Consider the following 72,089-nt stretch of genomic DNA (forward strand, 5'->3'; position numbering starts at 1 on the left):
GCTGGTGCTGTCTCACCTTTAGAACTACGATGCTGTCTCACATGCATGCGGACAATCCTGATTCAAGCAGGTGATTCACAATTTTCCTACACTTCAATTTTGTTATGAGTCCAATGCAAGTCAATTGGGAATTTAGGGCCATATGTGCGAACACATTTTCCCATTGACACAGAATGGATAAAACCCTTTGATACCTCTGGCCCTTAATTCTCCACATTTTGGGAGAAATCTCTCACTTACATATTCACAGATGTGTACAGCTGAACATGGGTGTTTTTCCACAGTTTTGCAGACATGTGAGCCAGAGATTGAGCTGGTGGTACTAGGGCTTTTTCAGGGTGTGAGGTTCTAACACATATTTATGAAACTCAAGTTGTGTTAACCACTGTAATGCAGCCTGGTGAGGCTTTAAATGGAAATACAGAAGTCGAGGTACTCACTCTTTAGAGTACCTCTTTGTTCCTTAGAAGTGCTGGTACTCTCCCATTACACGTACTGCAGCAGAGCTGAAAAGTGCAGGTACTCTCCCTTTAACATTGAAGCAGTGCCAGTCCTGGGGAGAACCTGTACCATTTAAAGCAGTGTTTGGTGGTGAGAAAGTCCTAAATGGACAGTCTCTTGTATTATGTGAACTTTATAAAGCTGTAACGCTTATAACCCTTACTCACCTTCAAATAAATGCTGACTTCATGTCCCAAGTCCTGAAAAGAAGGGTGCAGCTTTCTAAAACGCAGACAACGGGGTAAGTGAGTGCGTGAAAGAACAGGGCCGAATAATTTCACAATGTAAGATTGAGTATGGGTGTCTGAATTTGAGAGAACACATGCTTTGCGAGGCGAAAAAAATGAAGGCACGCTCACCCCCGCGCTACCTCGATATAACACGATATTGTGAAGAGCGCGCCCTGTTCCGAGGGCAGAGGCCGCGCTTTTACCTGAAGACAGAGCCCTTCCCGTCTGCACTCCCTTCCAACGGTCGCGGTAGGCTGGCCCTTCCCTAGCCATTTCCGGCGACTTTGATTTCTGATTGGACGGTTCCGCGTCTTTGGCACGCGCTCTATTTTCCGATTGGTCGCTTTTCCCACCTCCTCGCACCCGCTGGCTGCTGTTCAGCTCGTGCTCCGCTTACCTCAAATGTCTGACTTTCCCGCGCTTTTGAGCCTCTCCGCCATCTTGACGCCGCTCCGGCTTTCACGTGACCAGGGACCTGGCCACATGGGGTTGTGACGTCAAGCGGTTGCCCTGGTGATTTCCTGGCGTCCAGCGTCGCCTGGTAACGGGGCAGGAAGTGGGGACTCTGCGGTCAGCGGCGGCGGAGGGACGAAGGGACCGGGCGGAGGGCAGGTAAGGCAGAGACCCAGGAATGTGGGTGTGGAGGGAGGTACCTGGTGTGTTTACCCGTGAGGCGCGGGCCCTGTCATGTGAGCAGGACATGTGGAGGGCGGGAAGGGCAGGCTGGACCAGGGAGAGGACAGGGCAAGGGATGGAGAGAGAGAGGGCGCAGAAATGATGCGGAGGGCAGGAGGTACCTGCCGTGTTTACATGTGGGAGGGGAGTCCTGTCCAGACACACTGGAGGGGAGTGGAAGGGGTGGGGGGAGATGAAGGCAGGGAGAGGCGAGCAGGCCAAGGGGGGCGGGGGGGGGGTGCAGAATTGAGAGAAGAGGGGGCATGCAAGGGATGGGAGGGCGGTGAAGAGGAAGAAGCACTAGGCAGGAGAGGTGAGGAGGACAAGGAGGGGAGAGAAGGAGGTAGAAATGAGGGGAGAGGCCAGCAGGACGAAGGAGGGTTGGAGGTATACATGATGCAAAAAGAGGTGAGCGCGGGAAGGAAGGAGTTACAGGGAAGGGAGGTGAGGGGGGCTGGGTAGGAAGGGAGAGGGAAGGCTAAACATGAGGGAGAGGTAAGCAGAAGGCCAGCACCAGTGTCTAAGGGTCGGGGCCGAGGCTTGAAAGTTGGGTGGTGAGGTAGAAACTAGTGGGCACCCTTTCAGCTGTGGCGCACAAGCGCACAGAAGCAAAGACTTTCTGACCATGAGAAATGTTGTGCAGGAGGCCTGACCCTTGGCACATGGACATGACACTACTGAGTCAGAGTCTTAGGGCACCTTAAAGGCATAGAGGTACACTGGATTAGGAAGATACCTTCCTCCATACCATCACAAACACTATTCTTAGTCCTGGACCACACTCCTGCAAATCATTGCATGATATGTGTCAGTCTAATTATTTTGATGGAAGAACACTAGACGTTTAGTACCTGGGATGCATTAGGTTGTTGCATGAAAGCCAAGGCCTGGTAACACAGGAATCCACAGCGACTTGAAATGGCATCACCACCCCACACTGAAAATCTCTGGGGAACATCCCCAGGAGCATGGGTCCTTCTCCAGTACAGTGGGCAGACTTCTCATCCTCTCCTAGCCCTTCCTGTGCTGGAGGCAAACAGAATTCAGTGCTTAAGATAGGGCGGAAGACTTGGCTTCATTGACATGTTGAAAGCCATGGGTATGATGCCAATCAGGTCATCCGAAAGAATTGTAATCCATATGTTCCACAGGTAGGGCATTATTATAGGTCTTATGAACGGACCTAGGACCCACACCCACAGACCATGGAAGAAATCTATGGATCATCCTAGACGACGAGCTCAACATGACGACTCAAGGCAACACAGAATGCACCTCCTGCATCCACAGCATGCTGCAAAAGATTTTCAAATGTTTGCATCACAACACCAGATGGACTGTCAAGCAAGCACTCATCACCTGCAGGCTGGAGTACAGCAACGCCGTCTATGCCAGAATCCCTAAACAACTCCTACACAGACTCCAGACCCTCTAGAGCACTGCTGCATGACTCAGACTCGACCTCCCTCGTCAAACCCACATCACACCGCACCTCAAGAAGCTTCACTGGCTCCTCATTCACAAGCGCATCCAATTCAAAGTTCCCATACACACATACAGAGTTCTTCACTACAAAGTACCAGAATACCTGAACATCCACATACACTTTCACCAACCCACCAGACACTTATGCTCACCTCATTCTCACACACATACATTCCCCGTACCCGCAAAAGCAAAACTGGTGGTCGATCATTCTCCAACATCACATCCAAAACTTGAAACAACAGTCCTCTACCCATCACAGCCTTTTCCTTGCTTGTGTTCCGCAGGTAGCTTAAGACCTGGCTCCTCATATCAGCACCTAGGAGACCACACACCTGCCCAAGTGCCTTGATACCCTATGGGGCAATTAGCACACAATACAAATCAATCTAACACAACATAACATTGTATAGGGCCACCAATACCAATGCATCGAAAAAGGGCAAGGAAGAAATAAGAAGGGGTTGAGGTGAACATTGCATAAAAGGGAAGGAGAAGCCAAAGAGGCAAGAGGCAGTAAGAACAAATTGAAGAGGACAAAGATGTAAAGTTGGTAATTAGCAGAGAAGGGCGTGTGAGCCAAAGAAAGTGAAGGACGCGTCCTAGGAGTAACAAATTACTATATTTGTATTTGTGTATTTATAGAGCCCAGGATAGCAGCTCAATAAGACACACCTTGGACCTGAGAATTACAGTACAAAGACTGATTGTAGAGGAAAAAGGGAAAACCTGGTTTAAATGTTTAGGCACCTTCTGCAAAGGTGTATTATGCCAGCTCTTCCACTAGCAATTGGACCTTTTTAGCAAATCTAGAGGCACAGTGCGGTACCACTGGCTGGTGGCTCTGTAGAAGACTGGTCATTATCACCATGCTGTCACACCAACTGTGTCAGTGGAACTGGGCACTGATTTCAGGTATAGATGTCTGAGATCTCCTCATCTGATCCAGTCCAGAGCAAGTAGCCCACAGTGTTCATGCATGAATAGATGCAATTTGCAACTATGGAACAATTGATCCTGAGTATTGTTGGACAATGTAAAAGTGGGACATTTCAACAATTTCAATTTAGAACACCATGCATCCCTTATAAACTTTTAGCCAATTCATTTGGACAATTGTGCAGTGAAATGAATGGTTTGACCCCATTCAAAAAGCACGTTGTTTGCAGACCATGGCAGCCTCATGGAGGCAGATGAGCTAGCTCAGCCGAATATTGGGCTGATTTTAATACATTTTATGGGGCACGTTTTTTACCTCAACATGGCCCTGTAGACAATGAAGGGGAACAGATCATCGAGGCAGATTGAAAAGAGAAGTCAGAACTGCAAAAGGAGAGGCAAGAGGGATTTGGGTATTGAAGAGGTGTTTTGTGGGATTGAACGCAGGAAGGAAAGAGTATTTAAAGGAGGAATTAGAGTCAGAGAAGAGAGTAAAGGAAAATATTGATTTGGAATTTAAACATGGAAAGAAAGAGTGGGAGGAAAATAGGACGAGGGGAGGATGAGAAAAGGAGGGTGAAAAGGGGAGAGGGGGATAGAGTTTGAAGAATGGAACCTGTCAAGCGTGAAAAGGATTAAGGATGGGGAGAAGAGCAAAGAAAGACTCGGGATCGAAAGAGAGAAGAGCAGAAAGTAAAAACTGAAAGGAATGAAAAGGACGGCAATGGGGTTAATGTAAGGAATGTAAAGGAATGCTTGATCGTTGGTCAGGGCACAGATGTGAGGGGAGTTGGGGGAAAGGAAGGATAGTTTGGTGGGCCTTTCAGTCCTGTTGTATGACCAGTGGTGGCTCACCCTTATGGCTGTCGGGGCTCCACCCTTCTTGTTTCATGACCCTATTTTCAGTATATGGTAGTGAATAACAGCCTTTTATCCACTTTGTATTAAAGTAAATGACATACATGTGAATGCTGGTGCAGACACTTGAATGTGCCCCCATCAGTCATCAGACAGATTATCGAAGGCCCTGGTAGCCCCAGGTGTTTTATGCTTTCAGCCCTGTAGTGCTGCAGCTATCTATCAATTGTCCTGTCTGCTCACCCTGTCACATCTCGTCACAAGTTAGGTTCAGGAGCCTCACTGAGCCCAGCCAGCCTTTGGCGAGATGGGAGAGGGCGAAGTGGATAAGCCAAAAGTATCATGGTGCATGCGCAGACTTTCAGTACCCTGCTTCAGTGCCTGAGGCCGGAGGGAGCTATGCCTGCCCTAAGGGCCAATCCAGTGTTTCTAGCGCTGGATGCCCCCTGAGGAGCTGGAATGGTCTTTCACAGGCAGTGGAAGATAAGTGGGAAAAACTAACAACTGTGTGCATGCTTGCGAGTGACCGAATGTGTCACGGTGGATGTGCGTATGCATGTGTATGAGTTAAAGTAAGTGAGCAAGAGTGAGTGTAACTGAGTGAGAGTGAGTCTGAGTGAGCATGTGAGAGACAGAGAGTATGAGTGAGTGCACATGAGTATGAATGAGAAAGTCAGTGAGAATGAGTGAGTTAGAATGAGAGAGGGAGTGTGGGCAAGAATGAGTGCAAGTGAGTGAATGTAAGTGAGCATGAGAGAGAGTGAGTGTGTTACTCTTGCCAGCCTGCCGCTTGCTCTTACATACTGAAGGTAGTTCTTGGCACATGGAGTACCCACGGCAAAACCTGGAACAAGCATATTGGAGGTAATCTGTTTCTTGGCAAGCACCTCTAGCAAAATGGTGATCATGTCATACGAACAGTATTTCTTGGCGTATGAAGCTCTCTTGTCAAAATGTTAGCGCCAGCATATAGGATAGTTTTTGGCATCAGGAGAACCCAGGGCAAAATGTTGACCGTGGCATATTGGAGGTAGGTCTTGGCATATTTCACATATGTGGCAAAATGCTTGTGCTGGCATACTGCCCACCATTCTTAGCATAGTGGTCACCTTTTGCAAAATGCTTGTGCTGACGTTTGGGAGATAATTCTTGGCATATGCTGTACCCACTGTAACATCTTGTCGCTGGCACACTAAGGTAATTCTTGACTGTAGGAAGCTGGCTCTGTATATGCTATCACAAAGTGAGAGATAGTGTGCACAGACTCCAGGGGTTCCCCAAGAGGCTTGACAGAGGCAATAATAGATAGTACTAATGCTCTATTTGTGGTAGTGTGGTCGAGCAGTTAGGCTTATCAGAGGGTAGTGTTAAGCATTTGTTGTACACACAGAGGCAATAAATGAGAACACACACTCAATGACTTAACTCCAGGCCAATAGGTTTTTATATAGAAAAATATTATTTTCTTAATTTATTTTAGCACCACAAGATTCAGAATTCATTTAAGTACATAAACTGTAAGGTACTTGGCATAGGTAAATTTAGAACTTTGAAGTAAAACAGTAATGTACACAGTTTAGCATAAAATGGCAATAAGTTATTTTAAAAGCGGACACTGCAAAATTCAACAGTTCCTGGGGAAGATAACTAAAGGTTAGTTTGTCAGGTAAGTAAAGCACTTACAAGTTCAGTCTCTGGGGCATAGGCAGCTCACCGTTGGGGGTTCAAGCCAACCCCAAACACCTAGCACCAGCAACACAGGGTCGGTCAGGTGCAGAGGTCAAAGAGGGGCCCAAATAACATAGGAATCTATGGAGACTAGGGGTGCTCCGGTTCCAGTCTGCTAGCAGGTAAGTCCCTGCCCCTCGGGGGGGCAGACCAGGGGGGTTTTGAAGAGCACTGGTGGGGTCCCAAACAGGCACACAAAATACACTTTCAGCGGCACAGGGGCAACCGGGTGCAGTGTGTAAACAAGGCATCGGGCTTTGTATTGAAATCAATGGAGGGACCCGGGGGTCACTCTGACGATGCAGGCAGGGCACAAAGGGGGGCTTCTCAGGCCAGCCACCGACTGGGCAAGGCTGAGGGCCGCCTGCTGGTCACTGCTGCACCAGTGGTTGGTTCTTCACCGGCCTGGGGGCTGCAGGTGCAGTGCTTCTTCCAGGCGTCGGGTTCTTTGTTACCAGGCAGTCGCGGTCAGGGGGGTCCCCTGGATTCCCTCTGCAGGTGTCGTCGTGGGGGTGCAGGGAGGTCGGCTCAGGGTGGACACGACATTGGAGTTGCCTGGGGGTCCTCTCTGCGGTGTTGGTTTCTCTGGACACGGGCCGGGGGCGTCGGGTGCAGAGTGGTGGGGACTCACGCTTCTGGAGTGAGGTGAGAGTCCCTTTCGAGATGGTTTCTTCTTGTTGCTTTGGACAGAGCCATTGTCCACGGAGGTTTCGTCATCCTTTGGAGTTACAGGGCAGTCCTCTGAGTCTGCAGAGGTCGCTGGGCCCGCAGGATGCGTCGCTGTTGCAGGTTCTTTGAATCAGGAGACAGGCTGGTAGGGCTGGGGCCAAACCAGTTGTCGTCTTCCTTCTTCTCTGTGGGGTTTTCAGGTCAGCAGTCCTTCTTCTTTGTAGGTCATTAGGAATCTAAAATCCTGGGTTCAGGGTTGCCCCTAAATACTGAATTTAGGGGTGTGTTAGGGTTAGAGGCAAGAGCCAATGGCTACTGTCCCTGAGGGTGGCTACACCCTCCTTGTGCTCCCTCCCTTTGGGGAGAGGAGCACATCCCTATCCCTATTGGGCTAAATCCTCCAAAACAAGATGGAGGATTTTCCAAGGAGGGGGTCACTTCAGCTCTGGTCACCTTAGGTGTGGACCTGGCTAAGGGGTGACTCCTCCTTGTTTTTCTCATTATCTGCCCGGACTTGCTGCCAAAAGTGGGGGCTGTGACTGGGGGCAGGCATCTCCACTAGCTGGAGTGCCCTTGGGCATTGTAACACAAAGCCTGAGCCTTTGAGGCTCACTGCTAGGTGTTACAGTTCCTGCAGGGAGGAGGTGTGAAAGCAACTATGACAAAATGCTCAACATAACATTCTAGAGAACCTTTTTTCTATTTGGGTCATGGAACAAGAGGGCACCCATGACAAAATGCTGGCCTTGGTACAATGGAGGTAATTATTCATATACACGGACCTTTACTGCACATTTTGAAAAAATTGAGGTAATTCCTAGAGAGCATCAGATGTCAGTGTCTTGGCACACCAATAGTAAAAATTGTGGAATACAATTTGCTAGTGGATCCCATTTTTAAAACATTTTTTTGAAGGGAAGAACCCACCATAGAAGAAATCAGACTCACCCGCTGGAGTTCTAGGCAAGCATTACATTCCACCATTTTCAATGATTACAAGCTGCCACTGTGTATAACCATGTTCTTTCATTCCCTGACAGGTAGATATTTCGGGAAGAACTGTGGTGATCTCCGCCTGAGTGCTTGTGTGACACAGAGCTGAGTGTGTTGTGAAAGAACTGCACCCAACTTGTCAGCTGAATTGAAACTGTGAACTCTGATGCCCACCAACCTGCACTGTTGGTGTTTGCCCAGCGTACTCCATCTGTTGTGGATTCCCCATGGCCTCTGCCCATGTTTCCATCCCTCACGAAAGCAGGCTGGACTTTCTTTCTCAACCAAAAGTAGATTTCCTGAAGTTCAAACCAAGGTGAGTGTTCATATAGTCATTTATTTTGTTAGCTGGAGGTAGACAACCAAGCAATGTCTTTGGAAATGATGTGTTTAATGTAAACCAATAGGCTATGAAATGGACTTACTGCAGACCTGGTTGTTGTACTTTCATTTGTTTATTGTAGGTACATGAAATTACAAAAACTTATAAGAGTTGAGGCATGCTTCATAGAGAACTGTTTTTTGTTTTGTTTTTGCAAAAACATCTAAACAACTAGATTATGTTCACAAATAGTGCTGTGTTTTCAGTGTTGGCATCAATAAGCTCACAGAAACAAGGTGTGATAGTTATGGGGGAGTGAAAATGGAGGGTGGGACAGCACAAGAAAGCACTCTAGACAATGCATTATACCCATTTGCAGTTTGAGGCACAGGGATCAGGCATTTTGTTTGGTCAGCTACCTAAGTCAGGATTGTAACTCAGATCTTCGTGTTTCAGAGCCAGCAACTAAACCACAAGACCACATCTACTTCTCATAGCACTAGTCTTTGTTATAACACAAGTATACATGGGTTCTCATGTTATGAGTCTCTGGAATGCACAGGTCCCACACTAGGTAGGTCTCCATATGCAGTGTGTAAGTAAAACCTGTGCGTTCCACAAATACAGACTATGTAGGCCACCCTCCTGACCGTGCCCAGCCTGCCTGCTGTTTACATGGGGTTCCCTTTTTACAACGCTGGGCCTGAGGATCATACCATAACCCCCCATTCTTGGGTTGCTCATTCTTAGGACATTTCTGAGTAAGTTATGTTAATAGGATTGTCTAAAATGCACATCTGCCATTGATGTGGCCCTGTATTCTTGTAGTCATAGATAAGGCTTTGTACGGTGCTGTGAATACTTGTTGAAGGGAGTCCAGCTCTGTGTTCGACCCTGCTTAGGCTCGGAGGGCATTGGAGATGTTGCTGCTATAAAGGTGCAAGTTTAGGCAAAAATAAGTGTTGTTTGGTGTGAGCAGGTATCCTTCTCCTAATACTCCTAACTCTCTGTCCCTTTATATGTATCACCTTCTCATAGATTTTGTATGCCATTGTCTCCTTCTCCTCGTGGATACATGTATTTCTCTCTGTCACTGTGCCACTTTCAGCCTCTCTGGCCCAGTGTCGCTGCCATTGTGGCTCGCTTTCTCCCAGTAGTTGTCACACCCTGACCCTCTGCACAGGCATTTCTCTTCTCTTGACAACCCTGTCTCCCTGTTCCAGCATCAAACAGCTCCTCTTCCCAAGCCTTCCATTCTGTGCCCATGCACTCTTGCCTCGCAGTGTCCTCCCCCACTGGCAGTATACCTTCATGTTCTACCACACGTCTCCTTGTTTTGCTTTCCATGGGTCACTGGTGATAGGTTGAGTGCCTCGTTGTTCCATTCCCAGTGTATACATTGTCTCTTGAAATGTAATTGTCTTTCTACCTATTTCCTACAGACAGTGAGAAGGATAAAGCTAAGCTTGCAGCTCAGACAGATGATGTAGCTGACAATAATAGAATGCCCTGCACCGCCTCTAGGTAGACAAGGTCTTCCATGAGTTTATGGGTCGAGAAGAAGAGGAGTGTATATATTCTTGCTGCTGAGGAAAGCAAAAGATAGGCTCGAAAAATAGTGCAAAAAAGAAAGAAAACCCCATTCTCCTACACCCCTAAAATAGTAATCTATAATATGACCCCTTCAAAAACTTAAAAAAATTAAGGCCCTACCCCGTTATTTAGGGTCATTCTACCTAGGGTGTATCTAATGTAAATCATGTGTGGTGTCAAAGAGTGCAAAACATTGTGTAAAAAATAGGAAGTGCCTCACAGGAGCAACTACCAGAAGTTTGATGGCTTGTGCTACCAACTGGCTTAACTTACAATCATCAATTTCCAATGCAGCCCCCCATCCAAATCCAAGCTCTACTGTGGTAAGGCAGGGGAATGCAGCCTGATGAACTGTATTTAGAATGACTGCTACATAACTCCCTGCTGCTACATGTGAGAAACTGGCACCTTGTTGCAGTACCCCCAACGTTTTGCCTGGTTTTTGAATGCAACTTGAACTGGAGTGCACTGGGATCCTGCTAACCAGGTTCCCAGTGTCAGTGTTCTTTCCCTAAAACATTGTAAAAGTAATTAGATACACCTTTAGCTACCACTGTAAGTCCCCAGTAAAAGGTACTTAGGTACCTAGGACATGGGGTACTATGGGTAAGCCCCTGAGGGCAGCAGCACTGATTGTGCCACCCTCTAGGGCCAAGCACCCAGATGCACCCTGCACTGCCATAGCAGGCTGAGTGTTCTGGTGCAAACCTAACACACAAACTCGACTTGGCACACTGCCTGTGTGCCCTTTAGCCCATACACTGCACTTACTATGGGTAGGACACCCCTCTAGCAGGCCGTACGGTTCTAAGGCAGGGTGCTCCATGTTAAATGTGAGGGCATAGCTGCATGAGCAGTATGCCCCCACTGTGTACCTGCCAAACCTGGAACATAGTGGGAACAGAGCAGCCATTTTAATGTATGTGCTGGACACTGGTCAACACAAGTTTCCCAGCTACATAATGGCTACTCTGAACCCTGGGTTGTTTGGTATCAAACAAGTCACAATGATAAACATAAACTGGTACTGGATTTATTACAATATGTACCCAGGGGTAACCTTAAAGGTGCCCCCTGCAAAAGCTAACTATCCTGGCATGGTTGCTGACTGGTTCCAGCCAGCCTGCCACATCCAGACAGCAAATACACAAACCTTGGGGGAGAGCCCTGTCTCTCTGGTTTGTAAAACAATGCCCTTCCTGGGTGGAGGAGCTAACATCCCCTCCCTCAGGAATGTGCACTGCCCTGGCAGTGAGCTTCAAAGGGCTACCACCCTTGAAACTCGACCCCCAGGCCTGCTGCTAGCAGCAGATGGCTTCCCTCTTTGTCAACCCCCACTTTTGCCGGGGGCAAAGGCAGTAAACCACGCAAAGGGTAGGAGGAGGTCTCTCGCTGGGCATGCACCACTCGTAGGGGATTGCAGGCGAAGTGGACCCTCCATTTAATTTTCCTCCATGTTGGATGGCAGGAAAATAGCCAATGAGGTTTAGGGTAGTGACCCTTCCCACAGGAAGTGGTCACTGTAGTGGGTGTAGCCACCCAAAGGTAAGTGTCCCACTAAAATGCCCACTAAATTCAGTATTAAGTTGGCTCCCTAGACCAAGAAATCAGATTTCAAAGGACAAAGAAGACCAGCACCAAAGAAGATCCAAATTAAGAGAACTGTGGACCTGCTGGTCAAGAAAAGGGGCCAAATCCTGCCTGCTGCACCCAGGACCCATAAATCACCACTGCTGGACACCGGACTGACCCCAAGAAACCCAGGGGACCTCCAGGCTTCACAAACCGCCCCAGATCTCCCTTCTGAGTGAAGGCACCACTTGACAACCAAGCAAGAACAACCAAGCCAATGAGGGTCACTTCACTGACCGGCTGATATCTCTCTGCAACCAGAAGTCGCAGCCGGACCTGACGACAACATCTATGACAGCCCAGACGAGGCCTACAAGTGTGCCAAGCTTGGAGGCACTGCGCCCTCCAGTGGCCGAGTTACGCCAATACTCTTGGTACTGGTCAGGTGACGTCAGACAACCAGAAAACCAGCTCACTCAGAGCTGAAAAAGGATCAAGAGGAAGCCCCAGTCCAGGGACTTCAGAAACACCCAGACCTCCTGCCAGAGTGCCCCTGTTGTCCTGTAAGCAGCCCTCAAAGAGACTTACTTCCAGCTCCAAAGGACTCAGTTGCACACAGCTCCTGGATCACCAACTCACCCTGCACCGGCCATCCTGAAATGAGGAACCAGCTGTGCTCCACAGGTCCCCAACCCCTTGTGACCTCGACAGCCCCAGGGGACCCCAAGGCACCACCTTTAAGTTTGCAAACCATCTCCTTTTCCAGGTGGCCCCTCCAAGTGGCCCTTTGCCAAAAGACTTTCCAGCTCTGCTCCTGCCAGATCCGGGAGCCGCCTGAGACTCTCAAGCCAGCACAAGGTGCCCACCGACTGCATCAACTATCCTGCAAATAAAGAGACTGGTAACTCAACTATATGATTTTTAATGCATTTTTAAAAGTGACTGCCTATTGATTCCTATGGTGCATAATTACGCACAGAAGACTAACTTTATTAAAACTTTGAAAAATCATAACTCAAAAAGTACTTAACATATCTTAACCATTTTGGTCTTAAAGATTATATAAAACTCTGAATTCTGGTCTCGAGTTATTCATTGAGTGTGTGTGGTGCATGATTGGATTTGTGAGTACAACAAATGCTTAGCACATCTCCTGGATTAGCCAACTGCTTGACCAGCTACCTTACAAATTGGAGCATTAGGTGGTCTAATTTTTTACCTCTGGAAACCAACGGGTGGTTGGCTGGACCCTCTGCACAGTGTGCCTAGTTTTGCACACTACATAGAGGGCCAGCCTCCTACACTGCAGGTGTAAGGTCCCCAGGATAGAGTGTTCTCATCTCACTCTCTAAGAACAGCTAACAATGTATTTGAAGGACTGCCAATAATGTTTAACACATAGACCCTCGTGCATGGTTAAAAAGGTTAAATGCTCAGAGCACAGAGTAACAAATTGCCAACATGTTTCATTGCCAAGACAATATTTTGGCAAATTCATCAGGGCTAGAGGACCATACTGTCCAAAATAGCACACCGCTCCTGAACAAAGAAAGGGGGAGACAAACAAATTGGGTGGTCAAACATTGAACGCAACATTGTAAAAATCAATCTGTGAGAGAATAAACCAAGTGTACTCATATGTACCGCATCGCCACCAGTTGAAAGCCTACCAGTGGTCAATGGTTTTAATAGCTGGACCTGCAAAACATAGGTGGACCACCTAAAAAGTAAGGTGAACAATGAGAATTAATAGAAGACCCACATGTTTGCGAATTTGCTGTCCTTAAAAGAAGGAAATATATAGCAGAATCAATGAGCTTGGAGAAGAAAATCATTCACCCTTACCACTGTTGATGGAAAATAATGAGTAAAGTAGTAGTGAGCCCAAACGGCGGGACGCAAATGGTACCTACAAGCTTAACCCCAAATGCTATATGGAGCGGGAAAATAAACCCACTCTTCTGTACAAGATCGCTCAACACCTACTGAAGATGATGCCAACTACCACCATCCACGTAAAACATGCGATGCTGGAGGTACCAAATCTTCTTCCGGACGCACACCCAGAGTCCCGGCAACCACAAGGGAGATAAACTATCCTCCTAACTCACTCGTGTGACATCACAAGGTGACCTCTAGAACGTCACCTTAGGAAGAACCACCTTGGGAGTATGCTGGACACAATACGGCTGCCAGGTGTTCTAATACACACCTAATACATACTGAATGTTTTGTTTTTAACCTACTTCCAAGATGGCACCTCTTAATGTAACACTCTTGTGCTCAACTTGTGATGCTTACACAAATCTTTTTACCAGTTTTAGGGATCTTAGTGTAACAGGCTTCTCACACCACCCTGCGTTTTTATGATTTTGTGTCTCCCTGAACTTACTCATATTAGCAGTCTTATCTATTTAAAAACTAGAGCAACCTAAAAAAATGACAAAGGAGTTATATTCCACCGGAGTAGTCGTAACGCTTAGTGGTCTCATGGAAGCCATACATTCCACTCCTGAGGTAATCTGCATGGTGAGACTGTGTACGCCAATCCTCTTACCTGCAGGATGGTCAGAGTTACTGGAAATCTGTGGTCTCAGAACAGAAGCAGAAGCATGTATGTGAGTTTTTATAGAACCAATATACCGCACTCCAGAATAGTGCATTTATGGAAGCTATTCATGGGACTCCATAGTCAAAATGCATGCATATTAAGTGTGTGGTGGCATGTAGCCTCACTTTAGAAGAAGAGCATGCAAGCTATGAACTACGTCCAAGTCCAAATTTAGGGGGTTATTACAACTTTGGAGGAGGTGTTAATCCGTCCCAAAAGTGACGGTAAAGTGACGGATATACCACCAGCCGTATTATGAGTCCATTATATCCTATGGAACTCGTAATACGGCTGGTGGTAAATCCGTCACATTTGGGACGGATTAACACCTCCTCCAAAGTTGTAATAACCCCCTTAGTCTCTATGTCTATAAACTTATTTGCTATTCTTGTTGAGGGTAAGGTTATTAGACCGCCTGATGGACGTCCTAACCGTTGCTGTGTTGCTCACCTGAAGAGTCTCATGAAACCATTGACTGGATCGGGTTCGTCGCACAGCCAAGTTTCCTGGAAACACACTGGGGGTTATTACAACTTTGGAGGAGGTGTTAATCCGTCCCAAAAGTGACGGTAAAGTGACGGTAAAGTGACGGATATACCACCAGCCGTATTACGAGTCCATTATATCCTATGGAACTCGTAATACAGCTGGTGGTATATCCGTCACTTTACCATCACTTTTGGGACGGATTAACACCTCCTCCAAAGTTGTAATAACCCCCTTAATGTCCAGTGTGGGTATGGATGCGAAACATAACATCCCATAAGGGCCTGAAAGTATGGTGTCTTTCTGGCTCCACTCCAAAACAGAAGATGACAAGTGTCTCTTCAAGAGCATCTCAGTTAGTAGTCATATAGGTCTTGATTGAAGATGAAGATTGATAAAAAAGTTAATAAAAAGGCACCAGACTCCTGCTGACAACAGGGAAGAGGACAGAGCCAAGCACCAATATCCTGAAGTGGACTCGGTAGAAGTTCCAGCTGCCAGAAGCAAAAATCAGGGGGAAACAGCAGCAAGGGGACAAAGATAGTGACAAAAAATAAGGAAACAAATCCTTTGCGACTTATCTATCTCTCATGAATGCCTTCTTATATATAATTCAAACAGGAGCTAGCATCATCATAGGAAAAGGCAGTACTATATGTTGGACTAGGAACGTCTGATAATATTCTCTGGTCATAACTCTATCTTGATCACCATCTTTGCATGGACAGTGTTTAAAGCTTGTCCATGTCCTTTCCCAGAAACTCGTGGTTTCCATTTGCCACATAAAGAAGGCCAAGTTTAACATCCTTTGGCCAGAGCTGAACACTTGAGTCCTGCCACCTTTCTTACCAAATGCTACTCACAGCTTGCAGAACATCCCTGAAGGAGTTAGCAAGCATAGAAATGGCAGTACAGTCTAGGCAGGGTGAATGCTTAAACAAGTGCTGAGCATGGTGTTCACAGCCTTGGTATCACAACAGAAAAGGGCCCCTGTACTTATGCGGAGAGCAGTCTCCAGGGGATAATAGACAACTATTACAGAACATCACTGCATCTGCTACTCATTATAATCCTTGGATATACCTCATATACAATACGATGTTCCAGTTTTACCTAGGAAGTTGTGCCAAAAAATAAACTGAAAAGAAATATATATCAAAATACACCTTTATTACATACTATATATTTTTTTATATATACATCTCAAAAAGATACATAAACACATAGTATACAAATCATCAAACACAGTATGGTACGCTGAAATAGAACACACTTATTAGACCAATGCTCATCCACCCCGGGAGCCTCACACAGCCTCAGCCATCCACATTCATACAATCATATACAACCAAGCACATGAAACCCAAATAAAACATACATTTTGTGATCTACTTAACAGAGGTCTGTCTATACAGTTATATAGTTATACAGTTACTCAATCCATTAGCCAATTTTACATTACAGTGACCTTAGTGTAAATTAAGGGTCTCATTCTGTAAACAACACATTGAACAACTAGTGCTTGATAGTTAGTTAGACGTAAGACACCATCCAGTACGCTAATGTATTTGTATAAATTTGAGGTTGGCAACTTCAATAACTACTATGAATATATTAGTCGATGTTCCTATATGTAGCTTGAGGTCCAATGTTGAGTGCCTATGTGCATTTCGGTGGAAAGCCGCACTCCACGGGAACCACCTCCCTCAGGGCATAACCATTAAAAGAATAGATGTAAAACTCCAGGGCTGTCTCCAAATAATGCAAAAAATGATAATCAAACCGGCTCCAAATCCTAGACACGCATTGTCAAAGCAAATACATATATAGAAAACCACAGATAACCATTGACGGGGTAAGGTCAACTAGGGGAAAAGAAAGATTGGAATGCCAATACCAAATACATACCTGGATTTGAAGCCTGTTTGATTATCAGTTTTTGAATTATTTAGAGACAGCCCTTGGGTCTTGCATCTATTCTTTTAATGCTTACGCCTTGAGGAAGGTGGTTCCCGCAGAGTGCGGCATTCCACCCAAATGCACGTTGGTGCTCAACAACGGTCTGCAAGCTATCTATATGAACATCTACTAATATATTCATAGTAGATATTGAAGTTGCCAAGCTCAAATTTATACAAATAAATTTGCATTTTGGATGGTGTCTTACATCTAAGCAATTATCAATCACTAGTTGTTTGAGGTATTGTTTACAGAATGGGACCCTCAAGTTATACTAAGGTCATTGTAATGTAAAATTGGCTATAGGATTGAGTTACTGCATAACTGTATAGACAGTCCTTTGTTAAGTATATTACAAAATGTATGTTTTATTTGGGTTGACTGTGTTTGATTGTGTATGACTGTATGAATGTGGATGGTTGAGGCTGTGTGAGGCTCCTGGGGTGGATGAGCATTGGTCTAATAGTTGTGTTCTATTTCAGCGTACCATACTGCATTTGATGATTTGAATACCATGTGTTTATGTATGTTCTTGAGATGTATATATGAAAAAGTATATTATTGATGTAATAAAAATTTATTTTTATACATATTTTCAGTTTATTTTTGGCTCCACTTCCTAGGTAAAACTGGACAATCATATCATATATGAGGTACATCCAAGTATTATAATGAGTAGAAGATGCAGTGAGGTTCCGTAGTAGTTGTCCACAACCATGGTGCCTGACTGCGGGAGGACTGCACCATTTTTTAAACAGTTGCAAATATCTAGTAAGTGATCAGCACAGATGTAACTGTAGTGCAGCTTATCGAGTCCTGCTTCTACGCTCTTGGTACACACAGTGCCCAGCTCTCACTGAAAATCATGACCAAGGCAAGACTGGTCAGCCACCTAGAGACCATTCCATTCATAGTATGTGCCCTACAAATTTCTAAAAATAAACTATATAAAATAGCTCGGATGTAGTAATAGCTAATGAGGGTCCTGACCGTTTTTCAGCTATTGAGGAAACTTTTCCTCATTTTTTAATTATGACATAAACTTCATTAAGAGAAGGGCACCCACTGTAGATAGTTCATGGCACTTCTTTCTTTACTTTCATACGTAATCTTCTCCAAGAGCAGAACTCTTTAAAGAGGTTTGCAAGCACTGTGGTGGCCTCTTTTGTGGCTCGATTAGACAGAAACTCGTTGCTAATACAGAACATCACTCCAGGATCAGGCCCCCGCAGCCCTGGTGTGCGTTCTTTTAAGTGTGGTTAATCTTTGTGGCAGTGCAGAAGTTCACTGCAGGATTAGATTGTCTCTCCATCTCAGACATAGGATGTAAGGCATAAAACATTAGACATAAAGATGTAAGTAGCAAGGGATGAAGCAATTGAAGAAAGAGGAGAAAACCATCAGTTTGGGAAGTTTCTAAATCCTCGATTACCATGTTTGCTATTAATGCGAAGCAACCAACCATGATTTAAATGTAACAGTGATATGCTGTGGGGGCAGTGCTAATAAAATGAGAGCCAAGGCAGTGCAATCAGGGACCTTGATCTTGGGTTAAGTTTGATTTATAATCTGCATTTGTCTGGGATGTGCTTTCTAGAATGAAGTGCTTTGATAGCACGCCTGTAGAGGTCTCTGTCCATTGGGACTCCTGGTTATCAGATACTTCCTTCTGTGAAAGGATATATAGAGGCATTCCGTTGGTGAGGTCATGTCTTGATGGGATCTCACATCCATGTAAGGAGATTCTCCTTTTGATGGGCTCTCACTGGCATTCAAGGGGTTCTACTTTGGTGTGGTCCAGATAGCACATGAGCAAGGCATCTTTTTGGTGGGTGTCCCAATAATACACAAGGAAGGCCTTTTTTTTTTTTTATAAGGAAGGGTCCTCATCTCAAATGAGGAAGGTGTCCATTTCCTTTTCTGGGGGTCTTGCATAGCAACCTGGGAAGATCTCACTTTGCTGAAGATGGTGTCCCATTTGCAAATATGGATGGTCTGCTTTACGAGGTCCTCAAATCACCTGGATAGAATCTTGTCATGAGGTTGTTGGACACCCAATCGCACGTGGGTATGGTCTCCCTTTACTGTGTTACAATAGAACACATGGAGTGCTCCATTTGCAGAGGGATCAATAGCACACGAGCAGGTTCTTCAGCTGCTAGAGATGAAGTCCCTATGACTTATAAAGAGGGTGTTCCATTATCAGGGGTGTCTCATGGGGCACAAGAACATTCTTCATTTGATGGGAATTTGAGTGACAGTAGCACAACAGGATGGTCTTCCTTTAGTGGACTCCTTAGGACTCACAAGAGCAGGCGTGCTTAACCAGTATAAAAGAATAGGTGCAGGGGACATATGTTTTTCTTAGGAGCTTTCTGTGGTGCTGTCAAATGTTGGGATTACTGAATATTAAGGATGCAGAGTCTTGATTCCCCTGCATGCCGTTTTCTTCTGCTACCCTATACTTCCTGTCTCTTCTTTCACTCTTACAGTTTCAATTCTCATCCTAGCATTCTCACTGCATATCTTGTTCTACCTCCTTTCTGGCTGTTCTACTTTTCTCTCTTTCTTTCTCTGGTGCAAAGTTGATCATTAAAAATAAGTCCTGGGCCTAAAGTAAGAGTGCTGGTGCCACCACCTGCAACCATTGGCACAAAGTTAGCACTGAATACAGCCTATCTTTGGTGAGATCCCAATGGCACACAACAATGTTTTACCTTTAGTGGGATCAGAGCACCAGCCAGCCAGAGTCTCCCTTTGGTTGGGTGTTAGGAAGAAGAGGATGGGTCTCCTTTCAATGGGGTGTTTTGTTTGCCATAAGAAGACTATGGGGACGATCGCCTTTTGCGACCAATCTCTTTAGATTGTGACACTGCTCTTCCTTTTGATGAGCCCTCTTGTTGACATTCATGAGAGGCTACAAGAGAGATCATCTTTTGGTGGGATCTGTTTAGCACAGAGGTGAGCTTCCTTTGATGGGTCTGGTTAGCATGTGAACGATCTTTGGTAAAGTCTTGCCCTTCCTTTAGTAGGACTTGTTAGCACTTGAACGATCTTCCTTTGGTGAGACTCGTTAGCACATGAACGATTTTCCTTTGGTGGTACACGTTAGCAAATTAACAATTTTCTTTTGGTGGGTGTCTGGTTTTCACACAAGGGATCTTCTTTCAGTGGGTCTAATTAACCAAGAGGGATCTTCCTTCATGGAAAGTCTGTTCATTGCAGTCAGGATCTTCCTTTGGTAGGAGTCATATAAGCACATGAGAGATCTTCCCTCGGTGGAGCCTGGTTAGCACATGATTGATCTTCCTTTGGTGGATGTATAATTATCAGACAAGGGATCTTCCTTTGCAAGTTAGCACATGAGGTGTTACTACTATGGAATGTCTTTTGTTTCTCCCATGAGAAATGTAATGGAGAGGAATCTTCTCGGTGAGATATCTGGTTACCCCACAAGAGGTTCAGCAGAATCTGTTGAGGAGCCCGGGAATTTCCTGTATCTTACAGATATTTATTTGCCTTGGGCATAATAGAGCTCCTGAAGGGTGGGAGGCCTTGTGCCTTAGGGGCTTCAGGGGGCACATTGCGCCCCAGAAGAGGTTAGGTGAGGATGAAGAGAGAAAAATAATCACAGAAACACAAGATGAGAAAGGGGCTCTCGCGCATCATCATCATCATCTTCTTCTGTGTCTTATATGCATTCTGTTCTCAGAGAGTCTCAACACATGTTGGAGGCTAGGAGAGAGGCCTTTCTTCAATGGACTCTTCACAGGACACTATACAAAGTGTCTTTCTTCTATGGAATGTTTTATTAAATGACACAGAAAGCTGCAGGTGTTCCCTTGTGCAGCGTCTTTTGACATATAATCTGCGTATACTAACTGCAAACTAATTGTTTGAATAATGTATCCAGGAGTAACTGTTGGATGTATCGAAGAACGCCAGGTTGAAATTGTGTCCTTCTGGCTAATGAGTTACTGTGAGCTTCAAATGTACTGCATTTGTCCATGGTGAAGCCCAGAGATTTAACACAATTCTAATAGTAGGACCGCTGTTCAGTACTGTCTCCTGAACTGAAATACATCAATGTGGGTGACTGATGAGGTAAAAGGAACTCTTGATTCTGCTAGGTGCCAACCACACGTCTTAGTAGCACTTCTCAGGGTGTATTGTACTGTAATTGCACTTATATAGCGCTTACTACCCCAGACAAAGCATGGCAGCATGTTACCCACTCTATAGTGCTTCAACTGCTTGTCAGGGGTAGTACTATAGAACCCAAGGTTAGTGATAAATTCAGTGGTTATTGTTAGTTGTTTTTGGTTATTGTTCCTGTGCGCTCAAAGAACAATTTGACGCCTTTACTCTAGTTTCTATGTTATAGATTAAATTCAGAGGAACTATGAGGGTCATTCTGACCCTGGCGGCCGGTGGCCGCCAGGGCCACCGACCACGGGAGCACCGACGACAGGCTGGCGGTGCTCCAATGAGCATTCTGACCGCGGCGGTTCAGCCGCGGTCAGAAGCGGAAAGTCAGCGGTCTCCCGCTGACTTTCCGCTGCTCATTGGAATCCTCCATGGCTGCGGAGCGCGCTCCGCAGCCATGAGGATTCTGACCCCCCCTACCGCCATCCAGTTCATGGCGGGAAAGCCGCCATGAACAGGATGGCGGTAGGGGGGGTCGCGGGGCCCCTGGGGGCCCCTGCCGTGCCCATGCCAATGGCATGGGCACGGCAGGGGCCCCCGTAAGAGGGCCCCAAAATGTATTTCACTGTCTGCCTTGCAGACAGTGAAATACGCGACGGGTGCAGTAGCACCTGTCGCACCTTCCCACTCCGCCGGCTCGATTACGAGCCGGCATCCTCGTGGGAAGGTCGTTTTCCCCTGGGCTGGCGGGCGGTTTAACTGGAACCGCCCGCCAGCCCAGGGGAAAACTCGTAATACCCGCCGCGGTCTTTTGACCGCGGCGCGGTAATTTGGAGGGCGGGATCCTGGCGGGCGGCCTCCGCCGCCCGCCAGGGTCATAATGAGGCCCTATGTGTGGAGGATGTGAGTTCACGTTATTGGTTGATGGGGTGAATAGACAGGCTAGAGGAGATTTGTTGTGGTTAGGTTTCATGGTTATAGTTTCAACAGAGAACTTGTGATCTACTGAAAGAGGTGTGGGCAGTTTGCAGTAATACAGTACTAGAAAGCAAGGCAGACAGATGTGACTTTGAGTAAGCTATATTCCAAAAGAGTACAGCATGCAGTGGATGGAGGGTAAGGAAAGACATGCGATAGAAGGAAGGATAGAGAAACTCACTAGTTTGAAAGTCTAGGTCAATTATTCATGTACAGATTTAGGAACACAGTGGGAAGGCACTTTTTGAGACAGGTTGTGGTCTGAGAATGTAAAACTAAAGGTTGACTGATAATGTAATTTGGTTATCATTTCAGAAAATCTGTATATTGGCTGGATAAGCTGCCTCCGAAAACTCAACAAATAACAGTTCCAGGTAGGACGAATGGCTAGATTGCTCCTCATGAAGTTCTGGTAACATGACCAAGGGGAAAGCACCTGAGTTGTTGTAAATCAGATTCAACACCTGGTTCACAGACTTGTGATGAGCATCATGAATGAAGCCTGAGAAAATGAGTATCAAAAGCAGATCGCTGAAGCAGAAAGATTTACTTCCACCATAGCCTTTATTTATTAGTTCTGGTAAAGCACCTGCACTTGGAAATACACTTTATGCATGTACTGAAAGCTCATACTGTGTATTTGTGTGTGACACCTCAACATTCATGGGGTCTTTCTAGGGTCTCCGCAAAGAGGCAAATACAGAGTGCACATGCACACATAAAATTAGTGTGGTCTCTCCTGTGCTTACAGTGTGTGCAACTGTGGTCTCGCCTACACTTAAGAGATTGCGCGAATGAACATCTGCTTCTCTTTGGAGGAAGGCTAGACCACCCACCCTTATAGGAGGGCAATTCCAACCATGCCTCTGCTGTAACGTTCCCTTACATACTTTGTGGGCCCACTGATTCTTCCTGTAAGGACCTTGGTGGGTAATTCTAAGTATAGTCTACTTCTCTGCGGACCTTCCTGTGCATGTGCTTCTTTAATGAGAATAGTGCATGAGCAGCTTGGGTTCTGTCACGCCCCCATGCAAACAACAGAGTGTGCACATTTGAATACTTTCCTGCTGCAAGAGTGGGCATAAAACATAAGCTGGCTGTAGTACTCCTGCAAGAGACGCATACGCCAGGCACAGAGTGCTGATCCCTAGACAAGCCCCTGGTGATTGCAGGATTTACAGTGGGATCAAGGGGAGTGGTGCTGTTGTTGGTGAGAAACGTTCTTCTCTTCACAATCATGAAAACATTGAGACACAAATGACTGTTACTGGGGTTACAGGCACATGTGTTAAACAGGCATACATATTCATCCTTGTTCACGCCCCACTCCCTGGCATTCCCAGACAGAGTTTTGGTAGAAGTGGACCAAATGCTCCTTGACAAGCCCAGACATGGTGCCCATTGTAGGGGCAACCTTAAGGACACGATGGATGTCACATCAAGTAGGTGTCAAAACAAGGAGGAAAACTAGGCAAGATTGGCCAAATTTGTGAGTGATTACAGACAGATAGATGCAAGGGGATAGCTGCATCTAGAAGTACCCAGCACTCCCATTACATTGACGCCCACCACTCACCCCCTGCTGAGTTATTTATTCATACCAGGACTGGAATTCTCCAGAATCACTAGGAGCATTTTAAGTCAAGGTGGCTATCTGAAAGCTTAGCACTGGCATGTACAAGACAAAGAGGGGAAGAACTGGCTGGAGGTTAAATAGCTGGATAGGATAGGTGACAGAAGCAGTGAGGGACACCACAACTAGGTACCTTTAGTGCAATGAAGGATTGCTGTAAAGGTCAGAGGTCCTTTAGGAATGGTTCAAGGCTGTGATCAGGTGACAGGTGGGTAAAAGTAAATGATCTACAGGAAAAACTGTTGAGAAGACAATGGGACATAGGACTCCAGATCAATCCAGTGGCTCAGAGGCAACTATACTGTATACTGGGAGAATATAGGGCTGTGGTGCAAAGTGATGCAAGGACCCAGTACCTAGCTACACAGAAAAGGCTATGTTAAATAGATGGTAAGGCCCATAACTTGCAAGTGTGGCTGAGTAAGTGGAAAGAGGGGTTCCAACTCTAGTCAAAATTAACTTAGGGAGCCACAGTGGAAGTGATATGAATGAGACCAAACAGAAGAGAAATACAAATACCTAAAATGGTTGGAATACATAGGAGCCGTAATAGAAAAAACAATCACAAACTTGTGTGTCTTTCAGCCAGCGGATAACACATTATTAGTCAAACTAAGATCTGATGAGCTTGAAAGCAGTGCTCATTGAATAGAACATCTCAAAGTCATACAAATGTATCTGTGTGTATAAATATTACTAAAAGTGCAGGTGGGGGTTTTACCCCTCCCCGGCCCATAAAATGACAAAGGCTAGTGTGTAGTTGTGGTTAGGCCAGTGTGTCTATTGAAAATGTGTTTTTTTTTTTGTATTCTTAATATCTTTGTCACCATTTTATGAGTCTGCACTGAACTTTCAAATAAAAATATCATCTAATTTTGGTTCTGTATTGCAAGTTTTATGCAGATACTTTGGGGGAGGCGCATCAAACAATGACTTCCCAATTTAACTCCCATAGGATTCATTGGTTTCCAAAAAAGAAAAATACCTGAACAGAATTATACCAAGCTTTAGTGTTGCAAAAGTATGTCACAGGGGCGTGAAAGGATTAAAAAGTAAGATATCTAAACCAATAGTCTGTTGATCATCCACAGACTGTCTGCAGACACAAATATATATATTTTTTTTAATCTGATTCGACGCAGAAGCTTTTTTCCCATCATCTATTTGGGTCTATGCACCACATTGGCTAGCCATAACAGAAAAAATATTATTTTGGGCACCATTTCAGAATGTGAGGCTCTTTCCACATGTCCTGAAAAAGAAATTGAGGAAGCTATAAGGGGATGAGGGCGGCTTGACTTTACTCCCTGGCACAGGTAAGGGTAACCAAAAGGATCCCCTCTTCTAGAAGTAAAAAATGAACAAAACAATAGACTTTTGCCAAGTGGTGCGCGGATCCTACAGCAGCGTTCGTAAACCCGCAGTGATACCCCCGATTTTCACGTACCGTGTCTCAGGATCCACACTCCTGCCAGGTTCGCAGACCCCTTACAAGTTTTAATGAAGCCTGCATAAGGTTTGAAAGTGCACATTGGGATTCATAAACCCCTAAAAAATAAAATAGTAATTTCTAAAAAAAAAAAAGGTCCAGCGCCTAGTTGGCTATCAAAGGCTTCTTGCAACAAGTGTTAGATGCAGGGCAGGCACTGCAGCCAACCCTCGCTTCACTCGCCCGCAGACTGTGCACAGCAGCTAACTGAATACATTCATTGAAGTTGGATGTGGTATAGCATAAAAAAAGGAATTCACTGAATGAGCTACAGTTAAAGCAAAGTTATGGTTAGGATTTGTTCTAGCACCTTAAATTATGTTTAAAAAAGCCTCTGAAGTTCTCTTAAAAACCTGCAGCTAATCAAAGTGAAGCTATGGTTACAAAACACCATCTAAAACAATAAAATTCAAAAGGTATTGTAATCTCCATAATCTATAAATTGTTCAGCAGCCATGACCTTGTCCCTAATCAGCAGCAGGTAGCCAACACAAATAGTGAACTGCCTTTGTCCAAGTGATGTGAGGATTTGCCAGAGGGCTTGGCCTGCAGCCATCCCATTCTGCGCATGCCAATCCGATGCCCAAGTACTGGGTATCTTTTTTTTATTTTTTTTAAACCTCAGATTGAATATGTGAACTTGCAGACACTCGTGGGCCTTTCCTGGACCAACTGCTGGGTCTCCAGAACCAGTAATGTGTCTGCAAACCAGGTGGGCATTCCAACAAGGACCTAGATGTCTCTGTTGGTTTGCGTGCCTGAGCCATGCCTTCGAGTCTAAGACCTTTGTTGGGTCATGGAGTTGTGGCCCTGGTATTGTGTTTTTTTGAGCTAATAGTTAAGTTTTGCTCTTGTTTGTGGGCCTTGTGTTCAGATCCTAGTTTTGGGGTCATTGCAACTCTGTATTTGTGGACATAGGATTGGACTTTTGGGTCTCAGTTTGAGGATTAACCTCTGGATTGGAGCCCAGTTCCCAGAACTTTACTTTGCTACAGACATGAGATACTTGATACTGTGAGTGCTGCGATGTATATAATGGATCTGTGCAGAGGAGTGGAATGATATTTGGATCTTTACAGTGGGTTAATATTTGAAGTATTGTCTGAAGTAAAATATCTAGTTCACCAATTTAGTTTTACTTTGCAGCTGTCACTGCGAGGCAAGAAGAGCTCGCACGGCCTAAAAAGATAAACAAGACAGACAGGTGAGACAAAGTTGTTGAAAAGAATGAACTCAACCAGTAGTCGTTGTGACTGGTGCTAAAGGAGTGTTCAGAGCTTCTGCTTACTTTAATTTCCCCACCTGTAATATCCTGCTTCCTAAAATCTGTGCTTCCGCGCTAAACTGTAAAGTATGATAACGTACCTGCAATCAACACCTCTTTCCCATTTTTCTCTGCAATGCTCTGATGTCCCTGAAGTCATCGTTTGTGCATCACACCAACCAGTGAAATCAGCACTTTACCTGTTTTGCCATTCAGACCCTACTGCTGAAGTCCCTTCAGGTTCTAGATTTACTGCAACCATTTACTGCTCACCCCATAGAACCCATGTCCTTTTATCTTGAGTGCCTCACAGTTCGGGCCAGTTGGTCGATTCTTCCCCTCTAGGTAAATTGATTAACTCTTGCAGAAAACTCTTCTGATTTTCTTTTCTCTTTCCTCACATTTATATTAAATGACCTATTATTACATTTATTTTTTAGCAGATTATCACCCACATGGCCTGTGAGCCAGTCAGCTATGATTGCGGTTCCATCACCTCGGCTGCAGCATTTAGCACAACCAAAAACACCCAGCAAGGAATGGAAACTGGATCGTCCCGTGCAGAGCACTGTATGTTCTCCAAACACTTTTAGCATTGGTTTTATCCCTTACTTTGACTACTCAACTTGTTCGCCCTTGATCTCAATAACAAGTTTAAAACCTGACATAATCTTCTTTATGTCTAATGGATAGTTGTTGCTGATTTCTCGTTAAGTATCTTCAGCTGTTGGGCAGTGCCAAAAAGTCTTCAAATAGTCACACATTATGGGGGTCATTCTGACCCCTGCGGGCGGCAGGCGCCGCCCGCCGGGCGGAGACCACCAAAAGACCGTACTGCGGTCAAATGACCGCAGCGGTCATTTTGACTTTCCCGCTGGGCAGGCGGGCGACCGCCCGCCCAGCGGGAAAGCCCCAGCAACGATGAAGCCGGCTCCGGATGGAGCCGGCGGAGTTGCTGGTGTGCAGACACTGAAAATCCTAATGGGGCCCTGTTAGGGGGCCCCTGCAGTGCCCATGCCAGTGGCATGGGCACTGCAGGGGCCCCCAGGGGCCCCACGACACCCGTTCCCGCCAGCCTCTTCACCGCCAGGAACAGGCTGGCGGGAAGGGGGTCGGAATCCCCATGGCGGCGCTGCTTGCAGCGCCGCCGTGGAGGATTCCCTGGGGCAGGGGAAAACCGGCGGGAAATCGCCGGTTTCCCTTTTCTGACCGCGGCTTTACCGCCGCAGTCAGAATTGCCCCTGAAGCACCGCCAGCCTGTTGGCGGTGCTTCCTCCGTCCCCGGCCCTGGCGGTCCATGACCGCCAGGGTCGGAATGAGGCCCTATGTTCTTAGAAGTACAGTGGCAGCAATGGTTGGCATAAAGGCATTTCACTGGTCTGCTGTTACATACTCACACTCGCTCCTGCCAGGAAATATGCATATATGATACAGTGGGAAAGGGAATTAGGAACTGAAATTTCTGAGGACACATGGGGAACAATTTGACAGAAGGCACCTGGCTCGTTGGTTTGGCTCCGTCATAAAGAAAACACCTACAAACTCGTCACCCGATGGTATCTGCCTTCCGTACAGCTACACAGAATGTTTAGGAGCTCTGACTCCTGTTGGAAGGGATGCGGAGAACGGGGCACATTTCTACACACCTGGTGGTCTTGCCCATCAATACAATCTTTCTGGAACGAAATCCTCCATAACATGCCCAACATCACTAACATCACACTGCCCAGTGATCCCTTGCTGGTTCTTTAAGGTGATACTGGCGTAGAGAGGGCTCTCCCCACTAGGACCTCCTGGGGTCGGTTCCTGTCACATCTCTTACTTGCAGCACGCCTATGCATAGCACACATGTGGAAGCAGTCCCATGCTTCTACTGTTAATTTATGGTGGAGCAAATTATGGAACCTGTATGCTACGGAAAAGCTCACCACAATTCTTAGGTATCGGCAGGTTAACTTCAAGGCTGCATGATGCCCCATTATCACATACATTCGCTGCCAGAGCAGGGTAGGGAGCGTACATCTTACTATGTCCAAGACACCTCTGGAATTGACAGAGGACTCTCCATTATCTGATTATGCTTAGGCTACCCTAGGCACATGCTATTATATTTTTGGACAGGCTAAGCCAGTGGTTCCCAACCTTTTGACTTCTGTGGACCCCCATTTTATTAATACTAGAGCCCGGGGACCCCCACTGACTCATTATTGGAAACCGGGGACCCCCACTGATTCATTACTGATAGTTGGAACCTAATATTATTACATTTTCTAAGCAGTCACGGACCCCTGAGGAGGCTTCGCTGACCCCCAGGGGTCCCCGGCCCACAGGTTGGGAACCACTGGGCTAAGCCATTCATAATGGAACTGACGTTGTCACTTTGGGGATCTATTCCTCTGTTTCTATTTACAGTGAGGTAGGGAGAGTTGAAAGGTAGATGGGAGGCTTTGTGGTCTTCCACCTACGGCCTGGCACTACTGCAATCAGCCTCTAGAGGAAAACCATAGCAATGTTTTTCCCTTTCCTTTATTTGATTAATCTATCCTATTATTATGATATATGATGGATGCCATCGCTGGATGTGTCTTGTTTTCTAATAAAATGCTAAATAAAGTTGTTAAAAAAAGAAGTACCATTGCAGCATCAGGGACCCATCTTCACCCCCCTGTGTCACTGCTGTAAGTGAGGATGCGTCTCTATAGGAAAGTACCCTCTTTTTGGCATGGTTACCCCCACTGTTTGCCTGCTGTCAGTGTGTTTTGTTCACTGGGATCCTGCTAACCAGGACCCCAGTGCCTGTGCTGTCTCCCTCTAAATTTGGTTGCTTAGGACTTAGCACACCCCGCAATTGGCATACTGGTGCCCCCATGTAAGTCCCTAGGATAGGGCATGGGGCACCGGGGTTCCCCATGGGCTGCAGCATGTATTGTGCCACCCATAGGAAAAATTTGTCTGCAGGCCTGCCATTGCAGCCTGCGTGAAAAGGTGCATGGACCCCTTCACTACAGGTCACTACACCAGGTCACTGTAAGTCACTCCTATAGCAGGCTCTCCTAGCACACCCCACAATTGGCATACTGGTGCCCCCATGTAAGTCCTTAGTATATGGTACTTAGGTACCCAGGGCATTGGGGCCCCAGGGGCTGCAGGATGTATTGTGCCACCCATGGGAGCCCATGCAGAACATGTTTGCAGGCATCCCATTGCAGACTGCGTGAAAAGGTGCATGAACCTTTTAACTACAGGTCACTGCACCAGGTCACTGTAAACCACCCCTAAGGCAAGTCCTCCTAGGCCAGAGGGCAGGGTGCAAGTACCTGTGTGTGAGGGCACCCCTACATGAGCAGAGGTGACCCTACGAACTACAGCTCCATTTTACTGGACTTCGTAAGTGCCGGGAAGCCGATTTACCTATGTACTGGACACAGGTCACTACCTATGCCCAGCTACATAATGGTAACTCCGAACCTGGGCATGTTTGGTATCAAACATCGGAATAATACCCCAATACTGTTGCCAATAGTGTTGTATGATTCCATGCATTCTGGGGGCTCCTTAGAGGACCCCTAGCATTGCTCCTACCAGTTTCTGGGGTTTTAAGGGCAGCCTGCGCTGTTGCCACCCCACAGACTGGTTTCTGCCCTCCTGCTGCTTGACCAGCTCATGCTGAGGAAGGCAGAACAAAGGATTTCCTTTGGGAGAGGGAGGCAACACCCTCTCCCTTTGGAAACATGTGTTAAGTGGCTTGGGAGAGGTAGCCCCCCAAAGCCATCGGTATGCCTTGAAGGGCACATTTGGTGCCCTCCTTGCATAAACCGGTTTGCACCAGTCCATGGACCCCCGGTCCCTGCTCTGGTGCGAAACTGGAAAATGGAAAGGGGAGTGACCATTTCCCTGTCCAATACCACCCCAGGGGTGGTGCCCAGAGCTCCTCCAGGTGGTCACTTGATTCTGCCATCTTGAATACAAGGTGTGCAGAGGCCCCTGGGAGCATCTGAGTGGCCAGGTCAGGCAGGTGACGTCGCACCCCCCTCTTAATAGATGGTCTCCCTGCTAGGTGACCAATCCCCCTTCCTGGGCTACTTAGGGTCTCCCTCCAGGGTGGGTCTTCAAATTCAACGTGCAAGATTCCAGAAGGACTCCTCTACATCATTTACTTCATCTTCTGGCCAGTAGGACTGCAACTGGACCCTCCAGGAACCAACAATCTGCATCTCCAGCGACGACTCCGCTTTGCAACATTTTTTCTCCAGCTCCATCCAGCAACTGCAACATTTCCCTGGCTGTGCATCTTCTGAGGCCGGCGAGACTTCAGCCTGCACAAGAAGTAATCTCCCTTGGAGTGAAGGAGTCATTCCCCTGCGTCTGCAGGCACTAACTGCAACGATGTCCGGCTGCGTGGATCTTCTCTCCTGCAAAACTGCATGGTTCCTGCAACACAGGTGGTAGTCTGGAGTGGTCCCCTCGGTCCTCTCTACAATCTGTCCAACTTGGGAGAGGGTGAACCCTTGCAGGACAGTACCCCTGTGCACTGCGACTCCTGCAGCTACCAAGGCTTGTTGGCTCTTCTTCCAAGGGATCTTCAGGCTTCGTGTAGCCCTGGCCCCCCACACTCTTCCTGCAAAGCACAGTCTCCTGCCTGCTGCTCCAGCGATGTAGGACTCCTCTCCAGGTGTGCTGAGTGGGGCTCACTGTGATTCCTGTGCCTGCTGCCTGTGAGTTGCCTGTGCGGGCTGAATCCTCATCTTCTGACTCTCCTCACTGCTGAGGGTGACCTAGGACTCCCTTCCTTGGGTTGAGTCCCCCTGGAACTTGCTATTACCAGGCAGCTCTGCAACTTTTGCCTTTGCCAAGGCTTGTTGGTGGTTTTCCAACACCACTAACTGACTGCAACTCTTCCATCGTAGGACATCGCCTGCATCACTTCTGGAACACTTTTCCTGTTCCATTTCTGCACAGCGGGCTCTTGTCTCCATCGTCGACCAGGTCATGCATCTCCAGAAGGGTGGGTAGTGGCTCCTGCCCCAACCGGACACTCCAGCTCAAACTGGACTTTGTCACCTTTTTTTGCAGGCCCTCTTCTGTCAGGATCCACCTTTGGTTTCTTCCAGTCCTGCTTGGGTCTAGCACAGTCCTTTTACAAAGTTTACCTGTGGGTTAGGGGAAAAACCAGGTACTTACCTCTTCACTCCTGGTCGTTGGGGGGCATCTGGTACTTACCTTTTGGGGTTCCTAGTTCCTCCAGCTCCCCTCTACAGATTCCACTTCCTTGGGTGGGGGACTGCCTTTCACAATCCACTTACTTAGTATATGGTTTGGTCTCCCCTCCATTATTTTCTATTGTTTTACTGTTTGCTATTGCTTTCTATGCTAATCTCTGACTTCTAATGTGTGTATAGTAGTGTGTTTACTCACCTGCTTGTGGGGTATTGCCTATACAGTTTTTTTGTATTTGTGTTACTGTAGGAAAGCATGGTTACCCCCACTTTTGGCCTGTTTGTTATGTTAGTGTGTTTGACTGTGTTCACTGGGATCCTGCTAACCCGGACGCCATTGATTATGCTCTCTCCTTGTAAACTTGGTTGCTGGAACCTTTTTCACCCCACATTTGGCATACCAGTGTCCCCATGTAAGTCCCTAGTATATGATACCTAGGTACGCGGGCATTGGGGAACCAGGGGATCCCTATGGGCTGCAGCATGTATTATGCCACCAATAGGGAGCCCATGCAAAGTGTTCTGCAGGTCTGCCATTGCAGCCAGCGTGAAATGGGGGTATCCACCGTTTCACTACCAGGTCACTGTAAGTCACCGCTATGACAGGCCCTCCTAGCCCAGAGGGCAGGGTGCAAGTACCTGTGTGTGAGGGCACCCCTGCACTAGCAGAGGTGCCCCCACAAACTCCAGTTCCATTTTCCTGGACTTAGTGAGTGCAGGGACGCCATTTTATGAGTGTACTGGACATAGGTCACTACCTATGTCCAGCTATATAATGGTAATTCCAAACCTAGGCATGTTTGATATGAAACATGTCGGAATCATACCCCAATACTGTTGCAAGTATTGGAAGTATGATTCCATGCACTCTGGGGGCTCCTTAGAGGACCCCCAGCATTGCTACCACCAGTCTTACAGGGTTTTCTGGGCAGCCCAAACTGCTGCCACTCCTCAGACAGATTTCTGCCCTCCTGCTGCTTGATCTGATCAAGCTCAGGAGCGCAGAACAAAGGATTTCCTTTGGGAGAGGGAGGTAACACTCTCTCCCTTTGGAAATAGGTGTAACTGGCTTGAGAGGGGTAACCTCTCCAAGCCACTGGCTGTGCTTTGAAGGGCACATTTGGTGCCTTCCATGCATACACCAGTCCACACCGCTTCAGGGGCCCCCGTCCCTGCTCTGGTGCAAATCTGGACAATGGAAAGGGGAGTGGCCACTTCCCTGTCCATCACCACCCCAGGGGTGGTGCTCAGAGCTCTTCTAGAGGGTCCCTGGGTTCTGCCATCGCGAATCCAAGATTTTCAGGGAACTCTGGGAGCATCTGAGTGGCCAGGCCAGGCAGGTGACATCAGAGGCACCTTCTGATAGGTGGTTCTTACCTCTGTGGTTTTGTAGTACTCCCAGCTCCCCTCTACACATTCCACTTACCTAGGTGGCATTCCATTTTTTTAGTATATGGTTTGGGCTCCCCCCAGGGACACTATTGCTTATTGGTATTTGCACTGTTTTCTAACCTTTTCTATGCCTATTACTGTTTACTATTGTATATATTTAGTGTATTACTTCCCTCCTATTGGAGAGTTGGCTCTCTAGTATTTTGTGGTATTTTGTGACCATAAATAAAGTACCTTTATTTTTGTATACCTGAGTGTTTTCTTTCATGTGTGTAATGCTGTGGAACTACAGTGGTTTTGCATGATCTTTGCATGTCTCCCAGATAAGTCTTGGCTGCTCATCCACAGCTACCTCTAGAGAGCCTGGGTTCTAGACACTGCCTACATTTCACTAATAGGGGATACCTGGACCTGGTATAAGGTGTAATTAGGTACCCACCACATACCAGGCTAGCTTCCTACAGTTACTATAATAAAATACCTTTATTTTTGTAACACTATGTGGTTCTTTCGTGTGTGTAAGTGCTGTGTGACTGTAGTGGTAGTGCATAAGCCTTGCATGTCTCCTAGATACGTCCTGGCTGCTCATCCACAGCTACCTGGCTTCCTAGACACTGTCTATACCTCACTAATAGGGGATGCCTGGACCTGGAGTAAGGTGATAACACCATAGGTGCTCACCACACACCAGGCCAGCTTCTTACATTGGTGGTGCAGCGGTGGGATAAGACACTTGCAATTGCTTTACCACTCTGTCACTAGGTACTTTCCCCAGGAAAGGCCATTACTAACTGTAGGTACACTTTACACTTAGTGTTAGGGTTCTAGTCTCCTCAGTTTGGGTAAGCTAGGGGTCTAGCATAGCCCTTGCTCCAAACTTTGCTGGGAGCCTAGTGTTAGAGTAGTTAGGGACTCCTACACCACTCTAGCTAGACATCATGTCTTCAGTAGAGCACACCTCTCAGGCCCTGACTCTCAGTGCGAGGGCCTAACTTTTTCAAGAGTCTAGGAAATTGAAAACTGGGAGGAATCCCAACAAGAGTCTGCTTCTGGGCTTACTTCTCCAGGCTGATCATCATACTGCTGATAGTCAGGAGGAGGAAGAGGAAGCAAAGTCTGATCCACCAATCCTAGATAGGATAGATCAGGCACACAGTGGGCATCATCGCAGCCCTGCCAGGAGCCTACTAGGTAGTGAGAAGGGGGGTCACATTAGAAGGGCCACCTTTACTCCTAGAGGCGTGGTTCAGAGGGTCCCCATACGTCCTCCTCTGCTAACTCTTACTTAACCTCAGTACCTGAGGGGACCCACTGTTCCAATTCAGGAGAGGATTCCCTAGATAGGGAATTGAAACAGCTGAAATTGGAGGAGGCCAAACTGAGACTGCAGAAGCAACAAATGGCCCTAGGTAGGGAGGCATTGGCAGCGGAAAGGGAGAGGCTGGGTTTAGGGTTATCACCCCATGGTGGCAGCAGTTTAAGTTTCAGGGAGGACTCATATGACTCTAGAAACCTGAACAAGATAGTTCCCCCCCCTTACAAGGTGGGGATGGTATCTACAAACGGTTCACTGCTTTGGAGAGGGCCTGTAAGGTACAGAGGGCCCCCCAAAGGCAACGGGCAGCAATTCTGTGGCTCTCCTTCTCTGACAAAGGAAGAGACAGACTCCTCACTGCAAGTGAAGAGGATGCAGACAATTACACAGTTTTGAAGGCAGCATTGTTAGAAGGGGTTGGTCTGACTACTGAGCAGTATAGGATAAAGTTCAGAGAGACCAAGAAAGAATCCTTCCAAGATTGGGTAGATTATGTGGACTGTTCCGTGAAGGCTCTGGAAGACTGGTTGCATGGGAGCAAAGTAAGTGACTACCAGGGCTTGTATAACTGTGGCCCTCATTACAACATTGGCGGTATTGACCGCCTACCGCCACGGCGACGGCTGGCAACATACCGCCGCCGTGGCTACCAGCCGTCAACGCGTATTATGACCGCCGACTTGGCGGAACACCGCCGACAGTCATGGCGGCGGACGGCAGCACCGCCACGCCAGCAAAACACCTCCGACCGTATCATGAGCAATGATACGGCCTGGCGGTGTTTTCCTGGTGGACGCTGCTGCTGACAGCAGCACCGCGGACCGTCTCCAGCCGGAGGACCCCCTGCAAGCAGGTAAGTCGGGTTCTCCGACTGGAGAGGGGGCTGGGGGGTGTTGTGTGTATGTCGGGGTGTGTGTGTGTATGTTTTGGGATGCGTGCATGCGGGTGTGAGTCACATTGGATGCATGCGTGAATGAGTGATTGTGAGTGTTGTGTGTTGTGGATGCATTTGTGTGACAAGCTATGTTGGTGTGCGGGTATGCATGTGTGCATGCGTGGGTGGTGGGTATGCGTGTGTGCATGTGTGTATATGGGTGCAGGTGCGGGTGTGTATATGTGCGGGGGCAGGAGAGGGAGGGGGAGGGCTCTGGGGAGGGAGGCGGGGAGACCCCTACCAGTGCCAGGGAAGGGATTCCCGGGCACTGATAGTGCCTACCGCCATGGGTTTCGTGGCGGTAAGTTTGGCATGAAAACCCTGGCGGTAGGCCGGGTCGTAATCCCGAGGGTGGGATTGTGACAACCGCCGGGCTGGAGACCGAAGTCTCCAGCCCAGCGGCCGTTACCACCCTGGCGGTTGGTGTGTTAAAGTGGCAGTGTTGAATGGTGGTAACGGCCAGGGTCCAAATCCCATTTTTTTTACCGCCGCTTTAACACCGACCGCCAGGGTTGAATAAGGGCCTGTGTATCTAATAATCCGAACTAGAGTGGGTAGGAAGGCTCACACAGGGGTGACCACAAAAAGAAGGAAGCAGGTAAGTATCAGGATAAGGCTGGGGACAAAGATAAAAGTAAAGAGTCTTCATCAGGCCCACAATACTCCTCTGGGGGTGGGAATAAATCCTCTTCATCTTCCTCTTCCTCTAACTTCAAAAAGCCTTGGTGCTATGTTTGCAAAAACAAAGGCCATAGGACAGGGGACAGCTCCTGTCCTAAGAAAAGCACACACCTTCCACTACTACTAACCCCACTTCTACTCCACCTGCCCCTAGCAATAGCAGTAGTGGTGGGACTACTAACAGTAGTCAGTCCAAGAGTGTAGCTGGGCTCACTTTAGGATCTGTAGTAGGATCTGGATTGGTTAGAGAGACCACTGAGGCAGTGTTAGTCTCTGATGGGGGCATTGACTTTGCCATCCTTGCTGTTTGTCCCCTTTATAAGGGTAAATACAGGCAGTATCCCCTGATAAATGCTGATGAGGCTGAGGCCTACAGGGACACAGGTGTCAGTGTCACTATGGTGACTGAAAAACTGGTGTCCCCTGAGTAACACCTACTTGGTCGCACGTACCAAGTGACTGATGCTCATAATAACACTTTGTGCCACCCCACCGCAGTTATTGATTTCAGCTGTTGGGGGTGGGGGGTGTTACTGGCCTTAAAAAGGTTGTGGTATCCTCTGACCCGCTGCAGAATGTCTGCTAGGTAACGACTCGGAGACTTCAGCTTGGGCTGAAGTGAAACTGGAAGCCCATGCAGCCATACTGGGCATCCCAGGGCATATCTTTGCCCTCACCAGGGCACAGGCAAAGAAGCAAAAACAGCCAGGAACCTTGGAGCTTGGAACAATGGCTCAAGTGATTCCTAACCCCAAGGGCAGGAAGGGTAAAAAGGTACCCCCTGTTCTAGCCTCCAGTGAGGACTCAACTCAAGAGGGAGAATAATCCACTCCTTGGGTGGAACCTACACCAGAGGAGCTGCAAGCTGACGCAGCTGAGCTCTTTGGTGCAGAGGGGGCCACCAGGAAGGAACTCAGTAAGGAACAGCAAACCTGTCTGAAATGCTTAAGGCAGCAAGCTGCAGCACAAGAGGTGGGGATATCAGAGGCACCCATAAGATGTACTGGGAAAACAGACCCCCAACCTGGTGCCACCAGGAGATTGGTAATCCCTCTGAAGTTAAGGGAATTTCTGTTGATTTTAGCACATGATATTCCCCTGGCTGGTCACTTGGGGCAAAGCAAGACTTGGGACAGGCTTGTCCCTCAATTTCACCAGCCCTACATGTCTGAAGACACAAATGAGTTTTGTTGCTCCGTTGTCACCTGTCAAACCAGTGGCAAGACAGGTGGCACTCCAAAGGCCCCCCTAATCCCACTACCTGGGTTGGAGTCCTGTGGTTGGAGTCCCCTTCGAGAGGGTTGGGGTAGATATTGTTGGCCCCTTAGATTCTCCCACAGCTTCTGGGAACATATTCATATTGGTGGTGGTAGACCATGCCACCAGGTACCCAGAGGACATTCCTCTTAGGACCACGACAGCTCATGTAGTGGTAAAAGCCCTCCTTGGCATCTTTTCAGGAGTGGATTTCCCTAAAGAGGTGGTATTAGACAGAGGTGCAAACTTCATGTCTGCTTACCTGAAAGCCATGTGGAAAGAGTGTTGTTACTTAAAAGTTCACCGCCCCTTACCACCCTCAAACAAATGGCTTAGTTCAGAGGTTTAATAAAACTCTCAAAGGTATGATAATGGGACTCTCAGAAAAGCTCAGAAGGAGGTGGGATGTCCTGTTACCATGCCTCTTCTTCGCCTGTAGGGAGGTCTCTCAGAAGGGTGTGGGCTACAGCCCATTTGAACTTCTGTTTGGGCACCCTGTTAGGGGTCCCCTTGCTCTTGTTAGAGAAGATTAGGATCAACCTCTCAAGCCTCCCAAACAAGACATTGTGAATTATGTGCTTGGCCTCAGATCAAGGATGGCTGAGTACGTGAAGAGGGCCACTAAAACCCTTCAGGCCAGCCAGAAGTTGCAGAAACAATGGCATGACCAGAAGGCTCTACTGACTGTCTGCCAGCCAGGATAGAAAGTGTGGGTCCTGGAGCCTGTGGCTCCCTGGGCACTCCAGAACAAATGTAGTGGTCCTCACACCATTATGGAGAGAAAGGGTGCGGTCACATATGTGGTTGACCTAGGCCCTCCTAGAAGCCCCCACAGGGTGCTTCATGTGAATCACCTAAAGCCCTACTATGACAGGTCTAACATGACCCTGTTCATGGCAACTGATGAGGGACAAGAAGAAGAGAGTGACCCTCTCCCTGACCTATTCTCCGACAATGCCACAGATGGGGTGGTAGTGGCAGACTGCCTCTCTGCGTGACAAAAAGATGACTGCAGAAACCTCCTAGGACAGGTCTCCGAACTGTTCTCCCTGACACCTGGACAAACTACATGGCATGAACACACCATTGACACGGGTGACAGTTTGCCTATTAAGAGCAAAATTTACAGGCAACCTCATCATGTCAGGGAATGCATCAAGTCTGAAGTTCAGAAGATGCTAGAGCCATTGAGCCTTCAGACAGCCCTTGGGCTAGTCTTGTAGTGCTTGTCCCAAAACCCCACTCCCAGAATGTCAAAAGTGAAATGAGGTTTTGTGTAGACTACAGGGGTCTCAACACTGTTACTAAAACAGATGCTCATCCTATCCCTAGGGCAGATGAGCTTATAGATACACTGGCATCTGCCAAGTATCTGAGCACCTTTGATCTGACTGCTGGCTATTGGCAGATCAAGTTATCAGAGGATGCTAAAGCAAAAACAGCATTTTCCACCCATAGTGGGCACTATCACTTCACTGTGATGCCCTTTGAGTTGAAAAATGCACCTGCCACATTCCAGAGGCTGGTGAATAAAGTTCTCCAAGGATTGGAAAGCTTCAGTGCAGCTTATCTGGATGACATAGCTCTGTTTAGCTCCACCTGGGACAATCACCTGTTCCACCTAGGGAATGCTTTAGTGGCCCTGCAAAGAGCAGGCCTCAGTATCAAGGCCCCTAAGTGCCACATAGGGCAGGAAAAAGTGGTATATCTGGGCCACCTAGTAGGTGAAGGCCAGATCTAACCACTACAGGGAAAAATCCAGATTATTCTGGATTTGACTGCCCCTACTACACAAACCCAAGTCAGAGCCTTCCTAGGCCTGACAGGGTATTACAGGAGGTGCATTAAGAACTATGGCTCCATGGTAGCCCCTCTAAATGACCTCACCTCCAAAAGGATGCCAAAACTCTTTTGATGACCTTAAACAAGCCATGTGCTCTGCTCCTATATTAAGAAACACTGATACTCAAACCGGTTCATCCTGCAGACAGATGCTTCTGGTGTAGAGATAGGGGCAGTACTATCTCAGCTAAATGAAGAGGGCCAGGGTCAACCTGTAGCTTTTATTATAGCAGGAGGTTCACCCCCAGGGAATGGCGTTGGTCAGAAATTGGGAGGGAGACCTTTGCTGTGGTCTGGGCTTTGAAGAAACTGAGGCCATACTTATTTGGCACTCACTTCCTTATTCAAACAGACCACAAGCCCTCTCCTATGATTAAAACAAATGAAAGGTGAAAATCCCAAACCTTTTAGGTGGTCCATATCCCTACAGAGAATGGAGTATACAGTGGAACATGGACCTGGGAGTAACCACTCCAATGCAGATGGACTCTCTAGATATTTCCACTTTGACAATGAAGAATGAACTGGACATGGTTAGCCGTATTGTCCTTCGTTTGGGGGGAGGGGGGCTATGTAGACATGTACCTTCTTTTTTGCATGGTTACCCCCATTTTGTGCCTGCTGTCAGTGTGTTTTGACTGTGTTCACAGGGATCCTGCTGACCAGGACCCTAGTGGTTGTGCTCTCTCCCTCTAAATGTGGTTGCTTAGGACTTAGCACACCCGCAATTGGCATACTGGTGCCCCCATGTAAGTCCCTAGGATAGGGCATGGGGCACCGGGGTTCCCCATGGGCTGCAGCATGTATTGTGCCACCCATAGGAAAAATGTGTCTGCAGGCCTGCCTTTGCAGCCTGCGTGAAAAGGTGCATGGACCCTTTCACTACAGGTCACTACACCAGGTCACTGTAAGTCACTCCTATAGCAGGCTCTCCTAGCCCAAAGGGCAGGGTGTAGGTACCTGTGTGTGAGAGCACCCCTGCATGAGCAGAGGTGCCCTTACGAACTCCAGCTCCATTTTCCTGGACTTAGTAAGTGCGGGGAAGCCGATGTACCCGTGTACTGGACACAGGTCACTACCTATGTCCAGCTGCATAATGGTAACTCTGAACCTGGGCATGTTTGGTATCAAACTTGTCGGAATCATACCCCAATACTGTTGCAAGTATTGGTTGTATGATTCCATGCACTCTGGGGGCTCCTTAGAGCAGTGGTTCCCAACCTTTTCACATCTGTGGACCCCTACTTTATCATTGCTGGAACCCAGTGACCCCCACTGAATCATTATTGGAATCTGGGGACCCGCTACTGAGTGATTACTGAAAGCTGGGGACCTAATCTGTTAATATTATTTAATTTTCTAAGTCGCAGACCCCCCGAGGAGGGTTTGCGGATTCCCAGGGGTCCCCGGACCACAGGTTGGGAAGAACTGCCTTAGAGGAGCCCCAGCATTGCTCCTACCAGTCTTCTGGGGTTTTCTGGGAAGCCCACACTGTTGCCACCCCACAGACTGGTTTCTGACCTCCTGCTGCCTGACCATCTCAAGCAGAGGAAGGCAGAACAAAGGATTTCCTTTTGGGAGAGGGAGGCAACACCCTTTTCCTTTGGAAATAGGTGTTACATGGCTTGGGAGGGGTAACCTTCCCAAGCCACCGGTATGCTTTGAAGGGCACATTTGGTGCCCTTCTTGCAGAAACTTGTTTGCACCAGTCAAGGGACCACCAGTCCCTGCTCTGGCGCAAAACTGGACAGTGGAAAGGGGAGTGACCACTCTCCTGTCCATCACCACCCCAGGGGTGGTGCCCAGAGCTCCTACAGGAGGCCACTTGATTCTGCCATCTTGATTAAAAGGTAGGCAGCGGCCCATGGGAGCATCTGAGTGGCCAGATCAGGCTGGTGTCATCACAGCCCCCTCCTGATGGGTAGTCACCCTTAGAGGTGACCAATCCCCCTTCTTGGGCTATTTAGGGTCTCCCTTCAGGGTGGGTCTTCAGATTTGATGTGCAAGATTCCAGCTGGACTCCTCTGCATTGTTTAATTCATCTTCTGGCCAGAAGGATTGCATCTGCACCCTCCAGGAACCGACAATCTGCAACTCCAGCAACGACTCCACTGTGCAACATTGTTTCTCTGGCTCCTTCCAGCAACTGCAACATTTCCCTGGCTGTGCATCCCCTGAGGGCGATGAGTCTTCAGCCTGCACAAGAAGTAAGAAGGAATCTTCCTTGGAGTGAAGGAGTCACTCCCCTGCATCGACAGGCACCAACTGCAACGACCACCGGCTGCGTGAATCTTCTCTCCTGCAAAACTCCATGGATCCTGCAACACAAGTGGTGGTCTGGAGTGGTCCCCTCGGTCCTCTCTTCCATCGGTCCAACTTGGGAGACGGTGAGCCCTTGCCTCTCCTTGCAGGTTAGTACCCATATGCACCGTGACTCTTGCAGCTACCAAGGCTTGTTGGCTCTTCAGGCTTCGTGTAGCCCTGGCCTCCACCACTCTTCCTTGCAAAGCACAGTCTCCTGCCTGCTTCTCCATCGACGTGGGACTCCTCTCCAGGTGTGCTGTGTGGGCCTCACTGCGACTCCCGTGCCTGCTGCCTGTGAGTTGCGTGTGAGGGCTGCATCCTCGTTTCCTGACTCTCCTCACTGCTGAGGGTCACCTGGGACTCCCCTCCTTGGGTTGAGTCCCCCTGGACCTTGCGGGTCCTCGGCAGCTCTGCAACTCTTCATCTGTAACTTTTGCCTTTGCCAAAGCTTGTTGGCGGTTTTCCAGCACCACTGACTGCAACTCTTATCCATGGTGGGACTTTGCCTGCATCACTTCTGGAACTCTTCTCCTGCTCCAGTGCTGCGCAGTGGTCTCCTTGTCTCCATCGTCGATCAGGTCCTGCATCTCCAGAAGTGTGGGTAGTGGCTCCTGCCCTATCAGGACACTCCAACTCGAACTGGACTTGGTCTCCTTCTTTTGCAGGTCCTCTTCTGTCAGAATCCACCTTTGATTTATTCCTGTCGTGCTTGGGTGTTGCACAGTCCTTTTACAAAGTTTACCTGTGGGTTTGGGGAAAAAACAGGTACTTACCTCTTCTCTCTTGGTTCCTCCAGCTCCCCTCTACAGATTCCACTTCCTAGGGTGGGGGACTGCCTTTCGCATTCCACTTACTTAGTATATGGTTTGGTCTCCCCCTAGGGCCTCCCCTATTTTCTATTGTTTTACTGTTTGGTATTGCTTGCTATGCTAATGTCTGACTTATAATGTGTATATAATAGTGTGTTTACTCAACTGCTAGTGGGGTATTGCCTATACAGTATTTTAGTATTTGTGTTACTATGATAAAAGACCTTTATTTTTGTAACACTGTGTGGTTCTTTCGTGTGTGTAAATGCTGTGTGACTGTAGTGGTATTGCATACGCCTTGCATGTCTCCTAGATAAGTCTTGGCTGCTCACCCACAGCTACCTCTAGAGTACCCTAACTTCCTAGACACTGCCTACAGCTTACTAATAGGGGAATACCTGGACCTGGTATAAGATGATAACACCATAGCTGCTCACCACACACCAAGTCAGCTTCCTACAGTCTCCACAAAGACACCACCCACAACAGTGTTATTGGGTGTTTTTTCTGCCAAATTCGTAACAAGTTTTAAACTTTTTCTCATTGATTCTCCCAGTATGTTGTCACGGGAATCATTAACTTTTAAAACAATGTCCTCATTATTCAAGGCAAATGTCAGTACGAGCCCTTCGTGACCCATCTAAATGGTGTTTTGTTGTTAGGCACAACTGCTCATGGCTCCTCACCAGAGAAGAATAGGACAATATCCAGATGGGATGTGTTCTGTATCAAATTTGGCTTTTAATTGGTTCACACAGACCCCCCAGAACAGATAAGGAGCCACTCCACGAAGAGTGGGTCAGATGTGTCTACTCCCTTTTCAGAGATACCCGTCTCAGTCCTCTGCAGTGGAGCAACTGTATAGATTATCCATCAGTGGAGCGACTGTATAGATTACCCATCAGTGGCGCGACTGTATAGATTACCCATTGTTACTGCCTAGAATGTGCGTTGGGGAGTAAAGCTAGTTTTGGGCAATCTTTGGTTTGATCTACATTGTGGTCTTCCTCAAACTCCCCTTTCAGGGGCATCTTTCCAGGTAAGGAGTCTGCCAGAAGAAGTATCCACCGGAAGAAACAATTATTGAACTTTCAGCGATATTTTGTCAGATGGATGTTGTATCTTCTTATAGATTCCGGATCTCCCTTCCACATCCACCTTTCTGTGGAAGTGATCACCAGCCCCAGTTGTGCCTTTATGGACCATATAACCTCACTTCTAGCTTTGACACCAGGGCAGATCTGGGCTGGCACTATACTGGCACCAAGGAGTGCCCCAGGCATGAGCTCCTGGAAGCTTTCCAAATCCCATTTTACATTAGGGGATATTTCTAAATGTGGTACATGCAGCAAGATAGGGTACTCATCAGAAACAAAAATCGCAATGATAATGAACTTATTACTTAGGGGTAACAATTCTGTATTATTTGCAAGGGAACCAGGAGCTGCAAAAGCAATCGCAGTTCATCATAAATACAAATGTGGAGAACAAATAGGATTGCAAGGCTGACAAGATAGCCCTACCTGCCCCTTGCGGGTGCCCCACTGCTGACTCCTGGAGCCTGTCTCATATATTATTTGTCTTGATATGCTGTCACAAAATCACAATACTGTCCTAACTCTTCCCACAAGGAGACAAGAAGTATGAAAATGGAAAACACTCTCCTTTCCCCATCAAGTAGGGTACTCAAAGCACCGTGTTTCTTGTACCTGAGACTCCTAAAAGGATGGAGGCATTAAAAGGAGGGTTGGAGACATGCCTGAGTGTATGGTCGAGGACTGGGCAGTATTGGTCGCAAAGAAGACTTTATAAGGACTTTGAATAATGCTTCTTTTGTTTCTATGTGCAATAACACCTCTTACAATCTTAAAACCTTGCCCATAATAGTATATTACATGAAAAGAAGTAATTGTCTTCAGATGTATGACCAGTACTTCACAGAAGTAGCATACACTAGGTTGTATTTTTACGAGGGTGGAAATGAGCTTTCCTATTTGCAGTAGGAAGAGTATAATTTACTTACAATGACACATTGCAGTTGCCACTCTAAAATACATGTGTACTGGTTGCAGGTGAGCAAAGGAGCCCTCTCGGCTGCACCCAGGCCAAGGACTGTTGAACTGGCCAAGCCAAAAACACGTAGTGCACCTTTGATGAAAGAAGTTGAGGATGCAGACCATAGCACTGGTGACAGCCACTCCGTAACACACTCCAAGCAAGAGCTCATAAGCAAAGCTGAACTCCTGGCAGGTAAGTCACTTTTGGTGCCTGGTATGTGCCAGAGGAACGTTTTGCGACTCTTTAAAAAAATAAGACTGTAATCATTTTCTTTTCATTCACGCCACACATTTTTTATAGTGTGACATTGGCCACGTACTTGGCCTATTACTACTGCTGGAGGGTGTTCTTGAGACTGTTGTTTGTACGAGGCAAGGAAGGCTGGGGATTTAGATGAATGGAGGAGTCGACAGTAGGTGGGCAAGGGCATTGAGGTGATGAAGATGAATCGTGTGGTAATGTAAGGGAGGGTAGGAAGGAGACTGTGAGGAGAAAAGGCAACACAGACGGTGAACTTGGAAGATGGGAGTTTCACGATGGAAACAGAAAAGCCAAGGCTGTGGGGAGGTGGAGTAGGATCTAGATTGTATGGTGAAGAGAGTGGGATGTTGGTAATTACATCAGTTGTACGTAAGGGCTTTAGCCGGGGCCATGGATTGGGGCAGGGCTGATGGGGGGGGGGTGTTGTAAAGTCCCCCTTTTGGATGGTCACCTCCAGTGCTTAATATGTAAATAAAAATGTGCTGTGCCCAAAACTCCCCTCTGAAGCACACAGCTGATGCAATTAAAAGTGCGAGTAGGAAGGCAGCGTAATCCTAAACTAAAGCCATCTCGGGCCTCTTTAATCCATTTACAGCTACTCACTGCCCCTTCGGCTCACTCTTGCAGCTTTCTGCTTTCTACCAGCTTTCTGCTTTCTTCCTTTTTTGCGCTTTTTCATTTTTCTCTTCGTCCGTCTTTCCTATATGCGTCTTTTGCTCACAGTAAATACTTGAAGCAGAAAAATAAGTGCTGGCCCTCAAAATTAAGTGCCCGTACCCGCACCAGAAAGCACTAGTCAAATTAAGCACTGGTCATCTCCCACTTTTTGCTGCTTGATGCTGCTGTTTTTTATCTGAAAGTGCACTGGGACCTGCAAAATTGGTCCCCAGTGCTCATTCCCTTAAATTGTAACTGTGATTTGAAAAACCCAGTTGGCAAGAACTTTACCACCTCTATAAGGCCCTAGTAAATGGTACTAGTGGTATCCGGGGCAGAGATGGTAAAGGGGTCACCATGGCTGCAGCACTGATTGTGCCACCCTGAGTGAACCGAGTAAAAGTAAAGTCTGCGGGGCTGCCATGTCAGCCATCCACGAGCAGCTCATCTGCTCAAGTTATACTCTGTACACACCATGTGCAGGCAGAGTCCCCTCACTGCCCGTAGCATGAGTCAGTCACCTCTAAGGTAGGCCTCTTATAGCCCAGAAGGCAGGGTGCATCATGTTATGAGCGTGGACATATATGTTCTAACATATGGCCCTGTGGTAGCATGTCAAAAATCAAGGATTTAAGGGACACGCCTGACACCAGAACCTCAGATCTGTTGTGAACCAAGAAAAGACCCGAGTACACTACAAGGCAGTACTCCACGGACAAAAGGTGTGAAGCTCTGCACCTGTGGTAGCCAATCTGCACCCGCTGGATTTCAACTCTCCCTGTACCAGAAAAGGTTTCAAAAGGAAGGTGAACCTCTCTGCAACCGTACCCGTTCCCCAGAACTCCCTAGGGCTAGAGGTACTAGTCCCCTGATGACCGCAGGACCGCAGCACTTCCATGACCACTGAATTACTGTCTACAGGCTCCGAAAGTGACTGGCCAAGCGCCTTCAGAAAAGTGCAAACCCGATCCTCAGTGAGGCTCAGCTTCCTACATTGTTCCCCTGGTCCTCTGAAAGAAGATTTCTCCAATCGCTCCAAGGTTTGGTGGTCAGTGCGACTACAACCTGCTTTACTCGACGCTCCAGGCCCAAGCATTCATCATCACTGTTCAACAATCCATCTCTGTGGCTCCGTTGTTCAGCCTGTGCATCTCCTTTTTAGCCTGCGTTGCCCCTCCTGGTAAAGAGAGCACCTTCAGATTCCGTTCAGCACCAAGGATAGGCAGGAGCACCTCTGCACCTGAGAGGTCCGAGCTAGGCAGAGCTGTTCTGCCTGGTGATTCCTAGTCCAAGGCCAACTCCAAAGGGCTTAGTTGAACTTGACACGTAAGTATCTTTTTGTCACGGTGTCCATTTGAAAACTGTGAGTCCTGCTGTCAGTACCAAGGACAGCCAGCACGCCTCTGCATCCTAGCTCCCCAAGCCAGGTAAAATTGTACTAAATGTTGAGACTTGTTCTCTGGGCTCGCAGGACCTTAATTCCAAGTGGGTTCCATGGAGCTCACCCCACAAGTGTCTGATTGCATACTGTGTTTTCTCCCATTAACCGCAACAATAGAGTTTGACAGCTCTGCAAAGTATTGATTCATTTAATGCTTTAAAACTGAAAATTCTGGTTATCCTTTATGCACTGACTTTGTTTTGGTGTCTAAAATTTTATAAAAATAAGCTTTATTTTGATAAATTGGTGCGAGGTTTCTCTCGAGCTGTGTCAATTACATATCATCCATGTTGGTGCTGTGAAATACTTAACACTTGTTCCTCTAAGTAGCCTGACTGCTCTTTGCCACTTTACCAGAACTGAGCTAAGGTTTACGAAGGGTGAATCCAAGGTCCACTTTTGGGTATTGTGTTAGTATTACATGGTAAGACTCCCCTGTCATTCCACATAATACTTCCACCGTACTACATTGGTGTTTCAGTTGTGGGATCTTGAATTTGTGTTTCACTTCACCACTTAGACATAAGTATTTTGTGTTGTACACAAGAAATTCTCAATTGTCGTTAGACCCCAAAAGTTGAGTTTTAATTGGAATTGCTAGGGCCCTGTGTTACATCCCCATTCCAATAGTACACAAAAGTTAAAGGTATCTAAAACGTTAGGGCAAGTGTGTTAAAGGAAAAGAAACGTTTTTATTAAGTACCCAACTTCTTAGATAAACTAGACACAATTGAGAGTGAACAGAACCTCAATACGTACATTGGCCAGCTCTTAAGATGAATGACCTTAGAGCTTTGTGCAAAGTTAGAGGCTTTAGTTTTAGAGCTACAGTCAAAAGAGAGGACCTTGAAAACACCCTCAACGCTTAAGAGGAAACCAGGATAGGGAAGAGGCTTCTTCCTCTGAAGGCGAACCTGTAGAGGTGGAGGAAGATACACTTGCTTCAGAAAATGAAGAAGAGGGAGGGGAGGACCATGATCCTCAACCCTTCCCCAGGACCCCCTCACCAATGGGAAATGACAAAGGTCACTTTAGTAGTCCCCCCACTGGCAGGGTGGTTAGGACTATTGAGAACAAGCTGCAGTGTATCTCCTTGGAGGAGAGAAAGCTTGAGCTCGAATAGAGGAGTCTAGCCCTTGAAGAGAGAATGGTTAAATTGGACCTAGTTCCCAAAGATAGTAGCAGCAAAGTAAATAGGGAAAGAAATGAGTCTGTAGACCCTAGGATCACCAAAGGTATTGTCCCAAAGTATAGTGATGGTGATGACTTTGACATTGAAAAATGACTTGCAGCCTTTAAGAGGGCTTGCAAACATGAGGAAGGTAGGTCGCCAACACTGGGGCTCTCTACTTTGGGAGTTATTCTCAGTGAAGGGCAGAGATAGACTTCTAAAACTTATAAATTGGTGTTGGAAGTCTCTCAAATCGTGTCAATTACCTATTGTCAATGTTGGTGCTTTGAAATGCTTAGCACATGTTCCGCTAAGTTGTCTGACCTCTCTTTGCCACTCTACCAGGACTGAGTTAAGACTCCCCAGCCATACCACATAATACCTCCACCTTGCTACAGGGTGGAAACTATGTGTGGTTAGGAATGTAAGGTCAAGGATGGCAGGAAGTGCGTGGGAGAAAGAGGCAAAAGTGGTGAATAGATAAAAAAAATAAGGGCCATGAGGTGGTGAACAAGGGGGTGGCCTGAGGTAGATATTGAGGTGGAGAGCGTTGGGATGGTGATGGAGTTCTAGAGTAGAAGGCGATTAGCTTTTGGGACAGGGTAGGGTAGAATGGTTGGGTTAGATGGATTAACAGGGGAGAGGGGGTTTTGTGGGGAAAGGATCATAGGGCGAATAGCGGCAGCAGATGTATGAGGAGGGTGGGAGATCATTTCCTGGATGAGGATGACGGTGGAAGGACAATACAAAGAAAGGTGTGGTGAGGACAAAAGAACTGCTGAAAAACAGAAGTAGTGGTGGGTGGTTCAGGTTCGTGGGGAAATGGCAAGACTAGATTTGGAGGGGTAAGTTGTGGTGAAGACACTCGACAGCTGGTGATGATAGAGGTTAGTTATAGGTTTTTGGATGTAATTATTGGTACAAGGGGAGCAGAGCTGGCAGGATAGACACAGTGGAGGGGTTAGAGGTGTACCCACGACTCTAAAAAGGACCATGTCTTGTTCATAATGTCGAGAACACTGTGTCACTACTACAGCAATGGGTTCATCACTAAAATAAGGCATTGTAAGTGAGAATCCAGTTTTTGGACCTATTAGTACAGAGTTCCAATTGTCCTTCGGATTCATCCAGGATAGTTAAGATTCAACACTTAAAGCAAAGGATCTTTTAATTATGTTGCTATATAGTCGATAACAGTCACCTGTATGTTACTGTCTTTCATTTAATGCTGCAACACACTAGCTAGTGGCTCCATTACCAGAGCAAACAACAATGGTGACAATGGACAAACCTAGCAGTTACCACATTCGATCACCCATGAATTAGGTATTATGTCATCTGGTCTGAGTGGCACCTGTGGTTTTGACTAGAGGAAGCATATACATTTCAGAATGTAGGAGTCAAAATTAAACTTGTCTAACCTGAAACAGAAATTCCGAGCAAAGGTGTCATGTACCTTCTCAATATCTACAAATAACACTGAATATTCACCCTTGGACACATATTGGAATAAATTCACATGTGCCAGTATTCTTACAACATGTATAGTAATAAGTCATGGTGTGAACCCTAACTGATTGGAATGTATTAAGCTGGATCTCAAAGTAAGCACTCATTTAGTTACAGCTCCACTGAGGATGTTAGTATTCATAAAGGATGATCAGATTGGAAGTCCTCCAGATTATTCCCCAGTTTGGGAACAGCTACAAGTAGTGCCTCTTGCACTGAGTCAAGAAGCCTTTCCACTTTTGACTCAGGGCTCACCTCATGTAGCATGTGAATGAGGTCCCCAGAGTGCTTTCTCTAAATCTGTATGGGTAGTCCATCACGTTCAGGGGTCTTACCCTGTTTCATAAGTCCTAAAGGGGAGCCTCAGTTCCTCCTTAGTCAGAGAATGGCCAATCTCCTCTTTCTTCTGTACTGTAAGGTGCAGTAAATGTGCCTTCTTCTAACAAGCACCTAATAATCTCAGATCAGGGACACCGGTTTCCAAGTGCTGTGACCGTAAGCATTTTTACAAGACAATATTAATCGCTGCCCACGTGCATTGCAACTTTTCACTCTGATCTCCCATTCAAACTTTAGGTTACTCCTGTGTTTCCCTTTCTAGCAACCAGACCCGCATTCTCCCAGATCACTCTCCCTGTCTGTTTATTAGTGGTGTCATACAGCATTATAACAGAGCTTTGTGACCTATCTTATTGGTCTGCAACGAAGCAAGTTTGTCTATGCCACATGCTTCAGGCAAGAATTGGACAATGAATGTAACCTTGGGCCCTAAAGTTGAGTTTTAGATAAACCATGCTTTGAAACATCTGTGTGTTTGCCACGGGTGTGTAGCTTTCTTCCCGAGTAATTTTGAATGACTTGGAATGATTTTTTAGGCTAAAGTAACCATTTGAAGCTGATGTTATGGACTGCAAAGAGAAGCAAACACTGGAAGGATGAGATTCAGAATACAATGCAGCAAACAGACAAGTTTTAAGGTCCAGGAAGAAGGTAACCTGTACTCATGAAACTAACTGTACTAGTAGCCAGTTTAGGATGGTGTCTCCTTTTAGGAAAACCCAGAGTTCCTCCTTCCTGGACTTTTCCTAGCTTACTGGGGAGTTTGTGCTCTGTGCAAAGCAGGCTTCATGCTACTGGTGATCTCCTCTTATTACAGTTGCACGCCAGGCTTTACAAAGAGAAGCCAGAGGCGCATGTGTATGATGCTATACTCGTCACTGTCTTAACAATGTGGTGCGCTTGACCACCCCTGAGAGTCACGCTTATGCAAGATCTTTCACGATCCTGACCTGGTAGTTCCTAAGAGTTAATCACCATAATAAGATCTATACAGTTTTTCTATCCATTTACCCAAAGCAGTTCTTCATGTAGCTTCCACACTACCACCCCCACTCAAAGCCACTTTTCAATCCTAATCTTTTAAGTATGGAGAAAGGGAGCCATGGCTTCAGGTCAAAGTGCTTTTCTACTATGGTATATACCTGGACGTGGAAGGACAACACAGGCCTATAAATTAAGGAGAGCAGAAAACCTCATTTCTGTTGATTTTTTTTCAGTGAACAAGTTGTCACTTTCGCAACTCTTATTTTTTTAATCATTTTATTTCAGGCTACTGGTCATAATATTACATTTCCTGATAAATATTTAAGCTTTTTCAAAGGCATGTTTCTAAGTCTTTAATATTTACCCTCCTAGCCTTGAATCTCATACTACTTTGTAATACTCTAAACCTTCTTCAGTGTCCTCATTACTTCATTGTTCTTTCTCCATCCCGACGCATGTACCAACGCCTAACATGGAGTCATAGAGCTCTGAAGGGTTCTGCCAGTGCAGGTGGAGCCATACCACTGCCCTGCTGTTTCAGATTCCTGGCCATGACCTTGGTTGTAAGCACAGGGTGATCCTGGCCCCAACAGCCATGCACTTGTCCTGTATCTGCTGCTTCTTGATGGCCTTGGCTTCTGTGCTCCCGCCAGGTTGACTTTAACCTCTATGACCACAATGTCACTCCTGACTTCTGTTTCCCTGCTACATAGTGTGTACTCCATCATTTTGCCAAACCATAGCTCATATCACTATCCGCTGCCTCCATTTCCTTAGTTTGGATATTGCACTGGACACCATATTATGTTGGTGGTGGCGGATATATTTTCTTTTCTGTGCCCTTGTTTCCTTCCTCCTTAGGTGCCATATGCCACCCAGCATGGTTTTCATAGGATATCCCTTCCCCTTTCATGCATTGCTGACCTTTGAGTTATGTTGGTGGTTGCAGGTTGCTTTTTGTCTGTCACAAATCCCCAGGAGGAAAGTTTCACACAAGAAGGAACTAGTTGACAGATCACATACATAAGGGGGAAAGCTCTCATGGTGCACAGGTGTGACATCAGTGGTAATCCACACGAGGAAACATTACTAACGCCAAACATCCATGGGTGGCAACACATTCCTTCACCCACTGAATAGGGCATTCCTGGATACACGTGAAAATAGTACATAACTCCCAGGCAGGGACACAAATAGATTACACGACGGACCGACAAGAACACAAGAAGAGGTATCTATCAGCTGGAAGTAGCGAAGTAAAAGCTGACCTTCATGAAGGGACATTATCACAGATCACCTATCTGAGATAAAAGAGACAGTAGTTCAGCAACAGAAAAGGAACATCACACATCACCCATGAAAAGAAACTTTACAGAGCATCTACATAGCAAATCATTTTTTGGCACATTTATAAAATGCCTACAATGCCAAAGGCATCAGACAGCTATGTAGAACTATGTCGTAAAATACTGATTGAACAGACCTTCACATTTTCCCCCAGCATCAAGTAGTTTGTTTTGGTTTTAAAATCTACTAGGTGCTAACATGTGGCTGCAAACACAGAGAAAAGTGAGAAGCTTCTACATAGAGAATTTTGTGAACTACCAGGTGCAAATAAACCAACTCCGGGCGGCACTTGAATCCACCATAGTGGATCAATGGTTCATACAAAGAAAATATGGAAAATACAGATGATTGGCTTTATGAGCCTAGCATCCAATGTTAATTAGATGCCTGACTTCATTGAAGAACCCACCAAGTGAATGCAGAATGGAAGTGATATGATCTTCTTGCAGGTCTCAGCAGAGCAGCAGTGAACAACCAAGGATTTTGATACCTTCCCCACACTGCGTACCTCCACTTAGCATGCACCAAATATCCATGACTAACCTGACAGCAGCAGAATAAATTACACAAGTTTTCTTGAAAAAAAGATCTGGAAATTAGATGACTTGGAAAAGTATTTGATATACTCCTGCAGACATAAGGGCTCTGTCACAAGTTATGCAGGCATGCTGTATCAAAAGTTACAGATGGCGCAAGTGTCAGTTATTTTCTGGACGAACCAGGTATTACACAGACCTTATGATGAGGGTCCTAGAATGGAATCCAGGGCAGACTACAGTGATTTAGCATTTGCAATTAGTTTAAATGAAAGGACAACCTCCGACAACTCGGCGAGACACTGCTAAAAATAATCCAATTCTCTATCGATCTTGGGCACCCACTAAGATGTTTGAATCCCTTGTGTCCTTCAGGAAGAACATAGTGTGTGGGCGTTGATAGTACAATCCTAAATTGGTTTGTTTCTTTCCTGACCAACCGATCTCAGCAAGTGAAACTTGGTAACTGCTGCTTCTCAAGCTCAGTCCTTTGGTCACAGGGTGTTCCTCAAGGCTCTATCTTGGCCTGAGCTCTCCTCTCTTTACTCAATATATATAATAACTTGGAGCCTTAGTCGGGATCTTAGGAATTGTGTATCACCAGAATGCTTGATACACATCTCTTACTTAAGATCTTCTCTCCCAACAGTGCCCAGTTCTTACCCTAAAACTAACAAACGAACAAGAATGCATGACTGCCCACCACTTGTAGATGAACCCATCAAACACCAAATGTTTCTTCACTTCACAAACTCATTCTGGCACAGCAGTCCAATACTGGGTTGATTCTTTTCATATTTGTTATTGGAAATTTACTTTCATTAATAGTGCTAAATTTCTGGGTGTCTCTTTGGACAAAATACTTAGCATCCAACCTCAAATGAACTTTATGGCCAAGAGTGCATGGTTTAAACTGAGACTTTTGTGTGGAATCCATCACTTCATCTCAAATTAAGGTCTAAACCCTTTAGTCAAGTCCCTGGCGCTATTATTAATTGCCTACTGAGATCTATGTTGACAGGCTGACGTAAAGGTTATTTTGTCCCTCCAAAGGCAGGCCTGTTTGCTGTGGCTCATTTTGTTTTAACTGGAAGTAGTAAATGTAATCACATTTCACCAATGCTACATATGCCTTTATAAATCCCCATTGATGTTACATCCATATACCCCACTGCTTGCATCACACATAAGGTTATCCACTCTGTTATTCCTCGCTACCTGACTAACAAGCTGACCTTCTTAAGCGGTTGTTCCTCAGTGCAGAAACGCTTCTCTTAGAACAACCTTCATTCAACAAAAAGTGCACAATGGCTCAGTCCTTCTCAGTCAGTGTGATTAGAATTTGGACCCCCTCCCCCACCTTGTTCACTAGTCAGTCCCTGGTTTTGTTTAGGAAAGAACTCAAACTCCAACTTTCCAAAGATGCTACCGCATAGGCCTAAACTAATTGCCCTGTTAAATCATTTTGTCACCTCACCCGATTTACTTTTGATTGCCCTATCCCAAATTCCTGGCCTTTCCTCTCTCCTACGCCTCAAATGAACCTTGCAAAACATACACTGTCCTCTTGTATGTACCTGGATGTTTCCCACTTATGTAACCAAGGTGTGATGCACCATGACGTCTGTGTCATCTACACACTGAAATTTCTAACATTTGCCCCCATTGAAATGAACATCTCAAATAATTATGCCTTTCTCTCCTTAATGTATTTATATTCTTGTTGTAAAGTACTCTGGCTATCATTCCATGTTTTATGTACCACTGCTTCCTTGCATTACACTGTACTGACTGTTGCATGTATATATCTATGGGTTACCTCCATAGTACGAACCTAGCAAAAAGGGCCCTGGAGTGGTGTTTTCAGATTTAATATTGCCCTTTATCTGAACATCTTTCGTTCCTGGTTCTGCACCCCCTCAGTTTGTATTTTGACATGGCTCTGTCCTACCCTGTGCTTTATCTTTTCATTTGTTCACCTAGCGTCACCTTCTGTTGTACTGTAAACTGTGCTAGTGCCCCCGGGTCATGGTCACACTACATAAAACTGCACAAGTAAATACATCCGCAGGTGTAACTAAGCTCTGTCCACAGATCACAATCACAGAGAAGAAATTACACAATGGTTGACGACTGATAAATTGTTCATAGGATCATGTCTGATCAGGAGTTGTATCCTGAAATGCTGTCACTTTATGAACATTTTGTGGAAAAGTGTGGAGGCTCTCACATTTGTAGTGGAGTATCGAATGGAACAACTAAAGTTTTTATTCTAAATGGTGAATTTAACTCTTCAAAGAGGGATGGTTGTTTACGTAAATAACTGAATTTCCTCAGACTCTGCTGAATGATGATAACTTGCTTGATAGCTGTGAATTTGGGCATTGAATTTCAAAAGTTGAACCTGACTGTGGTTTGCTCTCTTTCTTTTCCTTGCGGCTGGATAGTACCGAAGTCTGAGCACCCGCAGTATCTCCATCAGAAGTCAGTGCAGTGGCTGGTGCCTGAATCGGCAAAGAACCATCTGGCTTCGGATAGGGTCTGCCAACTGGCCAAGCACAGGATGCGCAAATCTATTTTCGAAGGGTATGATCCTTACCGAATCCCTGAGGGAGCCAAGAATGCCGAAGCTTCACCTCGGATCATGGAGCTCTGCACCCCACTTCCCCGCAAAACACGTCAAAGAAAGATTTAAACATACAAAGAAAAAGATCCACTACGTGGCCGCTCCATATGTTAGACAAGATGGTTGACGGTTCCGTGAATACTGTATTTGTGGTATGATCAGTGAGTGATCCTGAATCTCCACTCACTCACTCTTCTGTCATGTGCATTAAAGCTCCCTAAAACATGTGACGTGCAGGGCATGACATCATAAGTAATGTTTTGGTATAGCATATGAAGAAATATTCTGTCAGTAAGGTGGACAAGCAGATCTTTACTCAGTAGCACATTGAGAAGTATGGGGCTAAAGAACCCTTCATCCCTTTCTGACCACTCATATTGTGGTCAAAGCCAGGAACTGGCCAGGGACCCTCTTTAAAAGTGTGGAACAAGTTTATCACCATGAGTTTTGTGTCACACAAGAACCCTATCTTCTTAACATATTTATTAACAAGCATCTTCCAATTTTGACTATGATACAACCTTTACCTGCCTGTGAGCAGGTTCCTGTACCACTGACACTACCTCTTTGGTTCTCCAAGGGTAAGGAGTTCTGCAGTGGGGCCCAGGAAACACATACACAAGAGAGGCCCTTTTAAAATCTCAGTCTGACTTCTGGGTGCTTCTGTATTTGAGACTGACAAAGACACATAAGTAACTACAGTTCCATTCTTTTCATGTTTGTGATTATCATGTTCCTGCACTTGGGAGGTGGCTGTTTGTGGTTTGGGTACAGCGGCAGCTAGCTTAGCTCACTATGGGCATATCTACAAGTCCCTAGCGCCTCCTTGCGCCACGTTAGTGTCATTTTTTTACGCTAATGTGTGGCGTTAAGATGTCATTTTTGCTGTGTTATATTTACAAAGTGACACAATGCATGCATTGCGCCACTTTGTAACCCCTTGCGCCACATTATGCCTGCGCCAGGCATAATGTATGAAAGTGGTCACTCCGGTGCTAGGAGGCCCACAAAAATGGCGCAGTGAAATTTACAAGGTTTCACTTCTACCTTTTTGACATTTTTAACGCCTGCTCAAAGTAGGCATTAAAATGAAGCACCCATAGTAACATATGTGCCTCCTTGCACTTTGCTGGACTAGCGTTAACATTTTTGACGCTAGTGCAGCAAAGCACCACAATACCATCAGAAATTCTGATGCTGTTGGCCTAAAAACCGCCATGGTGCGCTATATCAATAATCTGGTGCTACCATGGTGTCTTTAGATGCTGGTAGGGGGAGTTGCAAGAAAAGTGGTGCATCATCTATGATGCGCCACTGTATTACATTTCATGGCATTAATACAGGTTACAGACTCATGTAGTAACTTTGCTCATTTTATAGAATTCATATATCATTGATTGTTGTCTGTACTTCTGTGATACAGATGTCTCCTGTCAGACTTAGCCTTCAAATCTCAGCTAAATATTCTGAGATAGACTGCAAAAAAAGGAAGTTCTCCAGAGCACCTGAGGTTAGGAAGGGGGTAAAATGGCAAAAAAGACTTTGCCATGAAAGAAACAAGAGCTCAGGAGCGCACATACACTACTGTGGAACAGGACTACAATACAGGAGTCTGATAGGTGACAGCTTACCCATGGCTGAGGGTGGTCTGTGTAATGGTCCATCTGTACACCCGGAGTCTTCATACAATGATGAACCAGAGGGGTCTATTAATCACTCTATGTATCACAGAATTGTGCAATTACAATTCTATTGTTTCTCCCAGATATGTAAGTCATTCAGGATGTGCATATAAATAGAAAATATGCAAGGACTGTTGCAGTGGTTTAATATTTTGCAGATTGGCCGGTTCGACTGTTGCAGTTTGCAGAGTAGCAGAAACAGTTGTGGGTCAGTCCTGTGGTCACAGTATCCCCAGTTGAAGGCCTTTTCACACTGTCTACTAGTGATCCACAGAAACGTTACAATTTTACAGGCCAGGCTGGAGTCCTGGGGTTCTAGCAATGCCGTAAATTGTTTAAATGTTTCATAAGTCTTGCTAAATGTTTTTATTGTCCTCATGAATGTACATAATCTGGTTTTGACTGCACAGAGCCTAGTTGTCTTTTCTTTGGGAGTCACATACTAAACAAACAGTACCCACGAATGTGCCTATTTCATGGTTTAAATGCCATCACAAACAGGCTCATTAAGTAGTCATTGCCTTGAGTTGGGTGGATTTTTTATCACATTTATTGTTGCTCATACTCAGGCCTTTAGACTGTGTTTTATGGATCAAATCTGTTTATTGACTTTTCAATTATAAAACATCACATACGCAACACATCAAAGTATTACCATTAGGTTCATAGACAGCTTACTCCATGCGCAACGATAGAAAAAAAACCTTAAATACAAAATACAACTTTGTTTCCCCACAGCTGGCTGACAATACAAGAATCAAACAATCTCAGGCTCCTTTACAATATAGTCCTGGTCATATATATACATCTCCCTAAAGGTTCGCTCCCATCCACTCAATTCAAATTCAGAACCCTCAAGTAAGTCGGACATGTCAGTTCTGAAAACTCCCCATATAGAATTTGTAAGTATGGTTGCCAAAGTTCTTTAAAATCCCCGCTCCGCTGCTGAGAAGTCAGGGTGAGCTTTTCCATAGCGAGGATAAACCAGAGCTTGTGTAGCCATGAAACTGTTGTCGGGATCGCACGGATAGCAACAGCTGTATTGCAGCATTTAAAGCTAAGGCCATCTGCCGTCCCTTCAATGATCTCAGGGGAAAAGTGAGAGGGTTGGGAAGGTCCAACAAGATATACGCAGGGAATCTAGGGATCTGAGAGTCAAAAGCCATGTCAATAGTGTCTATTATGTTCTTCCAGTACCGATGTAGTTTGGGACAGTGCCATTGTAAATGCACAAGTGTTAGGTAATGCCTCCTTGGCATGGTTACCCCCTGACTTTTTGCCTTTGCTGATGCTAAGTTTTGATTTGAAAGTGTGCTGAGGCCTGCTAACCAGGCCCCAGCACCAGTGTTCTTTCCCTAACCTGTACTTTTGTTTCCACAATTGGCACACCCTGGCATCCAGGTAAGTCCCTTGTAACTGGTACCCCTGGTACCAAGGGCCCTGATGCCAGGGAAGGTCTCTAAGGGATGCAGCATGTCTTATGCCACCCTGGGGACCCCTCACTCAGCACAGACACACTGCTTGCCAGCTTGTGTGTGCTAGTGGGGATAAAACAACTAAGTCGACATGGCACTCCCCTCAGGGTGCCATGCCAACCTCACACTGCCTATGAAGTATAGATAAGTCACCCCTCTAGCAGGCCTTACAGCCCTAAGGCAGGGTGCACTATACCATAGGTGAGGGCATAAGTGCATGAGCACTGTGCCCCTACAGTGTCTAAGCAAAACCTTAGACATTGTAAGTGCAGGGTAGACATAAGAGTATATGGTGTGGGAGTCTGTCATGCACGAACTCCACAGCACCATAATGGCTACACTGAAAACTGTGAAGTTTGGTATCAAACTTCTCAGCACAATAAATGCACACTGATGCCAGTGTACATTTTATTGTAACATACACCCCAGAGGGCACCTTAGAGGTGCCCCCTGAAACCTTAACCGACTATCCGTGTAGGCTGACTAGTTTTAGCAGCCTGTCACACACCAGACATGTTGCTGGCCACATGGGGAGAGTGCCTTTGTCATTCTGTGGCTAGTAACAAAGCCTGTACTGGGTGGAGATGCTTATCACCTCCCCCTGCAGGAACTGTAACACCTGGCGGTGAGCCTCAAAGACTCACCCCCTTTGTTACAGCACCCCAGGGCACTCCAGCTAGTGGAGTTGCTCGCCCTCTCCGGCCACGGCCCCACTTTTGGCGGCAAGGCCGGAGGAGATAATGAGAAAAACAAGGAGGAGTCACTGGCCAGTCAGGACAGCCCCTAAGGTGTCCTGAGCTGAGGTGACTCTAACTTTTAGAAATCCTCCATCTTGCAGATGGAGGATTCCCCCAATAGGATTAGGGATGTGTCCCCCTCCCCTCAGGGAGGAGGCACAAAGAGGGTGTAGCCACCCTCAGGGCTAGTAGCCTTTGGCTACTAACCCCCCAGACCTAAACACACCCCTAAATTCAGTATTTAGGGGCACCCCAGAACCTAGGAACTCAGATTCCTGCAACCTAAGAAGAAGAGGACTGCTGAACTGAAAACCTGCAGAGAAGACGGAGACACAAACTGCTTTGGCCCCAGCTCTACCGGCCTGTCTCCCCACTTCTAAAGACACTGCTCCAGCGACACGTTCCACAGGGACCAGCGACCTCTGAAGCCTCAGAGGACTGCCCTGCATCTAGAAGGACCAAAAACTCCCTAGGACAGCGGCTCTGTTCCACAAAGACTGCAACTTTGCAACAAAGAAGCAACTTTGAACCAACACACGTTTCCCGCCGGAAGCGTGAAACTTTGCACTCTGCACCCGACGCCCCCGGCTCGACTTGTGGAGAACAAACACCACAGGGAGGACTCCCCGGCGACTACGAGACCTGAAGGATCCGACCTCCAGTGCAGGAGCGACCCCCAGGTGGCCCTCTCCCTTGCCCAGGTGGTGGCTACCCCGAGGAGCCCCCCCCTTGCCTGCCTGCATCGCTGAAGAGACCCCTTGGTCTCCCATTGATTTCTATTGCGAACCCGACGCTTGTTTGCACACTGCACCCGGCCGCACCCGTGCTGCTGAGGGTGTACTTTCTGTGTGCCCCGGTGCCCTACAAAACCCCCCTGGTCTGCCCTCCGAAGACGCGGGTACTTACCTGCTGGCAGACTGGAACCGGGGCACCCCCTTCTCCATTGAAGCCTACCATTGAAGCCTATGCGTTTTGGGCACCACTTTGACCTCTGCACCTGACCGGCCCTGAGCTGTTGGTGTGGTAACTTTGGGGTTGCCCTGAACCCCCAACGGTGGGCTACCTTGGACCCAAACTTGAACCCCGTAGGTGGTTTACTTACCTGCAAAAACTAACAAACACTTACCTCCCCCCAGGAACTGTTGAAAATTGCACTGTGTCTAGTTTTAAAATAGCTATATGTCATTTATGTGAAAACTATATATGCTATTTTGCTAATTCAAAGTTCCTAAAGTACCTACCTGAAATACCTTTCATTTGAAGTATTACTTGTAAATCTTGAACCTGTGGTTCTTAAAATAAACTAAGAAAATATATTTTTCTATACAAAAACCTATTGGCCTGGAATTGTCTCCGAGTGTGTGTTCCTCATTTATTGCCTGTGTATGTACAACAAATGTTTACACTACCCTCTGATAAGCCTACTGCTCGACCACACTACCACAAAATAGAGCATTAGAATTATCTTTTTTTGCCACTATCTTACCTCTAAGGGGAACCCTTGGACTCTGTGCATACTATTCCTTACTTTTAAATAGTGCATACAGAGCCAACTTCCTACAACAAGCGACCCTCCTCCCCCACACCCACTCATGCAAAGACTAGATTTATCGTGATCCCAAGCATGGATCCTTGCTGGGGTGTAATACCAGGAGGAGGCCACTTTATAGGCTGTCTCTGTGCCTGCTGCATTGTAAGCTGTGTGGTGCGCCCTATAAAAAATACTCTCCCACTCGTCTTCCGATAGCTCTCTCTCCAGTTCCCTCTCCCATCTCAATTGACCCTTAGTCTTGGGTGGGCGGGCCTCCTCGCAAGAGAGCATAGAGCTTAGAAACCACGCGCTTATCGCCCTTTTTCATTAGAATCAATTTTTCAAACGGTGTTAACGGCCTGTCTATTAAAATCCTATTGGCTGGAAGCAGGGCCCAGTGTCGTATTTGATAGTACATCATCCTGTCCGCCTCGGTTAGGCCATATGTCTCCCTCAGCTGGTCAAAGGGGATAACCCCCTGCTCATCGAATAAGTATCCCACCCTTTTACAGCCCCCTTCATACCATTGACGCAATGCCTCAGACTGTAGGCCCGGACCAAAATCAGGGTTTGCACCCAAGGGAGTCATTGGGGACGGGAAGGTCGTCAACCCACCCTGCCGGCCACCCGATCCCACATCCTCATCCAAACCTCCGTGACCGGGGATACATACAACCCCGCGCTCTGTGACGGCGCCTAAGCCAGGGTTCCTTCCATATGTGAGAGCCAGCCACTGCCTGATCCATGAAGCACCAATGCTTCTCAGAAGACGGTCGGCTCCATTCCAAGAGGAAACGCAGTTGTGCTGCTTGGAAGTATCGAAGGAGGCAGGGGACCGCCAGCCCGCCCTCCTGCTTAGGGCGACACAGCACCTGTCGCGGTAGCCGCGCCGCCTTCCCTTCCCATATGAATCTTAGAACCGCCGTTTGGAGGGTCGCTATCGTTCGCGGCGGGGGCTCCAGCGGAAGCGTCTGAAACAGAGTATACGTGGTAGGATGGTCATCTTCACCGCCGCCACCCTGCCCAACCAGGACAGTTTGAGTCTCCCCCATGACTCGTCCAATTTCCTCTAAAACACCCATTAGCGCCGGCAATGAGGTCATAGGCTCCGCCAAAGTAAGGATGACGTCGGCAGCTTATAACGATATGAGATGCTCATACCCCCCAAACTTTACGCCCGTGATCTGAGGGTTGTCCCGGAGCCTCTGCGCCATAGGCTCCATGTAGAGCGCGAACAAGAGGGGCGAAAGCGGGCACCCCTGCCTGGTCCCTCTTTGGACAGCGAGTGGTAAAGAGAGAGTCCCATTAACTCGAACCGCCGCCCAAGGCGCCTGATAAATGCAGCAAATCCATGCCATGAAACCTGGACCCAGCCCGAAGCGCTCTAGCACCTTGAACAGGTATGGCCAGTAAACCCTATTGAACGCCTTTTCAGCATCAATAGATAGGAAGAGCGCGGGGGCGTGGCCACGGAGCTGAGCATGGCGCACGCTTAACCGCTCGGCTCCGGAGGGGCCGACTTCAAACGTATGCCTAGACGCGCTGGGGCGGGCAGTGTCGCGCTCAAAGTGGAGCGGAACGACTGCTGAAGACGTGGGGAGACGGTGGCGGCGCGGCTTGGCCCCCGGGGTGAGCGCCTGGGTTCCCGGGGCTGATCGGGGCTGCGGAGTGGCTGCGGCCTAGCTGACGGGCGGGGCCGCCCCGCGCTGAATTGAGGTGCCGCTGGCTCGGAGCGAAGGAGGAGGTGAGCGGCGATTGCGGGTGGGGCCACTGGCGAGGGGCCGTTGCCCCGGGGGTGGCCCCCTGCGGATTCGTGTGGCCCGGCGGGGATCGTGCCCGGGGGCCTGCTGGCGGGCTGCGGCCGCGGTCCTGGGACGTGCGGCGTGCCGCGCCGGGCGCGGAGGCTGTGCGCGGGCCCGCCCCGAGGTGTGAGGGGCAGATCGGAGTGCCGAGTGGGGGCGCCGGACGGAGTGAAATTGGCCTCCCACCCGGGAGACGTGGCCTGGTGCTTCCCGGCTGCGGGGGCACGGACGGTGAGGAGACAAGGGGACAAGAGGCGCCCCGAGGAGGACTGATAGGGAGCCCGTTTCTCCTGTGCCCCCTGAGGGCCGTGCGACTGCCGTTGCCCGGGTGGCCCCTGTGTGGTGGCGGGGGGGCCCCCTGTGCCTTGGACGGTTCAAGTTGGACGCTGATCGCCCGTCGCGGGGTGTGGCGGCGAGGGTCCGCCCCGTGCTGATTGCTGTTATCATCCGAAATTTTAGACTGCGCACCATTGTTGGGGTCCCTCCTGGCTACTGGAGACGGCGCGGCCTTGGGGGCCTGCCGCGGCTGCCCCTCCCGCGCAGGGCGGCGCGGTCCTGGGGGAGGCGCCGCCCCCGACCCGATCCAAACCACCTTGTTACCGACTACGCCGCTGGTGGGGACGCTCGGCGGAGGCGAGCTACACGGCGACATCGAGGATCCTGCTTACTGTGGCCCAACGAGCTGGAGATGACTGGCTTGGTGGCTGAGACTCCTCCTAGAGCGACCAGAACCTGAGATCTTGACGGCAACAGATTGGGTGAACGAGCAGGCCAACAGCAGGCAGCATAATTACCTGTGCAGCTCGCCGGCCTCGCTGAGACGCCCTCCTCTGCATATCCAATGCCCTCCAAGGGCAGACACAAGAACAAAGCCATGGAACCCATGACACTGATACCAATGGCGGACAACGAGCTGACCACACAGAGCCAGTCACAAACCAAGGTTCAGGACACCCTGGACAAGATACTGGGTGCCATTGAGGACACCAAATCCACTCTACAGCGTGACATTAATCAGGTGGCGATAGAGGTTGGGCTATTGAGAGCCGACCACCACAAATTGGCCGACAGAGTAAAGGAGGCAGAAGCAACACTAGAGGAAGTTGTTCCAAAACAAGCAGAAGTATCAGCGGAGGTGACCTCTCTGGCAGACAGAGTGGCGAAGCTCGAACGGCGAGCTGAGGACGCAGAGGGCAGAAACAGGAGAAACAATATTCGCGTGGTGGGTCTCCCTGAGGGGGTCGAGGGGACTAATATGGTGGAGTTTCTGGAGAAATGGCTAAGTACGGTTGTGGCACCAGGATGCCTGACCCCCTTTTATTCATTGGAACGTGCACACCGGGTGCCGGCTAGACCGCTTGCCCCTGGCAGACCGCCCCGGGCTGTAATTGCTAAACTCCTGCACTATAGTGACAGAGACATCCTCCTGCAGAAAGCCAGGGAATTGGGTCCGTTTAAAGTGGCCAATGGCGAAGCAACACTGTTCCCTGACTTCACCTTGGAGGTCCAAAACAAGCGTGCCTCCTTCCTGGCCGTTAAAAGAACTTTACGAGAAGAAGGGATACAGTACTCATTGCTCTATCCAGCAAGACTACGAGTGATTGTGGAGGGGAAAACCACTTTCCTCCAGACTCCGGAGGAGGCATGGGAGTGGCTTGAGAGCTCGGGGTCGGGCCCGGCGCGGCCTGCGCCGGGGGGCCGCGGTGGGGGGGGGTCCCGGCGGGCCCTGAGAGGGAGAAGGCCAGGGGGCGGCCGACGGCTAGCACCCACGCAGGCACAAAGGGAGACTGGAAAGAGAGAAGCCCTAAAAGCGGCAGCCAAGATGGGAGTGGAATCGTCTCCGCCGGCGGTCTCTGAAGAGGAATCAGAAGACATAGTGGTGTCCTCGCCCGAGGGCTCTGGGGGATCGACTAGTGCGCCGGAGGTAACCCCACAAACGGCTGATGAACTGATCTAAACAGAACCTGCACCGGCGCTGAAAGGCGAGTCAAGATAAGAAGTACGGTGGCCCCTCCGGACCTGGCCGCCCCCCCGGACCTGTTTCTCGCCTGTCAACCCTGACCGGCGAGTATTGACTTGATGTGTTTGTGTGATCTGCAGTGTTGTAGGACTTACTGGGCAGCCTACAGTTTTGGAGGCGCCCTGGGGAAGGGGAGTTGGGTTTTTTTGTTATTAGTTATACCGGCTATATGTGCGATGTGGGCTGATCATAATGTAGGTGCAAGCTTCTGGGGGGCTTGGCCGGGGCCGGGGGCGCGTAGACTCCATGTACACCGGGTTCTAAGAATACGATGGGGGGCTACAACACTATGACCTGGAACGTTAGGGGGATGGGCACTCCGAGTAAGCGACATAGAATTCTTTCCTTTTTAAAAAGAAGAGGGGTGCATATAGCTATGCTACAGGAGACTCACCTCGCGCCCGGAGAGGGGGAGAAATTACGGAGGAGATGGAGGGGTCAGGTATTTGCCACAGAATATTCATCTTACGCAAGAGGAACCCTAATTTGGATTAGAGCGGGAGTTCCATTTGTGCTAGATTCCTCCAACATAGACAGGGAGGGAAGATTTGTCATTCTAGAAGGGAAACTACAGGGGCTCCAGTTGACCCTGAGTTGTATATACGCCCCCAACCAGGACCAAGCATTATTCATGACGGGCCTGTCTGGGCATCTCACTCGTCAATGCACGGGGGAAGTACTAATAGGAGGAGACTTTAACGCAGTGCTTGATATCGACCTAGATAGGTCTAACCCCCCACTGCAGGGAGCAACATCAATTAAAGCAGCAAAAAAACTAGCAGAGTGGCTGGACGCCTGGGGACTGGTGGATGCTTGGAGGCTACAACACCCTGTTGCCAGGGATTATTCGTTTTACTCGGGCCTCCACCAGGTACATACTAGAATCGACAGAATAGTTTGCACAGCAGGGCTGGCCCGAAATATGACCCACGCGGAGTACCTTGCCCGCACAATATCTGATCATAATCCTCTATTGATGACATTGAATGTATCTCGGGACAGACCTCCTATACCGGCATGGAGAATGCTTCCGTCGGCCTTGGAGGACCAAGCGTACAGGGAGGGGGTACAAAGCTACTTAGAGGAACACATAGAGGATAACCGGGGATCCACTTCCTCCAGAGGCATAGAGTGGGAGACACTCAAGGTGGGGACGCGGGGTCATTGTCTGGGACAGTCAGTGGGGATAAAACGTACACTTGAGAGAGAACTAAACGCACTGGAGAAGGTCATCCACGAGGGGGAGTTGAGACAGGGCCCCACAAGACAAGCGGATGAAGAGTACGAGAGTGCGCGTAGGGAGCACTCCCGAATAGAAGAGCGTCTTAGATGCCACAGTGTGCAAAGATACTTGGTATCCATGCAATCAGAGGAGGGGAGATCCGGTAGACTTTTGGCATGGCTAGTGCGCCCGAATGGTGATAGTGGTCCTATTGCAAGTGTATTGGACAGGGGTGGGACACGCAGAATTAGTCCAGAATCCATTAACGACGCATTCAAAGATTATTATACGTACTTGTATAGGAAGCCCACAGACTTGGAGGTGGGGATCCTTGATGGTTTCCTAACTCGGATGTCTCTGCCGGCTTTGAGCCCGGAGGACGGGGCCGGCCTGGGGGGTCCAGTGACTGTAGAAGAGATAAACGAAGCAATCACGCAGCTGGCTCCTGGGAAGACCCCGGGCACAGATGGTCTTCCGATGGATTTTTATAAAAAGTATAAATCCTTATTAACTCCCAGACTGAAGGAAATGTATATGGAGGCGGTAAAGAATGGGGTGCTCCCTTCCACGCTCCGTGAAGCATTGGTTGTGCCGCTCCCAAAAACAAACATTAGTGATCCATCGGTAACAGAATTTAGACCACTATCAATGCTAAATAGCGACTTTAAGATCTTGAGTAAGATACTAGCTAATCGGTTACTGCCCCTTATGCCGACCCTGGTGCACCCTGACCAGAATGGTTTTATTCCTGGTCGCAGCACCTCCTTGAATCTTAGGCGGATTTTCTCTATAATGCATATGCCTGATGAGGCGAAGCCACCAGCCGGGACCTTGCTAGCTGTGGACTTTGAAAAGGCCTTCGACTCGATCAGATGGGATTACTTGAGGGCGACAATGTTAAAAATGGGCCTGGGTGGTGGCTGGGTTGCCTGGGTGGACCTGTTATATTCGTCCCCATTGGCAAGGGTCAAGACGGGTAGGACGGTCTCAGCTGCTTACCCAGTGCATCGGGGAACTAGACAGGGATGCCCCCTGTCCCCATTGTTGTTCGCGTTGGCGATGGAACCCTTAGCGGCGTGGGTGCGAGGTGAAGGAGCGGGCAGAGGGATTCGGTGGGGACCAGGGGATCACATTATCTCGCTATATGCAGACGACATTTTGATATACCTTAGAGACGGGGCGAGTGGACTCCCCTGGGCCCTGAACGTACTTGAGGAATTTGGTTTAGTATCAGGATTAAGACTTAACCGTAATAAAACATATGTGTTCCCCCTGACGTCTGGATATGGTCGCCCCATAGCGTGCCCGGTGGACCTGAAATGGGCTCCGCGTACATTTAGATACTTGGGGATCCAGATCTACCATGGTATGGCTGACCTAAGAGAGGGTAACCTAGGTGGAGTGCTCCGTTCGCTGAGATCATCAGTAACATTCTGGCGCTCTTTAAAATTGTCAGTGATGGCTAGAGTGGCGCTATCCAAAATGATCATGCTCCCCCGACTGCTCTATTACTTTGCCAATTTACCGCTGCTAATACCCCGGGCATGGTTCCGTGATCTGAACACATTGCTTAGAGAACTAATTTGGGATAGTGGGCGAAGACGTACCACTCTCGTGACCATCTGCAGGCCTCCCCAAGCGGGAGGCCTGGGGGCACCTGACTTTGAGGCATATTACCTTGCATCCCAATTGCAGTGGATAGCCGGGTGGCTTACGGGTCGGGGCCAATTGGATTTATATACGGCCCAGGGAGTGATTGATACGGCGTGGATTGCGGCAAACATGGCAAACAGGAAGATAACTCTCCCTGGGAACAACATAATGATAAAAGTGGCAATAGGATGTTGGAAAAGATGCACGAAAAGAGTAGGAGTTGGTCACCCGTATTCTCCAGCTCTGCCGCTGGCAGTACTTGCTATAGAACCCAGGGGGAGGGGGCAGGGAAGTATGGGACTCAGTCATTGGCTAGCAGCGGGAATAGAAGTAGTGGGAGGACTTTTCAAAGAGGGAGTCCTGAGGGGATTTGATGACTTGATGGAAGAGGGTGTTCCCGGTGGACAGTTTCTACTGTACGGGAGACTGGTACATACCCTTAGGGCTCACTGGGACACGGCAAATGCGGAACCTGACACACACGGGGTCTTGCACTCACTGATGACATTAGGTGAGGAAACACGTCTCATCACCAAGATATATCGGTCCCAGGTTGAGGCAGCTTTAGACCCCCTACGTTCACTGAGAGGAGGCTGGGAGGGCACGGTTGGTCGAGAACTCACAGACTCAGAGTGGAAAAAGATACTGGCTTACCCCCGGATGGTGTCCCGTAATACACGCTTAAGGTACCTTCAATATAATTACCTGCATAGAACATACCTCACACCCCACAGGCTGTTCCGTATATACGGTGGATCTCCAGCGACCTGCCCGAGATGCGGGGGGGGTGGGGCGAATTTCGACCACATGGTTTGGACTTGCCCGGTGATCCAGACTGGCTGGAAGGAAATGTTGACTACCTTAACTGAATTGCTTGAGGTTGAGTTAAGACCCAGCCCCGAGATGTGCTTGCTGGGCCTTGGACCAACGGCACTCCGTGGAAAAGTGAAGGGGCGCTTTTTGGACCTCACCCTGGCACTATATAAGAGACTAATCTCGAGGGGCTGGAAAGCTGCGGGTTGTCCTTTACTGACTGTCTGGGAGAATGATACATTAACGTGGGCTAGAGCTGAATTACAGGTCCTAAAAGCAGAAGAAGCCAGGAGTATCCGCCGGGTTCCCATAGCTCCGGGGTGGGAGAACTTAGTGACGAATTGGGAGAGTATAACTAGGAGATTGGTGAACCCAGCAAGAGAAACCAGCGACTCCCAACCCACGCCGAGGTCGGAGCCAGGCGATTGTAGCACATAGATAGGCGCCCAGAACAAACCCGACCCCCACGTGGCTTTCATTAAGTGTAGAGGCCTGAAGACAGCTGGGCCGTGGATCCCCACCTCGCCATCGAACATGATAGGCAGTGTGCGTGCCCCTCCGCCTACACGGCGCGTCCCTGCGCCCTGGGTCGATATTACCCCCTGCTTAAAATTAAAATAAAAAGTGGATCTGACATAGCACCTTCAGCTCAACAACTATAAAAATCATTTGCACATAGCCGCATGGTTGGCCCTGTGTGGCCTGTTCTTTTTTATTCCCGCCTCTTCCTCCTTCCTCCCACACCCAATTGGGTGGCACCTAACCCTCTATATCATTATTCCAAGTTACAAGGAAGAAGGGGTTTAAACCTGTTGCTTGACTATTGCTTATGCAGAACAAAGAGCTGTAACAAAGAAAAGTGATTGAATAAGTAAAAGAGTAACTGATTGAATAAAGAGAAATAAAACGACTGTTAATAAAGATTGAGCAATAAGCGAAAAAGTACAAAATAAGAAGCAGATATAAAAGTGCATGTGAAATGAATAAATATGTAACGTTGTAATAGCAAAATGTTAATAAAAATATATTCTAAAAAAAAAATAGATAGGAAGAGCGCTTCCCTACGAGAGCGCTCGGTTTTATCCAGTAGATGGAGCAGTCGCTTGGTATTATCACTACAATGCCTGTGCGGTATAAATCCCGCTTGGTCGGGATCCACAAGCCCCGGCATATAATAGTTGAGACGGTGTGCCAAAATGCCAGTAAATAATTTGGCATCATTATTCAGGAGGGAGATCGGCCTGTACGAGGCGCATTCCTCTGGGTTCTTCCCCGGTTTCGGGATAACCACGATAGTAGCATCTAACATGCTAGGCGTGAGGGCGCCCGTTTGACGAAAGGAGTTAAAGAGTCGCACTAGAACGGGTACAAGTTCCATACAGAAGGATTTATAAAAAAGCGCAGAAAAAACATCGGGGCCAGGTGACTTCCCGGTCTGCAGCCGTGCGATTGCTGATATGACCTCCTCTGCCCTTATAGGTTGATCTAACGAGGTTACAGTCAAGGGAGTAATTGCTATACCCTCTAAGAAGGATTCCGGAGTTGAGGTGCCGGGCTCCTCGGCCCTATATAGACCTCGATAGAATTCCGCAAAAGCCTCCGCTATTTGGTCGCTCGTACGTGCTTCTGCTCCCGAGGGAGAGCGAACCATTTTTATCATTGACGTTGCACGCTGCGCTCTGAACCCACGTGCCAGTAGCTTCCCGCACTTGTTACTTCCTGCATAATACTTTTGTTTAAGGCGGACTCTGCCCTGTCCCAGTCCAACCTCCTCAGCTGCTTCCTCACTTTCTCAAGCTCTCGCCATATTCTAGGAGCGCCGGTGTGCTTATGTGAACGCTCCAACACCCTCACTCGCTGCTCTAAGTCCTCCCTGAGTCGACTCCTTGCCTTCTTGTCCCTAGCAGAAAGCGACATCACCTCGCCCCTCAGCACGGCCTTCAGTGCCTCCCACAGCGTTGCAATGCTTATTGTCCCATCATCGTTAAAGCTGAGATAATCTATTATTGCCCTTCGGATCGCCTCTAACGTTGCACCGTTCTGGAGCATCGAATCCCTAAATCGCCACCCCGATGCGCCTACCCGCTACATGTTCATATGAATCTCAACTGTAACCGGGGCGTGGTCTGAGAAGGCTCGCGGCTCAATCACTGACTCCAATCAAGCTCCTGTGTTGCCAGAAAAAGGTCAAACCTAGCGTATGTTTTAGTTGCAAAGTCCGCACAGATAGGTCGTGAAATAGTTGGAGTTCATGCCCTCGAAAGAGTACCTGCTGAAGATTGCGGGCCCGCTGTAGGATCTTTTCTTTAAGAACAAAATTATGGAGACAGGCTAGGATGTCCGGAGGGCGGTCTCCAGGGCCACCAGCACGCCCAACATGATGAACCCGATCCAGGACCACCTCCTGTGTCTCGTCCGGGCCAAGCAGAGAGCGAAACAGGTCCGCCACATAGTCCCCAATGTCCTCCTTTTCAGCACCAACCTCTAATACGAATATTTTGTCGCCTCGAGCGGTTTTCCAAGTCCTCGACCGCCATCTGGAGGAGGTCCTGCTGCTCTCGGAGGCGGACTGCCTCCTGTTGCAGGCCCACCACTTCTTCACTGCGAGGGACCTCACTGTCTTCTAGCTGCGATACTCGTTCACCCAAGGAGGTAACCAAGGAGGTAACCTCTTTTCGCAACTCCTTCACCTCCTGTGAGATGTCCCTACGCAGCTCTTGGATATCGCCCCGGAGCGAATCAAACAGAGAGGTCAGAAAGCCCTTCGTAACGGGAGAACTCTCCTCTGGGTCTGTCTCCACCCGACTCTCCAGGGCCTTCGCCGCAGGTAAGTCCTCCGCCATCCCAGATGTCAGGCGAGCCCCCGCAAGCATGTCCCTCACTGAGCGCTCACGTTTGGATTTAGACGTCGCCATGGCGCACCGTCCTAATCACGATTCGGCGGTTCAACCCTGCAGGTCCTCCAAAGTCTCCGTCTGAGACCGATCACCAAATGCCACCGTGTCAGAGACTGCGCCTGGATCCAACACCCGTCAGCCAGCACTTACAAAGATCCGCTTCAGATGCCTCTTCCACCGTGTATGCGGGCCCACGCTTAATTAAAGTTTAGGTGATCAAGTGCAGCAGTATTGAGGCCAAGCAGCTGGGCCCCCTGTCTTCTATCGGGGCCTCGATCCTCTACGAAGCCCCACTCATAGGCGCCAGAGTGGAGAGCGCCGGCCTGCAGCCCCCAATCCAGACGCACTTGCGGGAGCACCCCTCTCCTACAGGGCGCGCAGGCGTCTCAGGGCCGAGGCCCACGCCCCGGTCCAGCCGCTGCCGGGGCCCAGAGTGAGCCCCCAGGCTCCCTGATCCCCAGCGCCAAGCTCAAAGGGCCGCCGGGGGAAAGCCAGTCTTGCGGCCCAGGCCGCCTCTCGCGCCGCTCCGCGGCCCCGCCATGATTCCGGGGCCGATCTCCGTTCTCCCCGCTGGAGCGGCGCGGTTCAGATCAGGGCCACTGCCGAGCAGCAAAGAACCCCCGGGTGTGCTTCACAATTCGGGGGGAGGCTCCAGGCTTCCCCCCGACAGGCCGAAAGGCGCTTTTGCGGGTCGAGGCGGCGGAGCGCGGACGGGCACGTCCTAGCGCGCCGCCATCTTGGACTCCACCCCTTAGACTGTGTTTTAATGTATAAAAACATTTAAAAAAATTATGGACAGCACTTCGAATAGGAACCCCGAGATCACCGTTAGTGGACACAACAGTGCCTGGCCTACACACACAAAATCACTAAAAAGGTTGTAGGAGGTAGATAACAAGAGCGGTGGTATCCTTCCCATCTTTTTTCCTGTATTCGCAGTCTGGTGGTCTTGTTTTTTAAGACATACACTTTCATGTTAAAACCCTTGGGCTTGTTTTTTTTTGGCCTTCTAAGTGATGCCCATAAACATTTTGCTCTACCGCTCTAATAGAGTGTTGTATGTATTATACGTTTTAATATTTAAAAAAAACAGAGAAGGGCTTAATGGCAGATATAACATGTATAATTCTGCCATTTATATAGGGATTTTCCACGGTTCTGTTGTTAAACATACGTAGAGTAAGTCTAGAAATAGTGTGTGCCTCTTTCCTGTTTTGTGTGAGACTCAAGATTTTCACATGCCAGCCTAGCATATTCTATAAGCTCCTGCAGTTTAAGAGTTTTTTGCAACTCATGCAACAGTCTGTCAGTGGATCAGCCACAAGAATATCTTTAAAGTATAAGCTTGTGCAGGTTTAACAATTTAATGCAGCTGGTTGGAGGGCCACAGACTATTTGTAATTGCATGAATCATGCACCTTGTGTTGGTAAAGCCATTCATCATGCT

General features: G+C 47.8%; 1 protein-coding gene across 2 annotated transcripts; it reads left to right on the forward strand.

Moving 5' to 3' along the window:
- The first annotated feature begins 1,143 nt into the window (after positions 1-1,143).
- SPMAP2 (sperm microtubule associated protein 2) lies at positions 1,144-55,035 on the forward strand. 2 transcript variants are annotated; one of them, XM_069217179.1, is made up of 7 exons: positions 1,144-1,343; positions 8,126-8,394; positions 22,061-22,119; positions 26,014-26,071; positions 26,572-26,701; positions 43,954-44,131; positions 54,632-55,035. In XM_069217179.1, exons 2-7 carry the CDS (start codon positions 8,306-8,308, stop codon positions 54,877-54,879), a joined length of 762 nt encoding a protein of 253 aa, XP_069073280.1. In that variant the 5' UTR covers positions 1,144-1,343; positions 8,126-8,305; the 3' UTR covers positions 54,880-55,035. The 2 variants fall into 2 exon arrangements, with proteins under 2 accessions (XP_069073280.1, XP_069073281.1); XM_069217180.1 differs by having other exon boundaries at positions 26,575-26,701.
- Positions 55,036-72,089: the final 17,054 nt, after the last annotated feature.

The sequence above is a fragment of the Pleurodeles waltl genome, chromosome 12 (genome assembly GCF_031143425.1).
Source record: "Pleurodeles waltl isolate 20211129_DDA chromosome 12, aPleWal1.hap1.20221129, whole genome shotgun sequence".
Taxonomy (NCBI): domain Eukaryota; kingdom Metazoa; phylum Chordata; class Amphibia; order Caudata; family Salamandridae; genus Pleurodeles; species Pleurodeles waltl.

Coding starts and splice junctions, on each gene's coding strand:
- SPMAP2 (XM_069217179.1), top strand. CDS start 8,306: ATGGCCTCTGCCCATGTTTCCATCCCTCACGAAAGCAGGCTGGACTTT. Junction 22,120..26,013: donor TCAACAAATAACAGTTCCAG/GTAGGACGAATG, acceptor TTTACTTTGCAG/CTGTCACTGCGAGGCAAGAA. Junction 26,072..26,571: donor AAGATAAACAAGACAGACAG/GTGAGACAAAGT, acceptor TTTATTTTTTAG/CAGATTATCACCCACATGGC.